Consider the following 72,089-nt stretch of genomic DNA (forward strand, 5'->3'; position numbering starts at 1 on the left):
TCTTCAGGTAACTGGGAATAACATAGATTGGTGTTTTCTGGCTGATGTATTTGTTTTGGGCTGGAGGGTCGGTTTGTATGCTGTATGACTGTCACTTTAATTATTGGAAACAGAGAATGTGGTCTCACTATTTCCATAGCTTGTGAGCATCAAATAGTGAGGAATACAATCTCCAAGGACACACAGGATTTGAAGCTATATCATTCTCCCTTCACTATCAAATTGTTAAGAACCCTATTTCTCCCGTTGTAACATTCATAGAACATAGAACATAGAACATAGAACAATACAGCACAGAACAGGCCCTTCGGCCCACGATGTTGTGCCGAACTTCTATCCTAGATTAAGCACCCATCCATGTACCTATCCAAATGCCGCTTAAAGGTCGCCAATGAATCTGACTCTACCACTCCCTCGGGCAGCGCATTCCATGCCCCCACCACTCTCTGGGTAAAGAACCCACCCCTGACATCTCCCCTATACCTTCCACCCTTCACCTTAAATTTATGTCCCCTTGTAACACTCTGTTGTACCCGGGGAAAAAGTTTCTGACTGTCTACTCTATCTATTCCTCTGATCATCTTATAAACCTCTATCAAGTCACCCCTCATCCTTCGCCGTTCCAGCGAGAAAAGGCCGAGAACTCTCAACCTATCCTCGTACGACCTACTCTCCATTCCAGGCAACATCCTCGTAAATCTTCTCTGCACCCTCTCCAAAGCTTCCACATCTTTCCTAAAGTGAGGCGACCAGAACTGCACACAGTACTCCAAATGTGGCCTAACCAAAGTCCTGTACAGCTGCAACATCACCTCACGACTCTTGAATTCAATCCCTCTGCTAATGAACGATAATACTCCATAGGCCTTCTTACAAACTCTATCCACCTGAGTCGCAACCTTCAAAGATTTATGTACATAGACCCCAAGATCCCTCTGTTCCTCCACCTGTTAGTGTTCCTGTGCCACAAGAACCCCTGGGGTTGATCACCATATTCTGATCAGAAATTAAACACAGGCAACAGAATGCTGGCCTTGCTAATGAAACGCACCTCATAACAACAACTGAAAGGAATCTGCATTGTTAAAGTTATCCATTCGACCCAATCTGATTCCTAAAGCAGTTTCAAGCGAGGCTTTCCCTTTGTCCTATGCTCCTGATGTCTCTACAACATCATGAATCTTTCCTGAGTGCTTTTGAGTGCCGTTTAAAAGTCACATATGGAAAGCTGTGCCCAATAATCTGAAAAGAAAAATCTTCATGTTCATGAGAAACGTGTCATTTTTTTTCAGTATCTGAAGACAACAAAAATGTAGAAACTAGCGTCAGGAATAAGGAATCTAAACAGCTCCGTCATGTGATAAGGTCGTGGATGATCTGATTGTGACCTCAATCACACATCACTCCTTTGCCCTGACAACGTTAGTGCGTCATTCTTAGTCAACAATCTGTTTTAGGATTATTCAATGCCTTATCCCTCAGTGCTATCTGGGAAGAGAGTTCCACAAAGACACAACACTTTGAGAGGATTACATCAAATCACCATCTTCTTTACTGAGATATTCTTCCGTCCACTCGTGGTAATCGCTCACACAAGCTGAAATATTGTTTCAGAATTCAATTTGTAACAACTACTTGGAATATTCTGGAGTTAAACAAGATCACATGTTGTTTGCCTAAACCCCAGCAGATCCAGGGCCAGTCAGTTCAAGATTTCCTCCTGAAATAAACGATCCTCACAAGAGTCAGCTGAATGAATCTTCTCTGTACAGCATTTCATATCATTGTGGTCATAGCACTTTCGATGTGGTTAAACCATTACCTTGTAGATCTGTAGAAAATATTCCCTATTTTTAAATGTATTCTATTTCAGAAACTTTCAACATTTAACTTACCTCCCTAAAAAATGATGTGCACCGAAAGGTTTTATTTTGTAATTCAGGTTCCCAGTTCCTCGGTTCCTCTGTGCCTCAAGCCAATCTCTCCATTGAAATAATACCCTGCGTTTCCATTCAACCTTCAGACAACTTTGAGCATAGACATATTTTCCAACTGTGCTCTATACACCAATATTTGGCTGTTCACTTGACCCATCTTAATCTCTTTATAGACTCATGTCGTCGTCATATCTTCATTCTCTCACATTTTCAAAAGTTTGTATTCTTCCATAATACAGACAGAATATTTGGCCAAAGATATACACTCTGGCGACATTTCAAAGTAATTGACAATTAAATATTTTTTACTCAATGACTTAGCTCGAAATTTGTGGTAATGCTGGAGTATTTTGCAGTCCCATCACTCAGTTCCCATTACTCGAAGTAGAGTCAGATGGTATGGAATATGTGTGGGCAGAATTGAGGAACCACAAAGGTGCAAAACCATAGGTGGATTTATGTACAGGCCTAAGAATCGTAGGCAGGAGCTGGGACACAAGACAGAACAGGAGATGGCAAGAAAAAAAGCATGTGAAGGAAAGGCAAAGGTACACTGATTTGGGGGATTTCAATATGCAGGTAGACTGGGAAAATCACTGGCAGTCGTTTGCAAGAAAAGGAATTTGTGGAATGTCTACGAGATGGATATTTGGAGCACCTTATGTGCAGGCAACAAGGGAATGGGCAATACTGGAGTTAGTGTTGTGCAATGGGGCAGACTTGAGAAGGAAGCTTAAGGTGAAGGAACCCCTTGAAGGCAGTGATCATAACATGATTGAACCTACTCTTCAGTTTGAGAGGGAGAAGGTAGAACCAGAGTTAATATTACAGCTGAATAAAGGCACCTACCAAGACATGAGGGAGGAGCTAGGTAGAATTGACTGGGAGAGGAGCCGAGCAGGACAGACAGTGGAACAGTTATGGCAGAAGTTTCTCGGAGCAATTTAGGAGTCACAGCAGAGATTCATCCCGAGGTAATAGATGCATTGTACAGGGAGGATGAGGTATCCATGGATTACTGGGGAATGCATGGCTAGGGTAAAAGAAAAAGAGAAAGCAGATAACATGGCAAATGGCAGTGAGAAACCAGAGGATTGGGAAGCTTACAAAGATGAACAGAAGGCAACAAAATAAGAAATAAGGACGGAGAAGATTAAATACGAAGTTAAGCTATCCAGTGATAGAAAGGACGATTGTAAGAGTCTCTTTAGATATATTAAGGGCAAAAAAGAGAAGCAGAAATGGATATTGGGGCACTGAAAAATGACGCTGGAGAGATAGTAGTGTGGAACAAATAATAGATGAGAAACTGAATAATTATTTCACGTCAGATTTCACGGCAGATGACATGAAACATATCCCAAATATTCAAGAGAGTGAGGAGGCAGAGTTGATTAGGAGAAATTGCTCGAATAACTAAATGGATAAATAAACTGGATGGAGACATTAATAGTGATCTTTCAGGAATCTCTAGAATCAGGGAGGGTCTCAGAAGACGAGAAAATTGCGAACGTGACACCCTGTCTTTTTAGTAGATATTTTTATTGAAAACAGAAGATTTTTGAAATATTTTACAAAATTACAAAAATAGTACAAACTCGTTTTTTCTGCTTTACAATATAATAACAACCCCAATATAGAATGTGTAAAAAACTACTAATCTATTCTACAAACTATCAAAACATGAAGTAGGATATCCTGCATTACTAACAATAGACAAAAGGAGTAAAGAAAATAAATAAGTAAATAAATAACTAGATACATATTCAAAGTAAATCTATATTAAGTCATAACAGAACCTATATTCGTACAGGATTCCTCCTCTCAGGGGCCCCCGAACCAGCCAGAACCATATTCATAAGTAAGTCAGGGGGATATATTCCATGACTATCCTGTGCCAATTTGAAACTCCTGCGGGACCTTCGGATACCAAATTCGATAAAATATTTTTCCTCAATCAAAAGGGAAGGATAGTGAATTATTTCCTCCCGTGTACTTCCAAAAAGGGGAAATTTGGGGAGCCCCAAAGTAGAGACATTGGGTCCAACCCAATCTCTGTATCCAAACTCTTTGCCAGGGCATTCGCTACTCTGCCCCACTACCTGCAGATCTTATGGCAGGTCCACAGACTATGCGTGAGATTACCAACGACTATTTTGCATATGGGACACATTGGAGATGCTCCTGCCTTGAACTTTGCAATCACTCAGGTGCCATCTGAGCCCGACGAAGTATCTTTAATTGGATAGCCTGAGTTCTGTTACAGATAGAGATCTTCCTGGCGTTTTCCCAGATACCGTCCCACACGTCGAAGGAGATTTCTATCCCCAATTCTTGTCTTTAGGTTTTATATAACCGTTCCATGTCCTTCGATACCTTATTAAATAGTTAGTGGTAGAGAGTACTGGGCACGGGCGGACGCATCAGCCGAAGCACTATACTTTCCCTCTCCGATTTATAAGGATTAATTATCAATTTGCAAAAAGTCGCCTATTTGAAAATATCGAAAAAGATCTTTGCTATGCAGCCCAAAATTCTGATGCAGTTGTTCGAAGGACGTCATGACCTCCCCATCGAACAGATCTCCCAAACAGAAGATACTTTTGCACTCCCAGGTTCTGAATACCGCATCACTCAGCCCTGGCTGGAATCACAACGTTCCCACTATAGGAGTATAAGGGAGGTTTTTTGTAGTTTACCCGCATCCTGTTGCATTATCTTCCAGGCTTTGATTGTATTTAATACAATAGATTTTTTACAATGATCAGTAATAACTCTCATCTTGTCCAAAAATTGTAGATTGATGAGGCGATACTTTCCGAGGGAGGCTTCAATATGTAACCAGATTGACTGTGGTTCACAAGAGACCCAATCAGTTATGAAGGATAATAGAGAGCTCAATTGGTACCTCCTGAAAACCAGAAAATCCAGCCAACCCCTTACTTGTGGAAGCTGCAGCTTTTCTAATTTAATAAGCGGCTGTCTATGAATCCAAATAAAGGAGTCGAGCCAACCATAAAGCTAACGCAGCGCCTGTCTCGGCAGCAGCAAGGGGAGCATTCTCATAGCGTATAAAAAGCGAGGTAGGATGGTCATGTTGACCAAAGCTATTCCAACTAGCCAGGATATCAGGAGATCTTCCCAGCGTTGAAGGTCCTATCTTATTTTCTCCATCAAATGTGTATAATTGGTTTTATATAGCTGAACAAATGCCGGAGTATTCAAAATACCAAAATTAAGAAAACCTCCCAGTGACCACGGAAAGGGGAAACGGGATTCATCCGGAAAATTGGATATACTGGCAAGACGTCCCAGCACCCTCTCCAGTCTTAATGCCAACATTTTTGTGAGAACTTTAAAATCCACATTAAACAAGGTATAGGTCTATACGAAGTACAGTCATCTGGGGCCTTTACCTTTTTTAATAATGAGAGAAATATTTGCTTCTCTCAGAGAAGACGAGAGGCAGCCCTGACTATGTGAATAATTATACATATTTATAAGTGGCCTGGCCAACTCCCCAATAAATTCTTGATAGAACTCAACCTGGAATCCATCTGGTCTGGGCGCTTTGCCACCCTGGAGCTGCCTTATCGCCTCCTGTATTTCCTGGGTTGCCGGGGGGCATTCAGGAACAAACCTATTCCAAGGTTAGGCCTGGGAGGGCCATATTATTTTTTTAAAAAGATTATATTCGTCGTTCTATCCTCACAGCTCTTTGAACTGTACAATTTGAAACAGAACTTTCTAAAGGCTGCATTGCTCATTTCACGATCACAAGTCAGGGTACCAGCACTCTTTCCAATAGACGTAATGGCTTGGGGAGCCTTTTTCTTTCATGCAAGGTATGCTCGATACCTGCCAGGCTTGTCACCGTATTCAAATAATCTCTGCTTCGCAAATAATATATCCCTCTTTGCTGTCTGAGTCAGTGTGGCATTCAAAGTTGCCCTAAGGGCTGTGATCAGCTGTAGTCTAGTAATGGAGGGTCTACCCACATATGCTGTCTCACCTGCCTTCAGCCGAGTCTCGATCAGATGCTTTTGTTCTCCCTTGTGTCTTTTCCGGGTCACAGAATATGACATGACCAAGCCTCGCACATTTGCCTTACCAGTCTCTCACATCACCGAAGGGTTACCGGCCGTGTTTGAGCTGATATTCCAGAAGGTTTTAAATTCCTGAGAGAAATATGTTATGAACTTACTATCCTTCAATAGGAAAGGGTCTATACACCAATGTCGGGAAGCTATCTCGTCATCACTAGTCTTAGCCTCCATATGTAATGCGGCATGTTCTAAAATAGTTATATTACCTAGTTTACAAAACAATATTGAGTTCAAAAGGGTCGAGGGGACAGGCGAATATCAATTCTGGTATGGCACTTGCGTGGGTTAGAATAAAAAGTAAAGTCTCTACCCTGAAGGCGAAGACACGTCCACATGCTTACCAGCCTTACCTCCCTAATCAGATCCACCAACTGCCTAGATCTCAAAGATATGCCCACAGAGCTCTTAGGTATTCTGTCCACCTCGGGACGATGGTACAATTAAAACCTCCCCCTATAATTGTGTGGCGCACCCCAAGAGCAACCAACTTGTAGATCACTTCCATTACAAATTTAAATGGTGCACCAGCGGGCAATAGAGATTCATTTTCCCATATTCCTCTCCATATATTAGGGCTTTAATTAATATATACCATCCAGACTCATGTTTTATCTGGCTTCGCATTTGGAAGGGAAGATGCTTCCCAGTAAGACTGGCAACTCCCCTACTTTTTGAGCTGAAAGAGGAAAAGAACACCTGGCCAAATCCACCCTGTTGCAGCCTCGAATGCTCCTTATCAAGTAGATATGTCTCCTGTAGAAGGGCGACATCCACCTTTTCTTTTTTTAAGACTTGATAATATTTTTTTCCTTTTGATTAATGAGTGGCTCCCCTTGACTTTGCAGGTGTACCACCTAAACGAATGACTAGCCACGATAGTCTAAGCAAGCCCGAGACCCCACAGGAGGGAGAACCCCACCCAAAAGACATTGGTTAGAAACCAAAAATGAATCACACATAAAATACTCTTTAAAAAAGCTAAATCAAAACAACTAAGAACTATTCATAAAAACAAATAACACAAAACATATTTAAAAGGAGACTTTGCCCCTTGTTTACAAGGGGCATTACTACCTTCCAATAATCCCACCATAACATCTCCCAGCCAGAGGCATTCCCTCGGCACAGGCATTACAAAGTAGAGTAAATAAATTCCAACATCTTATAAGACAGATGTTAGAAGTGTGCGAGCTAAACCACCATCACCTCGATACACTTTGCAAAACAACACAAGATGAAAATGAATAAAATTACAAAATTACAATCCCAGCAAGTAATAAGCAACCAAATAAAAAAAAACACTCAGAAAAGTCCCCCTATCATCAAATAAATCGCACGATAGATAAGAGTCCATAGAAAGGAGAAGGAACTAGCACTCCCCCTCCCCCACCACCACGGAAAGATGGAGAAGAGAAAAAAATAAGAAAGGAGGAGAAAAATAAAAAGAAAAGGGGGGCAAAATTAGGTCATAACCATACAGTTCAAATCCTGCAGTTTATTTGAGAGCATTCAGGAATTCTTTTCCTTTTTTCGGTGATCTGATACAGATCCTCCATGACTGTAGCATAGCATTGCCGGATATCGCATAGAATATTGAATATTTAAATCCCTCAGACGCTTCTTCGCCTCATCAACTGCCTTCCTCTTGCGGACCACAGCCAGAGAATAACATTATCCTGGAGGCCTTGTATATCATGGCATGGCGATCCTTCCCCAACATTTGGTGGACTCAAGCAGCATCTGTTTTTCCCTCTAATGCTGAAGTAGAACTAGGACCGGGCAGAGGCGCTGGTCCAAGCCGGGCCGGCGCACAGCAACCCGGTGGGCCCGCTCAACCGGCAACCAGCCCAGCTCCAACTCCAGTTTCAGCAGCTGTGGGAGCCATGGCTCCAGGAAATCAACAAGCTGACGTTCCTCCTCCCATTCGGGAAGGCCTAGCAACCGAATATTTTTCCGATGACCTCGATTTTCGAGGTCATCAATATGATCATCTAAGGTCGGATCTCGATGTTCCAGAGCCCAGACCTGACCCATGGATGACTCATCAGTGGTCTCGGAGGCCGAGGCCCATTGCCCCGCCCCACCCCTCGCCCGACACGCTGCCCGAGTTTCTCGACCTCTCCGTCATGTTTCTGCATCATGACCGAGATCGACTCCCACCTGAACAGTGTCTCTTCAATGGACTCATCAATCTTCTCTCAGAGTTTAAGAAATTCCGAGATTAGGCTTGCCCTTGCAGGTCACGCCCCGGGGTGGACGCAGGCGTCTCTGTTGCTAAGGGGTAGTGGGGGAAAAGTCCCTGCCTGGGCTCTGCCCGTTGTGAACTGTGAGAGACTTTACCTCTGGTCATTTTAAAAAGCATCAGACTGCTAAAGTTTGATGTAGAATGGCTAGGGCTGCTGGGCAAAAGCTATTTTAGCAATTTAGCAGGTGAGATGAGGGTGGGTACTTCAATTTGCCTGAGTTTTGGGCAGAGCTCTGCAGACTGAGACCTACTGGGCCGCCGCCATCTTGGATCTCACTGGCTTCCTGTTTAAAAGGGGCATGAGGCAATAGACAGAAAATTAAAAACTGATTAGCCTAACCCCGGTCATGGGTACGTTCCTGGAATCCATTGTGATTGATGAGATTTCTGAATAATTGCCAGTGCCTGGTAAAGTACGGCAAAGTCAGTATGGTTTCATCAACGGGAGGTCATGCTAATGAATTTGTTAGAATGCTTTGAGGATGTAACAAGCAGGTTCGACTAAGGAGAGCTAATAGATACTGTGTGTCTGGACTTCAAGAAGGACGTTGACAAGGTGCTTCACAGGAGATGGCTGAGTAAGACAAGGGCCCATGGTGTCAGAGACTAGGTACTAGTGTGTACAGAAGCTTGACTGTCTGGCAGAAGGTCGAGAGTGGGAATAAAAGGATCCTTCAAGGATAGCAGCCAATGACAACTGGTATTTTGCAAGGGAACCATAACTTTTTACTTTGTACATGAAGAATCTAGATGAAGAAACTGAGGGAAATACTGTGTTTGAAATCTTATATTCAGCAAAAGAACTGAGACATCTCTTATAAACAATGATATTTGTTTATTGAACACAATTAATATTAGAACAATAAAACGTACAATACCGTAATGAAAAACACTACAATCTATCTTATTGTTTAACTGAACTTTGGATGATCACATATCACCCCACTAGAAGTTGACCAGATTCCACGTGGTGAAGTCTTCTTGTTCTTCTGATGGTCTTGTAGGTGTCTTGTCTTTCAGTGGTTTTTCTCGAGCTACCACTCGCTAAGCAGTTTTACGTTGATTCTTATCCTCCCAAGTCTTCACGCCTTTTGGGAGGGTGTGAAGAATCTGCCAATGAAATTCACAGGTTCATTTACCCTGATTAATCAGATCCAACCTGGGGTTGTCACATTGATGGCCCAAAGGTGACATTCCATGGTCCCATTCAGGTCCAATTTCAGGTGTGTATTACAGGGTCTGGAGCTGTCAGGTTTGTTTGCAACCATTTGTGGGTAGCTGCAGCCTGTCTGCATTCTGTAGCATGTGGAAGAGCACAGAGACTTTGGTCAAGGCTAGGTTCTTCTTCCCAGCATGTTTTAATCATTGTTCATTTTTGTAACTCCATGGTAAATATATTATTGTCCATCGTAAGATTATTATTTAAGGTGGCCTTAAATACAGTGATGGCATTTCTTTTGCAATGACTTGAATGGATGGACTTCTGTGGCTCTACAAGACTCTGGTCAGACAAAATTTGGTTTGTTGTGTACCGTTTTGGGCCCCATAACTCAGGAAGGATGTACCACCCCGGAGCATGTTCAGAGTAGCTTCATAAGAATGGTCCTAGTAATTACAAGCTCAACATATGAGGTCTCTGGGTCTATAGGTGCTGCAGTTTATAAGGGTGAAAGGGGATCTAATAGAAGCATACAGAATACTGGTTGCCTGGTCAGAGTAGACATTGGGAAGATGCTTTCACATTGAGGAGAGAAAAGATCAAGGACATAGCCTGAGAGTCAAGAGATAATCTTTAGAATGGAGATAAGGAGGAACGTCTTCAGTCTGAGAGTGGAGAATCTATGGTAGAACGGCAGTTTCCTTCCCTAAAGGACATCAGTGAACCAGGTATGTTTTTCTTGGCAATCGATTCATAACCACCATCAGTCTCTAAATTCCGGATTTGAATTCAAGCTCTGCCACTTGCTGTGGCAGGATTTGGACCCAGGTCACCAGAACATTATCTGGGTTTATCACATAAGAATTCAATGGTAATACCACGGGGCCACTGACTTGCCCAATCCTCCACAGTGTGACTAACATGTGCAGTATGACATGCACTGGGATGTGCCTTCATGTTATCCTTGACTTCCTTATCAAGGTATGGATGATTTTTCTCCGTTATGCAATTCCTCTTCAATCTTTAGTATCTCCCTAATTGTTTGCCAAATTTCTTCAGCTGTCCTGCCTTTGACTGTTCTTTGCTCCCCCCAGACCATACAGCCTTCCTTCCTTAGGTCAGTATAATTATCGTTGCCTAACACTAAAACTCTCATGTATGACTCAGTCTTCACTCTTTCAATCTGAACGTGAAACTTCAGCATGTTGTGGTAACTTCTTCCAAGATAAAGCTCATCCACCAATCCTTCCTTGCCAAATAATATCAAGTCTAAATTAGATTAGATGCCCTACAGTATGGAAACAGGCCCTTCGGCCCAACAAGTCCATACCGACCCTCCAAAGAGGAACCCACTCAGTCCCATTTCCCTCTGAGTAATATACCTAACTCTATGGGCAATTTAGCATGGCCAATTCACCTGACCTGCACATCTTTGGACGGTGAGAGGAAACCCACGCAGACAGCGGGAAAATGTGCAAACTACACGCAGACATTCCCCCGAGGCTGGAATCGAACCTAGGACCCTGGTGCTGTACTAACCACTGAGCCATCGTGCTGCCCCATTCTCTGGTTGTTTCCATATCGTCCTGCTCTCAGAAATACTCTCTCATACACTCTATATTCAAGGATATCACTGTCCAGTTGATTAATTGAGCCAATTTGCATGTTCAAGCCACCCATAGTTACTGTTGTGCCCTTTTTACAAACCCTCACTCTTTTCCACCTCAGAAGTACTTTGGGGGGACAGTGGCCGAAAATTACTCTTCCCAAGAGGTTTCTTCTCTTGCTTTTTATTTGCACTGAGACGGATTTCAAATATTGTTTTTGCACAAAATACTTTGAAAAGGTCTGAGTTCCCACTCACACGAACAAATGTTTATTTTCTTTTCACTAGCCACATTTCACAGTAAATAGCGAGGAATTAAGAGGGCTAAAAGTGGTCATGAGATATCGTTAGCAAACAGGGTTGAGGAAAATCCCAAAGAATTCTTTTCATAGATATGGAGCAAGAGGGTAACTAGAGAAATGTTTGGCACACACAAGGACAAAGGAAGAAAGGATTAAGAGAAATTGGGCGAGATTCTTAGTGAGTACTTTGCATCTGTATTCACCAAGGAGAGGGACATGACGGATGTTGAGGTGAGGGATAGATCCCCGAATACTCTGGATGAAGTCGACATAAAGAGGGAGGAAGTTTTGGATACTCTAAAAGGTATTAAAGTAGACAAGCCTCCAAGTCTGGATGGGTTCAACCACAGGTTACTGAGGGATGTGAGTGTGGAAATAACTGGGGCTTTAACATATATCTTTGCAGGATGATAGACCATGGGTGAGGTCCCGTAGGACTGGAGAATTGCTAATATTGTCCCCTTATTTATAAAGGATAGCGGGATAATCCAGGTAATTGTAGACCAGCGAGCCTGACATCAGTGGTAGGGAAGTTGCTGGAGAAGGTACTGGGGGACTTGAGTAAAGCATTTTATTAGGTTCCCCATGGTCGGCTGATGGAGACGGTGAAGTCGCATGGGGTCCAGGGAGTTCTATATAGATGGATAGAGAACTGGCTGGTCAACAGGAGACAGAGAGTAATAGTGAAAGGGGATTTCTCAAAATGGTGACCTATGACCAGTGTTGTGCAACAGCGATGCGTGCTGGGACCACTGTTGTTTGTGATATATATCAATGATTTGGAAGAAGGTATCGGCTGCCTGATTAGCAAGTTTGCAGATGACACCAAGATTGTTGGAGTAACAGACAGTGAAGGGGACTGTCAGAGAATACAGCAGAATATAGATTGATTGGAGAGATGGGCACTGAAATGGCAGATGGAGTTCAATCTGTGCAAATGTGAGATGATGCATTTTGAAAGATCCAGTTCAAGAGTGAACAATACAGTAAACGGAAAAGTCCTGGGGAAAATTGACTTAGAGCGAGATCTGGGTATTCAGGTCCATTGTTTCCTGAAGATGCCAACATAAGTAAGTAAAGTGGTCAAGGCGGCATATGGCATGCTTTCCTTCATTGGATCAGGTGTTAAGTACAAGCGCTGGCAGGACATGTTACAGTTGCATAGGACTGTGGTTTGGCCGCATTTGGAATACTGCATATAGTTCTGGTCACCACATTAACAAAAGAATATGGATGTTTTGAATAGGGTACAGAGTAGGTTCACCAGGATGCTGCCTGGGATGGACGGTGCTGGTTATGAAGCAAGATTGAGTAGATTAGGACTATTTTCATGACAAAGTCGAAGGTTGAGGTCAACAAAATCAAGACAGATATACACAGGGTGGATAGCAAGAAGTTTTTCCCCCACATTATGGAACTCAAATACTCGGGGTCATGAGTCCAAAGTGAGAGGAGAAAGGTTTGGGGCAGATATATGTGGGAGGTTTTTTACACAAAGGGCGGTGGCAGCCTTGAATGTGTAGCCAGCGGAGGTGGGTTGGGGCATGAACGAAAGCGTTATCTAAGATGTATTTATACAGAAATATAAATGGGTAGGGAGCAGAGGGATACAGGACCTTAGAAAATAGGTGGCAGGTTTAGACAATAGGAGGATCTGGATCAGCACAGGTTTGGAGGGCCGAAGGATCTGTTCCTGTGTTGGAATGTTCTTTATTCTTTATCATTCATTCTAAAAATAGCAACTTTTCAACTTATTGTATGCTACAATTTAATAATATAAACGATTTATTTATTTGATAATGCATGTCAAATTATTATCATTTCTAAATTACAGTCACAGGGTCAAAGAGATAGACAGCATGGAAACAGACTGTCTGGTCATACTTGTCCATGCCAACCAGATATCCCAACCCAATCTATTCCCACCTGCTTGCACTCAGCCCATATCCCTCGAAACACTTTCTATTCATATACCCATCCAGACACCATCTCAATATTATAATTGTACTAACCAGCACCACTTCCTCTGGCAGTTCATTCCAAGCACGTACAACCCTCTGAGTGAGAAAAAAATGCCCCTTACATCTCTTTTACATTTTTCCCTACCCAACCGAAACCTATGCCCTCTAGTTCTGGACTTCCCTATCCCAGAAGAAAAAGACCTTGTCTATTTACCCTATCCATACCCCTCATAATTTTATAAACCTCTATAAGGTCACCTCTCAGTCTCCAACATTCCAGGGAAAACAGTCCCAGCCTGTTCAACCTCCAGCATAGCTCACACCCTCCAACCTTGGCAACATGAATGTAAATCTTTTCTGAACCCTTTCAAGTTTCACCTGATTAATCAGGTTCTGGGGATTTTTCCATCTTCATGCATTTCAAGACATCCAGCACTTCTTCCTCTGTAATATGGACATTTTTCAAGATATCACCATCTATTTCTCCATATATCTACATCTCCCATGTCCTTCTTCTGAGTAAACACTGATATCAAATAGTCGTTTAGTATCTCTCCCATCACCTGTGACTCCACGTAAAGGCACCTTGCTGATCTTTGAGGGCTCTATTCTCTCCCTGTTTATCCTTTTTATCTCATGTATTTGTAAAATCCTTTTGGATTCTCTTTACCTCTATTTGCCAAAGCTATCTCATGTTCCCCTTTTTGCCTTCCTGATTTCCCTCTTTAGTATACTCCTCCTGCCTTTATACTCTTCTAAGGATTCACTCAAACTATTCTGCCTGTATCTGTCATATCCTTCCTTCTTATTCTTAACCAAACCCTCAATTTCTTTAGTCATTCAGCACTCTCTATACCTACCAGCCTTTCCTTTTACCCTAACAAGAATATACTGTCTCTGGACTCCGGCTATCTAACATCTGAAGACTTCCCATTTTCTAGCCGACTGCTTACTTGGGAATATTTGCCGCCCTCAGCTTTTGAAAGATGTTGCCTAATACCGTCAAAATTGGCCTTTCTCCAATTTAGAACTTCAACTTTTAGATCTAGTCTATCCTTTTCCATCATTATTTTAAAACTAATAGAATTGTTGGCAAATAACTGAAGCTCACACATTTCAGAGGAGAAATTAAATCGATTGATTATATTTAAATGTGTCAGAGTTATAATTCTATTTGATTGTTCAATCATTTGCTCACTCTGAATATTAAATCATGTAGAGGTCAACCATTTTGCAAATGATAGGGTGACAATGTATGCATTTGAATACTGAGATTCAATGTGTAATTGTGATCACCAGCACAGTCAGACAACATGTCCTTTTTCGATACAAATAAAAATGTGATTCCTTACTTTTGTATCATAAAAGATTGTTTGGTGTTTATATTTTAATTCTATCAATATAAAATCAACTTCATTGTTTTCAGAGATGATGCAGTTATTGTTCATTGAATAATTGAAGCTCATACTTTATTATTGCCCAATTCATAAATATGGCAAACTCCTGATCATTGTTCAGGTCAGCAAACCCATCACTTTGCATCATGACCGACATTAAAAGTGGATTCTAAAAGGCCTGAATTCAGGTACAGTGCTACTGGACCTCACAGCTGCATGTAGCGATGACAGAGACCCTGTCCTGGTCCTGAATCTGTGAAGAGAGTTTCCAACCTGTGTCAGGGCAGTCATAGAAACATTCCCTCACAGAGAATCATTTGGAATCCCCATTGAGCAGGAGGAAACTAGCCAACAGTCTATCACTGCTCTCAGTGTAGGCACAAATACTGTCTAAATTAGATACCAATGACTGACCAGGAACCAGGTCTGACAAGTTCATCATCAGTCAGAGCCTGGCCCATGGAGCAGATGTATGGACATGGAGTGTCAGAATCACAACGCACACATTACTTATGGTGATGACATCTGGCATATCACCCAGACTCCCTACATCTGCACCCTGGGCCAGACACTGGGTGAAAACGTTCACATTTGACAGTCTATTGAAGCATTTTGTGTCTTACAGTGAACCCTCTGAAACTACATCCAATAAATGTACCTTCACATTCAACAGTATCAAAACAAAATGAAACATGTCTGTGGATATTCAGATACTAATTCATGGGTCACCCAGCAGAATGTATCTGTAGAAACCAGGAGCAAACAGCAAGCCAAAATCGTTTTAATAACTGAACTTGTGGATTTTGTCTGGTCTTGATAACCACACATATTGTGCTGACACTTAGGTGAATGTAACAATTACATCAAAAATGGAAGTCTTGGTCTAACGTCCCTACCCACCTTCCTGACCTCACACACCTCACTCCCTCACACACTCCATTCCCTCACTCCCTCACCTCCCTCACACATTCACCAACTGACGAAAATCCACAAGCTGAGTGAAATTTGCAACATAGAACAGTACAGCACAGTGCAGGCACTTCATCCCTCAATGTTTTGCCAGCCTTTTATCCCACTCTAAGATCAGACTAACCTATATAACCTTCAATGCACTAACTTTCGTGTGCCTATCCAAGAGTCTTCTTAAATATCCCTAATGGATCTGACTCTACTACTACTGCTGGAGGAAAGCCCTAGCAGCTCAAACTTTCGTTGTAAGATATGCCCTCCAGTCCAGGAAGCACCCTGGTAAGTCTCCTCTGCACACTCTCTGAGGCTTCCACGTGTGGTTGAACCACAGCTTTATAGAGCAAAGAAATAACTTCGCTGCTCATAATCTCTATCTCCCTGATAATGAAAGACAACACACCGTATTCCTTTTGAACAACCCTATCAACTTGGTGGCAACTTTGAGAGATCGATGGACAATGACCCCAAGATCCTTCTGTCACTCCGCACAGCCAAGAATTCTGCCTTCAACCCTGTATGTTTTATGCAAATACAACCTTTTAAAAAAATTGCTTCACATTTTTTAAAGTTGAGCTCTATCTGCCACTTGTCAGCCCAGCTCTGCATCATGTCAATGTCCTGTTGCAAACTACAATAGCCCTCCACACTATCCACAACCCGACCAACCTTCGTGATATTGGCAAACTTACTAACCTACTTGTCCACTTCCTCATCAAAATCATTGATAAAAATCACAAAGAGCACAGGTCCCAGAGCCGATCCCTGTAGAACACCACTGGTCACTAAGCTCCAGGCTGAATACTTTCCAACTGCTTCCATCTTCTGTCTTCTGTGGGCCAGCCACGCCCGTATCCAGACAGCCAAATGTCTCTGCACCCCATGCTTCTGTACCTTCTGAATGAGCCGACAATGGCGAACGCCTTGTTCACCACATCTACTGGTCTCGCTTCATCAATGTGCTTTTTCCATCTTCAAAGATTTCAATAAGGTTTCTGAGGGATGACCTGCTCCTCACAAAGCCATGCTGACTATGTCTAATCAAACCATTGTTTTCTAAGTAATTGTAAATCCGGCCTCTCAGAAACGTCTGCAATACTTTGCCCACACTGATGTAAGACTGACTGTTCAGTCAATCCCACAGTTATCCCTAATCCATTTGCTGAACAAGGGAGTATCATTTGTAACCTTCCAATCATCTGGCTGGCACTGCTCCAGTGGACTGTGAGGACGCAAAGATCATCACCAAAGGCACGCCAATCTCTCACATCACTTCCTGGAGTAATCTAGGGTAACCCCATCTGGCCCAGGGGATTTACCTATCCTTATGTTTGTAATTCATTCAATCAGTGTATACTTCCCCTCAACTTTTCTGCACCCTGTCCAACCAACTGATTGACTGCTTTCCATTTCAGTGCAATACACAGTGCTGCCTCCCTGAGTAAGTACAGTTCACAACATTCTGTGAATCATGGAATGAAAAAATAAAGGAATGCACCAATGCCTTCCTGATGAAGAATTTATGACCGAAAGATCGACTCTCCTACCCCTCGGATGCTGCCTGACGTGCTGTACTTTTCTAGCACCACACATTTTGACTCTGATCTCCATCAACTGCAGTCCTCACTTTCTCCACTACTGAGGGCTGTCCCCTCTGTACACTGAGTGGGGAATTAACCATCAGAAACTCATTGTATGTGGAGCTGACTGCTCAGTTCTGGAAAGTTGCATTTGATGAATATGTTTTTTTTTAAAAAAAAGAAATTACAATTCCGCATATATTCATTTAGTGCCAGAGTTAGAGTTGTGGTTCATGGTTTGAGCAGCTTGATAAGAAACAGGAAATGACTGAAGAACTCCGAGGTACAGGGTATTCCAGGTATTATATTCCAGCTTAGATTAATGCTGGGAGTATTATCAGACAGGCTGACAGATGCGATAAGGGAATGAGTTGACATGTGGAGGTGTGACAGTTTTACCATCACAGAGGCTCTTTTGAGGGAGGTTAGAGCAAACAACTCAATACTCTGTTGTACTGGAACTATAGACAGGACAAGGCAGGGTGTTAAAGAGGAGGTGATGTTGCTTTATTAATTAACAAGTCAGTTACTGCTGAAAGGATGGACAATAGCTTAGAAGGGTCTTCAAATGAGACTTTGTGGGTTGAGGTTTGAATCAAAATGATAACACACACACTGCTTTTTTCAGCACATTTTAGCTTACATGTGGAACCAGTTCCTTAGGTCCAACAGGTCCACACAGACCCTCTGAAGAGCAATATTAAGACTGACAAGTTGCCAGGCCCGAATCAAATTTGTCCTCCGCTGCTTTGGAAACGAGAAATACAATTGCTTTGGAAACAAGAAATGCAATTGCTTCGCCACTTGCGAAGTTCTTTGCATCCTCGATCTCCACTGGAGTCGTACCTGAGGACTGGAGGGAGGCAAATGTAATTCCTCTCTTCAAGAAAGGAAATAGGGAAATCCCCGACAATTACAGACCAGTAAGCCTCACGACTGTTGTCTGCATGGTGTTAGAAAGGATTCTGAGGGATAGGATTTCTGACCATCGGGAAAAGCATGGCTTGATTAAATGCAGTCAACACGGCTTTGTGAGGGGCAGGTGATGATGAGGATCGAGCAGTGGATGTGGTGTGTATGGACTTCAGCAACGCATTTGATAAGGTTCCACATGGTCGGCTCATTCAGAAGGTCAGGAGGAATGGGACACCGGGGAACTTAGCTGTCTGGGTACAGAATTGGCTGGCCTACAGAAGACAACGAGTGGTTGTAGAAAGAAAATATTCTGCTTGAACGTCCGTGACGAGTGGTGTTCCACAGGGCTCTGTCCTTGGGCCTCTACTGTTTGCAATTTTTCCTAATGACTTGGGTGAGGGGATTGAAGGATGGGTCAGCAAGTTTGCAGATGACACAAAGGTTGGAGGTGTCGTTGACAGTACAGAGGGCTGTTGTAGGCTGCAGCATGACATTGACAGGATGCAGAGATGGGCTGAGAGGTGGAAGATGGAGTTCAACCTGGATAACTGCAAAGTGATGCACTTTGGAAGTTCGAATTTGAAAGTTGAGTACAGGATTAAGGATAGGATTCTTGGCAGTGTGGAGGAACAGAAAGATCTTGGTGTGCAGGTACATAGATCCCTTAAAATGGCCACCCAAGTGGACAGGGTTGTTCAGAAAGCACATGGTATTTTGGCTTTCATTAACAGGGGGATTGAGTTTCAGAGTTGTGAGATCTTGTTGCAGCTCTATAAAACATTGGTGAGATCGCACTTGGAATACTGCATCCATTTCTGGTCGTGCTATTATAGGAAAAATGTGGATTCTTTGGAGACGGTTCAGAGGAGGTTTACCAGGATGCTGCCTGGACTGGAGGGCTTATCTTATGAAGAGAGGTTGACTGAGATCGGACTTTTTTCATTGGAGAAAGGGAGGAGAGGGGACCTAATTGAGGTATACAAGATAATGAGAGGCAGAGATAGAGTCGAAAGCCAGAGACTATTTCCCAGGACAGAAATGGCTAACACGAGGGGTCATAGTTTTAAGCCGGTTGGAGGAAAGTACAGAGGGGATGTCAGAGGCGGGATATTTACACAGAGATTTGTGAGAGCATGGAATACGTTGCCAGCAGCAGTTGTGGAAGCAAGGTCATTGGGGACATTTTAGAGACTGCTGGACATGCATATGGTCACAGAAATTTGAGGGTGCAGACACAAGGATCAGTGGTCGGCACCACATCATGGGCTGAAGGGCCTGTTCTTTGCTGTACTGTTCTATGTTCTATGCTCTATTTCAAAGTCCTTGCACTTAATAATAAATTGCTCTTGGGTGTGGAACTGAGACCCATCATTTCAATGCTCCATACTGTGAGTTGTGCACTGTTTTCATCATATTGTTATAAAAATGAACTGAATAAAGTGGGGATTTTGTGTTTATTGGACAATTTAAAAGTTCGTATTACGAAAGGATGTCGGACCTTCAGTAATAAGACTTTACTGTTAATGGTTAGAACAATGTTGCAAACATTTACACAGAGATTTCCAGATCAAGTCACACACAAGTACGTTGGGCTGTAAAGCTGCCGGCCATCAATGGCGCTGCACAAATCTGTTTGGATACTGACATTGTAGAGATAACATACACTGGATATGGTTTATGAGGGATTCAATGTAAGATGCCATGTGCTGCAGGAGTCCATCACCTTTATAACACTTTCATTCAGGATTGCGTCCAAGGTACAGAACTACAGAGTTTAGGTCCCACACTGGAAGGGATATACTTCCAAGACATGGCTGTTTACAGGTCATTGTTATAGATGTTGAACTGCATTTTGACCAGTGCCATGTGCTAGTCCATTGACCAGTCTGCCCCACACACATCTCCCTGTTGTTCAGGTATGTCTCTAACCAGTCTATTGTGAGGGATTGTGTCAGTAACTGTCCAGCTCCAGTTAGGAAGCTCTCTGAACAGATCTTGGAGATGGCCAGTGTTTTGGACGTCATGGAGAGGCCCAGTAACACTGTGTCTGAGTTCAGGCTTTTTCTCAATGTCATTTCCAACAGCTTTGCTGCCTGTAAGATGGTGTGTTCACTGAACTGAACATGAATTGGCTGTTTACTACATTCACTGAACTGTAATAGTTAGGTTTGCGCTCTGGTAAATCAATTATTGTTCATTTCAATTGCTTTCAACTGAAAAACAATGATGTTTGTTTAAAAATGTAAGAAATAAATTGAAATTAACTCTTCAATTATACAGAATGTAAAATTGACTTGTTGTATATTTCCCACAGACTAATCAAGCAACAATCAGATATTGTCTGTAAAGCAGGATTCTGTGAACAGGACTATGTCCCAGGCATCACTATTCTCTCTGGTAGGTTCTGTACCACTGAAAGGTACAGGCAGGCAGAAGAGGGCAGCTCCATGGCACATAGTCAATATAGAGTGGCATGGTGGCTCAGTGGTTAGCACTGCTGCCTCACAGCACCAGGGACCCAGGTTTGATTCCAGCCTTGGGCAACTACCTGTGTGGAGTTTGTACATTCTCCCAGTGTCTGCGTGGGTTTCCTCCCACAGTCCCAAGAAATGCAGCTCAGGTGAATTGGCCATGGTAGTGGGTTACTCTTCGGAGGGTGGGCGTGGACTGGTTGGGCAGAAGGGTCTGTTCCCACACTGTACGGAATCTAATATAATCATAGTGCTCAGCATTGATGCTGGACACTGTGGTGGCTTGACTGCTCTGCGGCAGGTTATGGGGAACCAATAAAAGGGAAACCTATAATTGACCACATCATCACTGATCTGCCTGCTGCAGATCACCCCTACATTTCATATATCGGTAACAATGTTCACTGCACAGTCCTTATGGGGAGCAAGGGCTAACCTCACATTTTGCAGACCCTTCACACCATGTTATGTACTGAATTGTACAGACTTTAAACAGGTTAGGGAAACAATCACGATCATCCATGAGGTACAATGGCCCATCAGCAGCAGCAGAATCATATTGTGTACAACTCATACAGTCGGCAGCTTCCTGGACCGACATACCTCCCACTGTACAGTAACCGTCACAGCCCGACATACCTCCCACTGTACAGTAACCATCACACCCCGACATACCTCCCACTGTACAATAACCATCACAGCCCGACATACCTCCCACTGTACAGTAACCATCACAGCCCGACATACCTCCCACTGTACAGTAACCATCACACCCCGACATACCTCCCACTGTACAGTAACCATCACACCCCGACATACCTCCCACTGTACAGAAACCATCACACCCCGACATACCTCCCACTGTACAGTAACCATCACACCCCGACATACCTCCCACTGTACAGTAGCCATCACGGTCCGACATACCACCCACTGTAGAGTAACCATCACACCCCGACATACCTCCCACTGTACAGTAACCATCACACCCCGACATACCTCCCACTGTACAGTAACCACCACAGCCCGACATACCTCCCACTGTACAGTAACCACCATGGCCGGACATAGCTTCCACTGTACAGTAACCATCACACCCCGACATACCTTCCACTGTACAGTAACCATCACACCCCGACATACCTCCCACAGTACAGTAACCACCACGGCCCGACATGCCTCCCACTGTACAGTAACCACCACACCCCGACATACCTCCCACTGTACAGTAACCACCATGGCCGCACATAGCTTCCACTTTATAGTAACCATCACACCCCGACATACCTCCCACTGTACAGTAACCATCACGGCCTGACATACCTCCCACTGTACAGTAACCACCATGGCCGGACATAGCTTCCACTGTATAGTAACCATCACACCCCGACATACCTCCCACTGTCCAGTAACTGTCACAGCCCCCACTATATGTTAACCATCAAGAACGGCACGATGGCTCAGTGCTTAGCACTGCTGCCTCACAGCACCAAGGTCCTAGGTTCAATTCCGGCCTTGGGTGACTGTGTAGAGTTTGCATATTCCCCCCGTGTCTGCGTGGTTTCCTCCCACAGTCCAAAGATGTGCAGGTCAGATGAATTGGCAATTCTAAGCTGCCCATAGTGATAGGTGCTTTAGTCAGAGGGAAATCGGTCTGGGTGGGTTACTCTTCGGAGGGTTGGTATGGACTAGTTGGGCCAAAGGCCCTGTTTCCATACTGTAAGGAATGTAAGGCCCTGTTTCCACACTGTAAGGAATCGAATCTACTCTCCAAGGTTCAAGTCAGGGACATGATGGAATAATCACTTGTCTGAATGAGTACAGCTCCAACAGTACTCTAATCTGGATTTACTAGCAACCGGCAACACAGTTGTGTGGGGAGGATCATGTCTCACAAACATGACTGAATATTTTGAGGAAGTGACAAAATTGATTGATGAGGGAATGGGGCTGGATGTTGGCCGTTTGGATGTTAGCAAGGCCTTTAATATGCTTCTTTATGGCAGGCTCATACAGAAGGTGAAGTGAAAGGGGATCAGTTGGTAAGATGGATAGAGAACTGCTTGGTCTGAGAAGACAGAGTACTGGTGGGTCAGTGCTTTTGTGATCTGTAAATAGATTGGCGGAGGTGCATATTGTGAGGATGATTGCCAGAGAATACAGCGGGATATAGGTCAGCTGCAGACTTGAACAGAGAAAACATAGATGTAACTTTATCTGGACAGTTGTGACGTGATGCGTTTTAGAAGGTCGAATGCAGGAGAGAAGTATAAATTGTATGGAAAAACTACTGATTGCATCAACATCCGAAGGAATCTAGGTGTACAGCTCCACAGTTCCTTGAAAGGGGTAACACGGGTGGATAGGGTGATCAAGAAAACTGATGGCAAACTTGCAGACATGCATCAGAGCATGCAGTATGAAAACTAACAGGTCATATTGCAGCTGTAGAGAAACTTATTTCGAGGTACATTTAGAATATTGTGTACAGTACTCTTTGCCACACAATGTTGAAGTGTTGGAGAGGGTATGGAAAAATTTTACCAGCATGTTGTCTGGTTTGGAGGGTATTAGTCAGAAGGAGAAATTGAACATATAGGGTTTGTGTGCACCTGGGCATCATTGGATATGGGGCTACCTGACAGATATTTACAGAATTATCAGAGGCATAGATAGAAGGACAGTTAGAGGCTTTTTCCCCCCAGAGTAGAAGTATCAATTACTCAGGACTGTAGGTTTTAGGTAAAAGAGAGAAAGTTCAGGAGATGTGATAGGTAAGTTTCGTTTGCTGTTACAGACAGAATGTAAAGTGCCTGGAATGAAATGATATAGGGGAAGAAGCCAATATAGCAAGGTTTAAGAGGGATCTTGGCACAAGTATAAGCAAGTAGGGAATAGAATGACATAGAGGTTGTTGGAGCAAAAACTTTTGTTTTAACTTTAGAACGGCATCATGCGTCAGTGCGGGCTTGCTGGGCTGAAAGGCCTGTTCCTGTACTGGACTGTTGTTAATGTCAAGATTTGAGCACGGGAGAGGCGAGATCCTCACTGAAGGATTACTGATGATCAACAACCACATTATTATAGATCCACCCCCTCATCAACTTGCAGCTTCATATCCTCCCCCACTGTGGGGAAACTCAATATGGAGAATTTGACACGAAAGTCAGACCTGTTACCTGGTGACTCCATCTCGGCGCTTGCTCCTGCAGACTTCTATCCTGAACAGCATCATCTCGGGGGACACTGCACAGAGAGGAGCTGCATGTACACACCCACCAATGATGGCATCTGACACATGCCAGCCTCACCATGCATTCCCAGCACATCCCGGACCCACTGACAGTACGCTTCAGCACTTCAATGCTGCAGCTCAGGGTATACTGACAACTCTCATTGCAATGCTGCTACAAGGACACTGTGCTCAGGAAACACACTCACAGCTCATGGCTTGTCCCTCTGGGCTGCTCACTCTGTGTTTGTACACACTCACTTTGAACTGACTTGAATGCTCACAGAATTATTGCCTTGCCTTACCCTGCCTTTAGCAGCGTTTCCCCTCAGCTAGAGCTACCTGTTTCACCCGTCTGCTGTATTGTCTTGGTGTTTAGCAGGAACACAAACTCAGGAAGCTTGATATCATTGTCCACAGTCAGTCACGGTGCCCAGCACAGTGAGTCAGGGGGAGTCTCAGATCCCAGTCCGGGAGCTCGGACACGGTCAGTCACGGTGCCCAGCACAGTGAGTCAGGGGGAGTCTCAGATCCCAGCCCGGGAGCTTGGACACGGTCAGTCACGGTGCCCAGCACAGTGAGTCAGGGGGAGTCTCAGATCCCAGTCAGCGAGCTTGGACACAGTCAGTCACGGTGCCCAGCACAGGGAGTCAGGGGGAGTCTCAGAATCCAGTCTGGGAGCTTGGACACGGTCAGTCACGGTGCCCAGCACAGTGAGTCAGGGGGAGTCTCAGATCCCAGTCCGGGAGCTTGGACACGGTCAGTCACGGTGCCCAGCAGAGTGAGTCAGGGGGAGTCTCAGAATCCAGTCTGGGAGCTTGGACACGGTCAGTCAGCCTCTCGTGGTTGTTAGGGTCAGGATCCTTCCCCTGTTAGGGGGTGAGGAGATGAATATTAGGCTGCCCCATATCCCTCTTCGTTCTTTGTGCCCTAGTGTGGGATGGTTCCTTCTGGAATGTGAGAATTACCAAGGAGGATTAGGGAAATGGAAGTGGTTGGTACAGCTGTTAGTGCTGGGACAGTTGGGGGGAAGGTGTCGAGGTGTTCTGAGTGAGTGAGTGGGCAGCACAGACACCAGGCAGAGTTGGGCAGAGAAGAGATTACAGAGAGACTGAGAGAAGGTGCTGCATTCACTGACAGTGGGAGAAAATGAGCCTTGGTGGGATGTGGGTGCAGTAACAGAGAGAGTGAGAGTGAAGTCACAAAGTGCAGATGGTGGCACTTACCCTGGTGCAGGGGAGAAGGTCACTGACCTCCTTCCTATACTGATAGATATTCACCCAGAAGGCTGGCACCTCACTGACCCAGGGATCAGCTTCTGACCAAGTTGGCAGGGTCTAGTGTCATAGCTTCCCCTGCAATCCCTGGAGGAAGATAATGTCCCTCTCATGAACCATGTCATACACCAGGACCAGGGCCTTGCCCACAAAGTGGAGCCCCAGTTTAATCCCTTCTGCCATGTCCAGGCTAATTTCGACTTCACAATCCAAGAGTAAAATGACTTTTTAAAGATGGCTCCTGGAAACAGGGAGGCTGGTAAATTCTTGGGTATCCAGGCAGAGGGCAATTCTTATGAAGAAGGGGAAAAATCATCACGTTAGTGTCAGATGAGAGAAAGACCACGCAGGCAGGTAGGGTATAAGGCAGATTGGGTATGGTATCATGAGAAAATGCAATTCACCTTGTGGAGAGAAACACTCCATGAAACCCGATTAAAATGAGACTTGACCAAATCATAAGATGGGTTTGGCCTCTGTCTGTCTGAATCAAAATAGGGATGAAATATTGGGAGAAACAAACTTGGAAAGGAGAATTATACAGGAGATTCAATTCCTTAAAAAGGGGTAATACAATGTTCCAGACTGTTAAAAGGTGCCGGGGAAAATTCCCTGCCTTATACTTACCTACATTATCAAATCCTCCCTGGATGCAGGGATGGTGCCGGAGGCCTGGAGAACAGCTAATACCGCAACTTTGTTTAATGTGGAGCAAGTGACTGACTGAATAGGTCGAGGTTAGAATTCTGCGACAGTGGATAAACTGTCACTGAGGAAATCCCAGGGACTCCAGGAGAGTCGGTCTTGATTTTTTCAAGGAAGATCGTGTGTAATTAATCTGACTGTGTCGGTTTGAGGCAGTAACTTGGAACTGCATGTGACTTACTTGGATTTGACAAGAGATCCCATGGCAGACTGCTTAAAAACAGAAACTGTGGGGTCCAGGTGAATGGAGCAAACAACCCAGAGAAGTGCAAGGCAAGGCATTTGGGGACATCAACAATAGAGAGGAATACACAATAAATGAGAGTATGGTCAGTGTGGGCAGATAAATGAAGGTAGCTGGACAGATAAATAATCTTTTTAATGCAGCAATTGGCATGATTTTCTCTGTCAGCCAAAATACAGAATTTCAGAGCAGGAAGCTTAGGCAGGAACTGTATAAATAATGAGTTCAGTCACAGCTTGGGGACTGTATACAGTTCTGGTCACCCGATCACATGGAAGGATGGAATTGGACTGGAGAGGGTACAGAGGAGATCCGTTACCCTGTGACAGTGGAAGTGCAGTTATGGGGAAAGATAGGGGAATGGAGGATACTGAGAGGAGATTTGATTGGGGTGCACATATTGTCAGGAGCCTGTGTAGAAAGGGAGAGAACATTTTGCTCTTGTAGAATTGCATTACAAACGGTGAATATTAAACGTAATTAATTGAAATATTAGCGAAGTACTGAGGAAGGTTGTTATTTCACCCAGAGTATGGTTGAGATCTGGGAGTCACGCATGGAAGTGGAGTCGAGGTAGAAACTGTCAAACCATTTTAAAAAGGTGCCGGGAGCTGAACTGGAAGGCCTATCGTCTCTGGGGAGAGAGAACTAGGGCTTCAAAAATAACATGACATCTTGTCCAATGTAGACAGTGTGCAGAGTGATTTCCTCTATACTGTACTATTTTATGAAGTTTTCAAGATTTACCAATATCTGACAGGATCAATACGCAGGAATGAGGGGAGAAAACAGGGAGGAGCAGTGTGTGAATTGATTATCATCACAATAATACTGATCCCAATCTTTATACACAGTGTACTTCACTGAGTTAGCCTTTTTATCCTTCCTGTGTAAATGGTAAACCCCTTTGATATATCCAGTTCTCGGTCATTGTCACACTGGAGCCACATCTCCATTATGACAGCTCCATCTGACCTGGTTCATGTTATTTAAATCTACCATTTCATTGGCCTTGTTCAAACGTTAGGAAGGAATTCAGGGATGGTAGCAAGTGCAAAGTCCAGAATTGCTGTAGGGTCCATAGGTGGTTAGAGAGATAGGAAGTTGTGTGAAAGTTATGGGATATTGCAGGGATATGGGTTGTTCTAGAGGCTGAAGAAGATTACAAAGACAAGAATAGTTTTAGGTTTTGTTTGAAGTGAAAATGAAGCTGGAGCAGCCAGATCAATATTCTGGCTACGAGAGCCTTGTAGAGAGAAACCCTCCCCGACACCTGATGAAAATGTTACCGGGACAATTTATCACATGATTTATTTATCTTTACCTCTCGGCTCCAGATATAAAAAAATCTGTCCACTGTGCCTACATACTGCCAGTCTCTGAAACATCCTACATGTTCCATGACCCTTCCCACTTCTGTAAACCCACTAGTTTCTACAAACATTCCTATTTGTGTAAAGGTCTCCATGCCTTATGAAGCTCCCTGTTTCGAATACCCCTTCCTCCTTATGAAGAACGTCACACACAAACGGCAGACCGAGTCTTTGGAACCAGTTAGTGATTAGGAAGAGACATTTTGGGTGGAGAACATTGAGACGGAGAGTTTGTAGAAAACAGGAAAAAAAGCTTGTATTGGTCCTGCAGGAGATTGATAACAGGAGGATCGACTGAAAGGTACAGGACTGTCCTTGGGGAACTTTACAGAGACAGCATTGGCGAAACTGGAGGAGGTTTCAGAGACTAGGGGATTTGTAGGTGTTAATTAACCTTAGAGATACGTAGAGTGTTTTTACAGTGATTGGAACGAGGTCAGTCAGTTAAATCTCATTAATACGTGTTACCTGATTGGGACTGTTAACTGGCTCTAATCAGGGAATCCTGGCTCATAAATAAACAGAAGCTTCAGGGGCTCTGTTAACTATAAGAGCCGGCTCTGAGCTAGCTTGGGTCAGTGCCATGGATCATGCATGAAGACATAAAAGGTGATTTGGTAACAGGATACCAGCCTCTGTGGAGTTATTTCAGTTTTAACATCTGGTAGATATTACAGAGAGGGGGAGGGCTGGGAGAATTTCCACAGATAAGGACAGGTTTAGAATCTGGAGGTTGCAGAGACAGTGAGCTGTGTCGGGGCAGAAGGTGGTTACAGAATCAGGAGCATGGTTGGGACTAGAGGATATTACACAGCTGGTTAGGCATTGGATTAGGGTACACAACAGGGAAAATTGTAGGAACTGGAGCAAAGAAAATAGATTGGCAGTGTTGTCAGTGATGGAGAACGTTGGAGATATAATGAACACTGTAGTGGCTGGAGTCTATGGAGATATTGCAATCTGTCAGGGCAGGAGGAGGTTAGTAAGGCTGATTGTTGTGTGGATTGGAGGAGATTGCAAAGATTAGGTTTCTATGGATCAGATAGTTGCAGAGAAGGGGAGAGCTGTAAAGACTTGAGAAATATTTTATAGAGAGGAAAGGTTATTGGGGCTGGAGGAGATTCCAGAGAAAGGAGGTTTGTATGGCCTGTATGAGTTACAGAGATAAGGACGGCGACATTGGCTGATGGAGATTTAGAATGTATCATACAGGATCGACGAGGTTATAAAGACGGGATATTTATGGATTTGGAGGACTCTCAAGACATCACACGGAATGACACAGACGCCTTTTGGCACAGAAGGGTATCATTTGGTCGATCATGACTACACCAGCTCTTCAACTGAACTCTTTGCTGAGTAATGATCTCCTCCTTCATTCACATCCTCACATTTGTTTTGTATCAAATATCATCTAATCGCCTCCTGAATGTTTCAGTCAAACATGCATCTACAACGCATCTAAGTGCATCTTAACTACTTGCGAAGATCTTTTTCCAGGTATAAATCCTCTTTCTAATTTTGACGCAGCCTTACTCCATCTTTTGATACGTTCGTTATGAGGGGCCCGCAGGAGGATTCCGGGACAGCTCTATGGTGGCTCTCAGTTTTCCCATAATTCCCCTCTGCTCTACCATCTCCCCTCTGAACCTCCAGCATTCCTCGTGGCTCTTAATTCGATTCTCCATCTGACACAAATTCTATTGTTTATCACACGAAGCAGCATTGGGGTTGTTTATCCTGCTGTTCCTATTTGAGGGACCATTCCTCAACTGGACCCAAGCCATCTTGTCTTTGCAGGGAGCCCATGGTTCAGTTTGTCATTTTCTGACCAAATTGGTGTTCCAGTCAAACCTTCCCAGCTTCATTCTTGCCCCATTGAAGGCTGCTCTCAGTCCACTAATGTTTCTCACTCTCAGTTACTTATATCATTCTCTACCATCATCCTGAACTTTACAATAAAATGATCGCTGTTCCCCAAAATCTTCCCCTACTGACACTGGATCTACTTGCCCCATCTTTTTCCAAGGACCAGGTCCAACAGTACATGTTGTCTTGGGCTGGACACATACTCCGGCAGTAAGCTCTCCTCCATGTAATCTAGGAATACTCGAACCTCGTGACCCTGCAACACCAATAACACAGTTAATATCAGTTAATATTTATTCCCTCCGTCATTTTCTTTTGGTTTCTGCCGACAGACTGTACCTCACAGTGTAATTGTATATTTTTTTGTTCTGTAGCTCCAGCCAAATTAATTGTTTCCTTGGATGGATCATCTTTGTCTTGGACTCCTAAACTAATGCTAATTTAAACCAGTACTTTTCCCTTCATCCTTTCCCTTCACTTCTATCATTTTGGAATTCTTTATCCCCAGCAATATTTGACACCCAGTCCTGCCATTCCTTGAGCCAGATTTAGACACACCAATCTGCACCTGTAACTCTACACACTCCGAGTATTAATGTCTATGCAGAGAACCTCAGATTAAGGCTTTCTTTCTTGCTCCATCTTCCACTGATAAACTTGTTGTTGTAAGTTAGTACCAAATGTATCTCCCAGTATTTTGAGAATCCTGGTAGTCTCCTCTAATATTCCTTTTTGGATCCTAAGCACAGGCCAAGTTATTTTCAATCCCTCCCAAAAAACCCCGTAAGAAATTCAGTCCCGGTTCTGTCACGTTAGCCCATCCACCTTGCACAATTGCTGCCTTCCTCAGAACCAGTCCCAGTGTCGCAGGAATCTGAAGCCCTTCCTGCTGCACCATCGTTCCAGTCACACTCTCATCTACCTAAAACTCAGAGTTCTGTTCTCACTTTGACACGGCACTGGCAGTAACCAAGGGATTGCTACATTTGAGGTCCTGCTTGCTAACTATCCACCTAGCTCCCTAAATTCTGATTCCCAGACCACTTCACCCTTCCTACCCAGATCATTCCTATCAGCATGGACGTGACCTTGGACTGCTCACTGTACCCCAGACGAATGTCCTGCAGACACAGTGACATTCTTAACCCCACTATCCTGAAATTACAGAAACACTGACATCTTCTTCAATTTCCGGAATCTCCTGTTCCTATTGTTCCTTCTTCCTTCTACCTCCGATCCTGTACAGTCAGGCTGCTTGTGGGGCCACAGACATGGCTCTGACTGCCCTCCCTTGAGCAGCCTACACCTTAATCAGCTTCCAAACTGGGAAACTGAATTGGGAGGGAGATATCACGGTATTCCTGGATTCCCTGACTGTTTCTCTTCGATTGCCTAGTCCCCCATTCCCTTCCTTATTCCAGGCTGTCATGTCTGCAGGGTGATCTGCTCTCTGTGTGCGCTATCCCCATAACTCTCAGCATCACAGAGTCTCGAGCACTGTCTGATCTCCGAGACCCCGTGTTCATCTAGGACACGAGCAGGGGCTATGAATTCCCAATGTAACAGAACATAATTTCCATCTGACAAATATGTCTTGCCATGTCGTAAAATGCAACAGTCTAGAATAACTTAAATAATTACTTAGAATGAAGTTAACATCCGGGAAATAACAATATGGTTAAGTCCCTTATTCCACTGTGGCTTACTGAGGGTAATTGACTATATTGGCACAGAATTTCACAGTGTCTCTTAATTCTGAGTTCGAACCTTACTTCAGAATTGGAAAATTAACTTTGCAGACTTACAGCAATTAACTGATAGTCGTTAATAACGGTGTATTTATCAGCCAATGAACTTACAGCCTTTTCTGTGATGGCTCTTGCACTTCTTCCAAACTCAGTGCAGGCAGGTCCCAGTAGCAGAAAGTTGTCTCTGTGACTCCCAGATACGTGTAATCCTCCAGCTTCCACTCCACTCTGCTTTCTCACAGGGTCACCGTCTCTGTGACTCCCAGGGATGTGTAATCCTCCAGCTCCCACTCCACTCTGCCCCCTCACAGGGTCACTGTCTCTGTGACTCCCAGGGACGTGTAATCCTCCAGCTCCCACTGCGCTCTGCTCCCTCACTGGGTCACCGTCTCTGTGACTCCCAGGGATGTGTAATCCTCCAGCTCCCACTCCATCCTGCTCCCTCACAGGGTCACCGTCTCTGTGACTCCCAGGGATGTGTAAACCTCGAGCTCCCACTCCACCCTGCTCCCTCACAGGGTCACTGTCTCTGTGACTCCCAGGGATGTGTATTCCTCCAGCTCCCACTCCACCCTGCTCCCTCACAGGGTCACTGTCTCTGTGACTCCCAGGGATGTGTATTCCTCCAGCTCCCACTCCACTCTGCTCCCTCACAGGGTCACCGTCTCTGTGACTCCCAGGTCCGTGTAATCCTCCAGCTCCCACTCCACTCTGCTCCCTCACAGGGTCACTGTCTCTGTGACTTCCAGGGACGTGTAATCCTCCAGCTCCCACTCCACCCTGCTCCCTCACAGGGTCACCGTCTCTGTGACTCCCAGGGACGTGTAATCCTCCAGCTCCCACTCCACTCTGCTCCCTCACAGGGTCACCGTCTCTGTGACTCCCAGGTCCGTGTAATCCTCCAGCACCCACTCCACTCTGCTCCCTCACAGGGTCACCATCTCTGTGACTGCCAGGGATGTGTAATTCTCCAGTTCCGACACCAATCTGCTCCCTCACAGGGGCACTGTCTATGCAACCCCTACTTACGTGTAATCCTCAAGCTCCCACTCCACTCTGCCCCCTCACAGGGTCACCGTCTCTGTGACTCCCAGGTCCGTGTAATCCTCCAGCTCCCACTCCACCCTGCTCCCTCACAGGGTCACTGTCTCTGTGACTCCCAGGTACGTGTATTCCTCCAGCTCCCACTCCACCCTGCTCCCTCACAGTGTCACCGTCTCTGTGACTGCCAGGGATGTGTAATTCTCCAGTTCCGACACCAAACTGCTCCCTCACAGGGGCACTGTCTATGCAACCCCTACTTACGTGTAATCCTCAAGCTCCCACTCCACTCTGCCCCCTCACAGGGTCACCGTCTCTGTGACTCCCAGGTCCGTGTAATCCTCCAGCACCCACTCCACTCTGCTCCCTCATAGGGTCACTGTCGCTGTGACTACCAGGTGTGACTCAGCCTTAATCCTCAGTGCTGATTTATATCCTCCTGCTTTGCTGCCTCTGTAACTCCCAGGTATGTTAGACTCAAGCTCCTGCTCCAAGTTGCTCCCTCATATGGTCACTCCCTCTGTGCCTCAGTGCTGGTTTCAAGCCTCCTGCTCTGCTTTTTCTCCTACTCCAAGTCCCAGTCGGTCCCGACCCTCGCTACTGATTAATATTCTCCCGCACTCTCTCAGGTTCTCTGTCCTTGTGACTCCCAGGTAATGGCAGGCCTCAAGCCTCAGCTGAGATTTATAACGTCCCATTCCGCACTGCTGCCTTACAGAATTACTGTTGTGCCTGGAAAACAGTGGAAAAGAGGAGAATTAGACAGAGCAGAGGGTGTCACAGTGATTGAGCGAGCCATATGGAATGGAACAGGTTATCTAGGGAGCTAGGCTGATCTGCAGCATCTGAAGAAGTTTGCTAGAAGATACACGAGAGTTGCATATACTGATGAAGGCAAAGGACACAGAGAGATAGTGGCTTATTCATGACGGAGCTTTGTACAGTCTAAAGGGCTTTTTCTGAGTTGATTACAGAGATGTGTATTCTTCAACAAATGCAAATTGATAGCCAGAAAGTGTCGTATGGTACTGGAGACTGTTGGATATTACAGAGTTAGAAGACTTGCAGTAACTTGGGGGTAATATAAACTTTTGGAGCACTGGTGGTGTTCAAGGACCCTCAGGACATGAGGAGGTGCAGAGAATGGGAGCATTCCAAATATTGGGATTATAGGGGCTGGAAGTCCTGAGATGTATAAGGAGGAAGAAAATTGCCAATTTAGCACATGCAACCATTGTAATTACAGAGATTTAGGAAGGGAACCTGTGCTATCATTGATTACATTTATATGGAGAGTTACAGCAGCTGAAAGGGTTACACATTTTAAAAGGGAGAGATTTTGGGTGATCAGAAGTTTAAACAAGAATAAATGAATTTCAGTGATCTCTAGCACAGATGGGAATGGAGAAGGTGAGATATTGCGAGGAACTGTCAGATTTATATGGCGGGGAGTATATAGGATATGAAAGGGAGAGCTGCATTGTCTGTATGCAGTTGCAGACATGAGGACAAGCACCTGCTGAATGGGACACAGATAACAACAGTTCCAACGGCTGGTGCAGTGGCTCAAGAAGGCAGCTCACCACCACCTTCTCAGGGACAACTCCATATCACCAATAAATGCTGGCTCAGCCAACAAAGCTCATGTTCATTAATGAATGACGTATTAAAAGATCTACAAGCAGCACTGAGGTCACTCAGGCAGGCCCTTTCAACAGTACTTCACAAACCCGGAACCACTATTCCCTGGAAGGGCAGGAGCTCCAGGTGCAGAGGAACACCAGCATTTCCAAGGTGCCCTCCAAGACATGCTTCATCCTCCCAGCACTGTGTCTGTCCCCCACACCCAAAGGACTGCAATGGGTCAGGAAGGCAGCTCCCCACCACCTTCTCCAGGGAATTACAGATGGGAAGGTAATGGGGAAACTCTGCTGTTTACAGCCAGACAGAAAAATAAATCCAGCCGTGGGTGTGAAATGAAATTTCCGTTTCAGAACAACATGCAGAACATGGATAGAGGATTTGTCTGATTGGCACAAGGCAGAGAGTGTGAAGAAAGGGCAAGTTTTCACGATGGGAACTGGTGATGAGGGGAGTACCGCAGGGGTCAGTTTTGGGATGACACTCTGCTCATTATACATTAAGAGTCTGGACAAAGAATGTGAAGGGGTATGAGAAATGGGTTTCCAAGAAAGATCCCAGCGATGAATTTTGTGTCATATGAGGAGCAGGTGAAGTCTCTGGGTCTGCACTTGATGAAGTTTAGGCGGCGGCGGGGTAGAACCCTGTTCAAACATAGAGAATACTGAGGGGCCTGGATGGAGTGGACGGGGGCAAGATGTTTCCACCAGCAAGAGGGACTAGGGGACAAGGGCACAGCTTCAGAGTGAAGGGACGGCCCTTCAGAATAGAGATGTGGAGGAATTTATTCAGCCAGTAGGTGATGGATCAGTGGAACTCACTGCATCATGGGGCTGTGGATGCTAAGTGATTCAGTGTATCTAACTCAGAGATAGCTAGGTTCTTGATGAATAAAGAGATCAAGTGTTACCCGGAGTAAGTGAGCGATTGGGGTTGAGAAACAATTCAGCCATAAGCAAATAGTGGAATAGACCCGATGGACCGAATGGCCTAATTCTGCTCCTATACATGATGGTCTGATGGACTGCCCTTTTTCCGTAGGTTTCCAAGTGTGTAGTTATCATTTCTGGCATATTGTTTACCATACATTCCAGCACTTTCCTGATTATTGCTGTCACCACTTGGTTTCAGATCAACTCCAGAAAGCTACATCACAGAGTAACTTGAGAATCATTGTGTATAAATCTCAGAAAGGTGGCATACAGGGCCAGCAGGACACAGAGAAGGCAAAAGGAATGCTGGCATTGATTTCAAAGGGAATGGAGAATAAAAATACGGAAGGCTTGTAATAAATATAGAGGACTCCAGCCTGCCCACACTGAGAATACTGTGAACAAGTTTGGTCCCCTACCTGGAGGGAAAATGTCCTTGCATTGGAGGCAGCCCAGAGAAGGTTCACTAGGTTGTTCTTCAAAATGGAGGGATATTTATGAGAAGAGGTGGAGAAGGTTGAACTTGCAGTCGTGAAAATTTAGAAAATGAGGCAAATTTATTGATACACCGAAGATTCTTGTGTTCTTACAGATTCGGTACAGAGACATTGTTTCCCTGAGCAAGGATCTGTAACTGGAGATAAAGGGGAATACAGATACCAGAGAAGCTAACAGAGAAAAGCTGGGTTGTAGAGACTGGAGGATGTTAGCGTTCAGGTGGTTTGAGATCACTGTTGGTGGTTAGAAATCAGATAGGTTTTTGGGCTGAAAGATGTCAAGGAGATTTACAGGGTTATCAGTCCTGAAGGAGTTAGAGCGATAGTGAGGAATATAGGGACTAGAGATTACACAGATATGGGTGGTCGTTGGAGCTTCAGGAAATACAGAGATTGGGAGGGTTGTCGGGACTGGAGATTAAATAGAGATTGGTGGTAGTTGGAGCTACAGAAGTTTTAGGAGAAAGGGAGGATTGTAGGCACTGGATATTAGACAGTTGGAGTGGTAGTTGGAGCTGCAGTTTATCGAGCCTGGGAGGATTGTTGGTGCTGGGAGCTACACTGACATGGACAAAAGTTGGAGTTGCAGGAGAGAGGGAGATAGAGAGGGTTGAAGGGTCTGGATCAGTTCACACAGCCAGGGAGAAGTGTAGGGATTGGAGGAGCCAGAGATACTGAGGGTTGTAGGTCTGAAGGAGCTCAGAGAACTTGTGAGGACTGTGAAGGCAGGTTTGCAGCATTCCTATCAGTTACACAGAGATGTGGAGTGCTGTTCTGGAGGAGGTTACAGAAATCAACAGGATTGCAGATTATGGAAGATATTACAAAGACAGTGAGCTGTAGTATTTGAGGAGGTTACAGGGACAGGATGCGTTGAGGAGTTGGAGGCTGCTACTGGTGTTAAACATGCTGCAAGGGATCAATATCCTTACAGCGATCAGGGGGATTGGAAGCTCTGGAGATAAAGAATGAGAAATGCAGTAACTGAAGAATATCACAGAGATGGGGAGGAACATATGAGGGGCATTAATCACTCAGATGTGAAAGCAGAAGTTTTCGTTAGTAGGTTTACAAAAGACGTGAAATGTGAGGCCGTTGTCCACAGTGAGGGGGATGGTCTCAGGCTGCAGTCTGAAGGTTGAGGCTGGGACAGAGTTTCAACAGAGTAATTTCAATTGATAACCAGGTAAGAGCACAGCAGGCAATGAGGGAAAACTGATGAATTAAGCTGCATTTATTTTGATGTAAAATGCCTGACAGGTCAGGCAGATGAACGCACGGCATAGATGGGAACATGGGACTGGGAAATCACAGGAATTACAGAAACACAGCTAAGGGACGGACAGGACTCACAGATCATTGTTCCAGAGGACAGATTCAACAGGAAGGATAGAAGGGGAGACAAGGAAGTAGGGGGAGTGGATCATTGAAAACATCACTGCAGCACTGAGAGAGGATATTCCTGAGGATCGCCCACTGAAGCTATGTTAGTGGAACTGAGAAATAAGAATGAATAGTCAGTTTGATATGACGGTATTACGGGCCCGCAGTAGTCAGCGGGAAATTGAGCAGCAAATATGTTGGAGATCTCAGATATCTGTAAGAAGGATCGGGATGTAATGGTCGGGGATTTTAACTTTCCAAACCTAGACTGGGACTGCCACAGTGTTCACAGCTGGGATGGGAGGGATTTGTTCAGTGTGTTCAAGAAAACTGTCTCAATCAGTATGTAACTGGCCCGACTGGAGAAAGGGATAAAACCTGACCTCCCCTTGGGAAACAAAGTAGTAAAAGGGGCTGAAGTGTTTGTGGGGAAGCACTTTTGCAAAGTTACCACAATTCTATTAGTTTGAAAATAGCGATGGAAAAGGACAGGCTTGGTCCACAAGTTAAAGATCAAAACTGGCCTTGCCCCAGTCCAAAAGGTATTAGGCAAGACTGTCCAAAAGTTGATTTGTGGAGGCTGTTTGCTAGTAAAGGAACGTCGGGCAAGTGGGATTCTTTCAAAAGAGAGATAAATTAAGATTTCAGGGCCAGCATATTCCTGTTAGTGTCAAGGACCATGCTGACTCAAGTGGGAAAAATTGGATGACTGGCGATATTGAGGTTTTGGTCAAGACAGAAGGGGACACATGTCATATACAGCCAGCTGGATTAAGTCAATCCCTTGAAGAACATTGTGGATGTAGTATTACTCTAAAGATGGAAACCATGAGGGCGTAAAGGGGAATGACAGGGCTTTGGCAGAAAAGGTTCAGGAAAATCCAGAGAGATTCTACTAGTATATTAACAACAGAAGAATAACTCGGGACAGAATGTGACCCCTTAAAGATTAATGAAGCCATCAGTGTGTGAACCCACAGGAAATGGGTGTGATCCGAAACAAACACTTCGCGACAGAACTTACTGTGGAAAACACACTGGAAAGCAGGGAAATAAACAGTGATGCTTTCAAAAGAGTCCACATTGGAGAACAGGAGGTGGTGAAGGTTTTCAAACACATTAAAATTAGACAACTCCCTAGGAACTAATCAAGTATATCCCAGGACATTGAGGTAAGTTAGGGAAGAAACAGACAACGATTGTTCTATCACTGACAGCCACGGGTGGTGGGCTGGGTGACTGGAGGTTGCCTAATGTTGTGCCAGTATTTAGGAATGGCTGCGACCGAAAGCTGGGGACATAAACGCCAATTAGCTTGATGTCAGTCGTGCCAATGTCGTCGGAAGCAATTCCACGGGACAGGACTTACATGCATTTGGAAAGGCAACGATTGATTAGGGATAGTCAGCATAGCTTTGTGCATACAAAGTCATGTCTCTCAAACTTGATAGAGTTTGTTGAAGAGGTGACCAAGGAGATTGAAGAAGGCAGAGCAGTAGACGTTGTCTATCCTGACTTCAGCAAGGCCTTAGACAGGGTTTAGCGTGGTGAACTGGTTAGTAAAGTTAGATCACATGGGATCAGGGCTAACGAGACAAACAGACACAAAATGGGCTTGACAGTAGGAGACAGAGGATGGTGGGAGAGGGTTGTTGTGCAGACTGGGGGGCCTCTGACCAGCGGTGTGCCATAAGGATTGGTGCTGGGGTCACGCATGTGTATTATTGACATAAACAAGAATATATGAATTATTGTTAGTAAGTTTGTGGATAGTAAAATAAGAGTTATAGCAGAGAATACAATTATCAAAGGTGATCTTAACCAATTGAGCAAGTGGGTTAAGAAATAAAAGATGGAGCTGAATTCAGGTATTTGATTTTGTTAAGACAAAACAGGGACGACGAATACAATTAATAGCAGAGCTCTGGACTGTGTAGTCGAGCGGAGAGAGACCAAGGGCTGCATTTACATTGTTCCTTGGAAGTGCCATCACAGGTTTTTTTTTAGACTATTAGATTAGATTACAGTGTGGAAACAGGCCCTTCGGCCCAACAAGTCCACACCAACCCACCGAAGCGCAACCCACCCAGACCCACTCCCCCACATTTACTCCTTCGCCTAACACTACGGGCAATTTGGCATGGCCAATTCACCTGACCTGCACATTTTTGGATTGTGGGAGGAAACCGGAGCACCCAGAGAAAACCCACGCAGACACGGGGAGAATGTGCAAACTCCACACAGAGAGTCGCCTGAGGCTGGCGCTATGAGGCTGCAGTCCGAACCACTGTGCCACCGTGCCGCCCACGACAGGAAGGAGAAAAGCAGATTAGGCAGACTAGCCCTCATGGGTCAGAGCATTGAGGACATGAGTTGGTCCATCATGATCCGGCTGTATCAGACATTGCTGGGTCTCCAGTTGGAGCACTGTATCGAATTCTGATCATCCTGATTTAGGAAGCATATTCTGAATCTGCAAATGGAGCGAAGATTGATGAAGATGTTACTGATACTGCAGGGTTTGACAGAAACAGAGAGGCTGGATAAGCTGGAAAGCAACATGGGTGAAATTAGATAGATTTGGCAGATAAGGTTAAGGAGAATCCAAAAAAGATTCTACTGCATACAAGTACAAAAAAACTACTAGAGAGACAATAAGGCCCCTCAAAGATCAATGAGGCAATCTATGCCTGGAAACACAGGAGATGGCCGCGACCTGAAATGAATATTTCATGTCAGAAAGTACTGTGGACAAAGATTAGGAAACAAAAGAAAGAAACAGTGATGTGTTGAAAAGAGTCCCCATTACTGAAGAGGTGGTGATGGAGGTCTTAGAACACAAAGGTAGAGAAAGCCCTAGGTCCTGAACAAGTGTATTCCAGAACATTGTGGCAAAGTGGCAGTGGGGAATGTGGCAGAGATTTGTATCATTATCTTTCTATTCCCATTGGGTGTAGCTGGCTGAGGGGTGACCGTATAAAGGTTTATAAAAACATGAGGGATATACGTAGGGTGAATGGTGAAGGTCTCTACCCCAGGGTAGGGGAATCCATAACTAGAGGACATAAATATGAGGTGGGAGAGGAAATACTTAAAAACGACCAGAGGAGAACATTTTTACACAGAGAATGGTGCACATATTGAATGAGCTGCTGCTGTAGTGGTAGAGAAAAGTACAATTCCATCACGGAAAAGACATTTGGGCAGGTAAATGGAGAGGAGAAGGTTTGACGGGATAGGGACCAAACGCAGGCAAATGCAAATCCTTCAGGAACTGTGGTCAGCATGGACTAGTTGGATCAAAGGAACCATTTCTGATCTGCATGGTTTTTTCTCCAGTTATTGGAGGAGGAGACGACTGAGATAAGGCATGTTTAGGCACTGAAGCAAGTTACAGCGATGGATATGGTAATCTAGAATGCAGTATATTTCAAATCTGTGGAGGGACTATCAGGAAGGGAGGAGGTTACAGGGACAGGAACTGTTATAGGAGTTAAAAATTATTGAAGAGACTGGTCCATGAGACATTGTAAATGTACAGTGTTGGAGAGAGAACACAGAACAGAAAGATCCCAGGCAGCATTCCCACCCACTCATGGGAAGCCTGCCTTCCCCTCTGTTATACTGATGTTCACTAAGACATCACAGGCCTGGATAGATATCTGTGACACTCCCGATGCTGTCTCAGTTCAACAAAACTTACAGTAGGGGTGGTGATTGTCTTGGGGTGTATCTGTACTGTGCTCCCCCTCCAACACTGTATCTAAGTCATGTCTTGTTCGCCGATGTTTGGAACCCTCTCGTTGCTCTCTGCTCTGTTCACTGTGAGTGATGTTACCTCACTGCAGGATTTATTCAAGGTTCCAGATCTCCCTGCCCTTTGTCTCTCTGGCTGACCACCCATCTTCAATGTGGTGATGAACAAGATACCCAGTAGTTGGGAAGTCTATTTTTCCTGATTACCTGCAGGAGATAGAAAAATAGGCAGAATGGGAAATTAGACTGATGTAGTGAGGATTACACATAGAGAATGGCAGTGAGTCCCACAGAGATCTGGAAAATCCCAGTCTCCATTCCTGGCCTGTGCTGTTGTGTCTCTGTGGAGTGGAGAATTCTGTTGGCTCAGGATCTGGAGTAGATCTGTAAAGGTGAGAGACACTGACAGAGGCAGAAATTGGACCGACACAATGAGGGATACCACATGGAGAGATACTAAGTGATATCACCAGAGTGCAGGAAGGTATCAGGATCAAACAATCATGAAGGAAAAGCAGGTTTAGCTCCATGATGCACTGGTATCAGTGTTCAGGGATGAATAGCCTGTGAGCAGGCGAGGTGAAGGTCTAGTGGTGTTATTGCTAGAGCATGTATCCAAAACCTCAGCTAATGTTCGGGGGAGGAAGGTTTAAACCCCACCATCTGAAATGGTGGGATCTGAAATAAATTATTTTAAAAATAGTAATTGACAATCTAAAAATACCATAACAGATGTACAATAGATCCAAATACTTCGCCTTTCAAGAAGGACATCTGCCTATCCTCACGTGGTCTGCATGACATCCCCACAGCAAACGTTTGCCTCTCAATTACCCTCTGAAATGGCCGAGCAAGTTACTCCGCTGAACGGCAGCTAGGGCTAGGCAAGAAAGGCTGGTTAGCCAGAGACATCCATTTCCCATACTTGACTTTTTAAAGAAATCCACTCCGATGGTCCCACTGAAACTGTGCTGGGGCCAGTGTCCTGGCCAATCATGTCGGTAGGTTTATGGACAGGACTTTAAACTGACAGAGAGGACGCAGGGACAGGGTTCAGATGAAAGGAGCTTTCCAGATCCAAAGAGAAAAGGTGACGCATTAGAACAGCATGGGGAATGTGGCCGTAAACAAGTAGAAAGGAACAGGGTGGGACAGAGTTTATCTAAAACTATACATCAGCGAATCGATTTGTGACAGGAAATTGTGGGAAAGAATAAATTACGTATTTTTTGGAATGGACAAAGTCTCTTCAATAAGGTGGATGGATTTGTGACACAGAGGTGAAAGAAATTTAAACACCAGAGATACGTGGTGACAGGGCGAACAAAAGGTGAACAGGAATATTCAATAGTTCACAAACTTGCAGAAACTCGGTCAACATGGGTAAAGCTAACAATAATGGATACCAAAGGCATTACAGAGGAAGCATTTGGCTGCAGATCATGAAGTAGAGTCAGTCTGAATGTAAATTCTGGCTACTACTTGCCAAGGAAACAAGCAGTAGAACAGTTTTAGCCACCGAACAGTATTTCATTGCTCATCACTGCATTAACCAGGAACTCATTGGAATTTTTTTAATAAGGGCATTGTGATCATTTCGGAAAACTTCAATATTTGTATAATCTGGGACAACACACGGTCAACATTGATATTGGAAAAGGAGTTCGGTTAATTTTTTTCAGTGTTTCTTTGAAAAGCACATTGTGCAACTGTTCAGGAACATAACTATCGCAGAACGACTGTGTAATGAAACTTAGTGAATGAGTAATGTCACCTGCAGACATCCTTCGGGAAATTGTGATAAAGTGCAGTTTAAATAAATATAGTTTTAAAGCGAATCACAGAAAGGACAAGCTACAACTAGAAACAAAAATAGCCAATGACATGTTTGCGAGAGGAGAACTGACCAAGGTAAACAGGCTAAACTGACTGAAACATGTGCCTGTAAATGGACAGCAGAATATATTTGAAGGAACAGTGTAAAACACTCAACAGAAGGACATTCCACTTAAACAGTAAAAACCTCAGCAAGAAATCCCCACTAGTCCCGCACTCAGGACATAAGGGATCATACTAGATTATGAGGCTGAGAAGATCACCAAAAAGTACTTAAAATCCTGAAGTGAGAGTGTGTTTTAGGAGTAAATGTTAAACAGTTTGCAAACGGTCTGCTAGCAGGAGGTGGGCTGTGTGAAGGGGGACCATGGTCAGGGTTTATTGACACGATAGGAACAGGGAGAGGTGAAAGTGCTGGAGGTGGTGAGAGTGTTACAGAGAGTGGTCCAGGGAGTGGTCAGGGTGTCACAAAGCCAGGACGGATTGCTGCAGCTGGAGGGGTTTGCAGAGGGGCGGAGGGACATAGGTATTTTTATTTATTCATTCATGGGATGTGGGTGTCACTGCCTGGACTAACATTCTTTGATCCAACTGCTAATTACCCAGAGGGTAGCTCAGAGTCAGCCATATTGCTGTGGGTCTGGAGTCAAATGTTGGCCAGACCAGGTTAGAATATTTAATGCTCTTCCTTAAAGGAAGTAAGTGACGAGAGGAGTTCTTCCTCTTGATCAACAATGTTTTTATGGTGGCCCCACCAATGTCTTTTACAGATACAACATGACATCCCAACTCTTACTCTTAATGCTCTCCCCAATGAAGGTAACCATCCCAAAGGCCTGCTTCACCAGCCTGTCTATCTGGGACACCACATTCAAAGAACTGTGTACCTGCATCCCGGGGTCTCTAACTGACAACACTACCCAGGGCCCGAACATTAACTGTACAAGTCCCACCCTGGATTGTTTCACCAAAATGGAACACCTCACCTTTATCTAATTAAACTCCATCTGCTATTCTTCAGCCCACTATCCCAGTAGTACTGTTCATCCTGTTGTCTTATAGATAACTTTCTCCACTATCCACTTTACCACCAATTTCAGTGACATACAAAACAATTACTTACCAGGAAACCAATATTCCCATCCAAACCATTTATCCAAATGACAAACAACAGGGGACCCACTCCACCGCTGGTCACATGCCTCCAGTCAGAAAAACAACATGTCTCCCACCACCCTCTGTCTCCTACCATCAAGCAAATTTTGTATCCAGGTCACTAGCTCCTCCTGAATGCCATATCCTTTTTACACTGATCTGAGCTTATTACCCAGTTTACCAGAGAGAACACAGAATGCAGAACAGTTCAGCCCAAGACCCTTCGGCCATGATTTCATGCCAACCTTTTATACGACTGTAAGATCAAACTAACCTATATATTCTTCATTTTACTATTATCCATGTATCTGTCCAAGAGTCTATTGAATGTCCCGAATGTGTCTAATTTTACCACCACCATTGGCAGTCCATCCAACCACCTACCATTCTCTATCCTCTTATCCATCCTCCATTCACCTTAAAATTATGCCGCCTTGTAATAGCCATTTATGTCATAGGAGAAAAAGTCCCTCACTATTCACTCACTCTGTGCATCTCATCAACTTGTTCACCTCTACCAAGACACCCCACCCCCTTCTTCACTCCAATGAGAAAAGCCTTATCTCCCTCAATTTTTCTCCATAAGAAATGCCCTCCATTCCAGTTAGCATCTTGGTAAATCTCCAGTGTCCGCTCTCTAAAACTTGCACGTCCTTCCTGTAAAGATGGGACGAGAAATGAACACAATATTCCAAGTGTGGTCTCACCAGGTCGCTATAAAGATGCAGTAAAACCTCACTGCTCTTGAAATCAATCCCCTTGCTAAGAAAAGCCAACACACCATATGACATTTTAGCAACCCTATCAACGTGCGTGGCAACTTTGAGCGATCTATGGACATGGACGCCATGATCTCTCTTTTCCTCCACAATGCCAAGTATTTTGCCTTTTAACGCTGTATTCTATATTCAGGTTCGACCTTCCAGAATGAACCACTTCACACTTTTCCAGATTGAACTCCATCTGTCACTTCCAGCCCAGCTCTGCGTCCTGTCAATGTCCCATTGCAACCTACAACAGCCCTCCACATTCCCCACCACTCCACCAACCTTCATGTTATTGGCAAACTTACTAATCCACTCTCCAACATCCACATCCAAGTCATTTACAAAAATCACAGAGAGCAGAGTCCCAGAGCTGATTGTTACAGAACCCCACTGGACACTGAGCTCCAGGCTCAAAACTGTCCATCTGCCGCCATACTCTGTCTTCACTGGGCCATCCGATCCTGCATCCAGACAGACAGATTTCCCTGTATCCCAATCATCCTTCTTTTCTGAATGAGCCATCAACGTATTCTGTCATATCCTCAAAGAATTCAATAAGGTTTGTGAGGGATGACCTGCCCCTCACAAACCCATGCTGTCTCTAATTTAACTATGGCTTTCCAAGTAGTCATAAATCCTTTCTTTAGAGTCCTCGCCAATAATCTGCACACCACATACATTAGACCAAATCTGTAATTTCCAGAATTCTACCACTGTAATATGGTCCAGACGCTACAAATCTTCTCTCCTCTGCCTTGATCCCCAGAAGGGCACTGGAGGGTGGTGGGGATTACAGAGTCAGGGAGGAATATCAGGACAGGAGGATTTTGCAGATATTAGGAGGGTTGCAATGCCAAAAGGAGGCTTCAGTAATTGTGAGGTTTCATGGTGATGAAGGCATTTGAGGAGGGAGGGAGGGAGGATTGTAGCGAAATGAGAGGTTTCACAATTTAGGTGTTTTGTTAGGGCTGTAAGAGGTTACTGAGTCGGGGAGGTTTAAGCACTGGTGGATATTACAGAAACATGTGGTTTTGGTTGCAATGGCAGGAAGAGGATTCAGGAAGCTGGAGAGTATGGGGTCTGAACGAGGTTACACAAATAGGAAGAGTTTTAAGGAGTGGAGATGTTTACAGTGACAGCAATGGTCTGATCTGGAGCAGAGGACCCAGATTGGGAGGGACGTGGGGACTGGAGGTGGTTTCACAGGGAGGGAGGACCATAGACCCACAGGAGCTTACAGAAATGTGGAGAGTTGTAGGGCTGACGGGCTCATGGAGTTGGGAATGTTGGGAGGGATAGAGAAGTTTACAGGGATAAGGATGTTTGTCGGACAGGGCTGGATTACACAGACAGGGACTGTTTTAGGAAGCTGAGCAGATAACAGAGATAAAGAGGTTTGTATCATCTGGCGGAACAAACAGAGATATGGGAGGGTCATCGTGACTGAAGATGTTTATAGATATAGGAAAGCTTAGGTTCTGGGGGTTATTTAGACATGGAGGCTGTGAAATCTGGATTCTTTTTTGAGAGATTGGGTAGCAAGTTTGGTTGGAGACAGTTTCACAGATAAGGGAGCATAGCACAAACAGAAGGAAGTTCCTGCGGTAGGGAGTGTTCGAGTGGAGAGTGATGTTTATACAGATAGGAGTGTAAGAGCTTCAGAAGGTTATGGAGACGAGTAAATGTTTAGAGATACAGGAGGATCTTACATTGACAGGGTGGGTGATAGTCATGGGAGGATGTTACATTGTTAATGAGTCTTGCAGGAACAGGATCGGGAGAGGCACAGGCATTGGAGTGGGATCTACAGATCGGGAGTGTTGCAGGGACCTGAGAGGATAACACAGATAGGGATAGTGATAGGGTCTCCACAGACTAATGGCGTTTTAGGGACTGGAAGAGGCTTGTTAGAGAGGGAGGGCTGGAAGACTGCAGGAGATTATGGAGAGTTGAAGAGTTGGAGCAGTTCACAGAGGGAGGGTTCTCCAACAGGAGTAGGTCACAGATAGTGAGGGATGTGTGGCCTGAGAAAGTTAAAGAGAGGGAGAGCTTTCGGGTCCGGAAGAGATTACACTGACAGGGACAGTTGAAGAGACTGGAGCAAAAATGCATGGAGAAGGTTACACAGATAGGGAGGGATGTAGGGACTGACGGTGAATACACAGACATGGAGGGTTGTATTGTTAGACAGAGCTTAGAGAGAAAGGGACTGTTGTAGGGATTTACACAGATAGGGAAGGTTGTGCTTTTGGAGAAGGTTACACTGATACAGACAGTGTTCGGGAGTCTTTAGTAGACTACAGAGGAGCTCAGACAGAATGTATTATGGGGAGTGGAGGAGATTACAGACACAGAGATGGCTGTCGTTTTGAAAAGAGGTTCTACAGATGCTCAGTGCTGTAAGGCTGGAGGGAGGGTACAATAATAAGGGTTTCCTACACTCAATGACTTTTTTGATATAGAGAAAGTCTCCGAACAGGACTGTCAAAAGGAAGTATAGACAGTCCAGATGAGTTTACAGAGATATAAATGTTTTTTGGGGTTTCAGGATGGAACAGTGATTGAGAGTGCCGTACCGAATGACAATAGTTATAGAGAGGGTTCTAAAAGCAGGAAGAGGTGACAGTCATATCGATCTTTGTAAGGACTAGAGAAGCTTACATCGCCAATGAATGTTTTAGAAACTGTTGGAGATTACACATATAAGGACAGTATTGGGGATGAGGCAAGGTTCAAGGGACAGGGATGGTTGACAGGACTGGACAATAACCTGAATGGAATCTCCACAGTGTGGAAACAGGCCATTCGGCCCAACACATCCACACCAACCCCTCTAAAGAGAATCCTAACCAGACCCATCCCTCTCCCTGTCCAATAAACCCTGCATTCCTCATGGTGAACTCACTTAAATCACACTTGCCTGAATACTACAGTCAATTTATGATGGCCAATCATGTATCGTGCAAATGTTGGACTATGGCAGGAAACCAGAGCACCTGGAATAAACCCACACAGTCGGGGAGAGAACATGCAAAGTCCACACAGACAGTCGGCCAAGGCTGGAATTGAAGCCAGTTGACAGGCACAGTGAGGCTGATTATACAGAGCACTGCAGAGATTGGACTAGGTCACAAAGTTCACAAGGGTTTATTGGAACAGGAGGAAAATATAGTCAGGAACAGGAGAAGCTTACATAGATGGTGTCCATGAGAGGGACTGGAGGAGGTTAACGCAATAGGGAGGGTTGTGCATTCTCTCGACAATTAGAGGTAGGGATGGTTGGGGAGACTGGATGAAGTTAGTCATACTCAGAGTTGTACACACTCTGAGTAAGGGCAGATGGAGTTTACTTCTGATCACTGTGAGGTAATGCACTGTGGGAAGTCTCATAACCGAAGGATATACATCATGAAGGGTAGGTCCTCCTGGAGTACTGAGTAACACCGGGACCGTGGTGGGCAAGTCCCTGGATGTCTGAAGGTGTCAACACAGGTTGACAGGGTGGGGAAGGCACCTGAACTGGGAGCAGGAGGGGGACCCACATCCTGATGGGGCGAATTGTTAGAGCTGCTTGAGAGGATATAATCTAATCTGGCAGGGTGTTGGACCTTAAACAGTGATTAGGCCAGAAGGAAGATTGAGGTTGGTGCACGAGTTAAAGACAACAATTTCAGCAGACAAGGCAGGCAAGAACATAGCAGGAAATGGGGGAGGGGGACTTGATGATTAAACTGCATTTATTTCAATGAAAGGGGCCTGACAGCTAAGGAAGATGAACTCAGGGCATGGATTGGAACATGGGACTGGGATATTATAGTTATTACAGAAACACAGCTGAGGGAGGGGCAGGACTGGCAGTTCATTGTTTCAAGGTAGAGATGCTACAGGAAGGGGAGGCAAGAGAGGACGTGTGGTGGTGGGTTTTCATTGCATGAATCATTACATCAGTACCTAGAGAGGATATTCCTGTGGGATCACGCAGTGACACTATGTTAGTGGAACTGAGAAATAAGAATGGGTCATCACTCTGACACGATTGTCCTACTGACCCCGAATAATCAGCGGCAGACTGAGGAACAAACATATCAGGAGATCTCAAATATCAATCATAATAATAGGGCTGTTATGGTTGGGGTTTTTAAACTTTCCGAACCTCGACTGGGACTGCCAGTGTTCAGTGTTTGCAAGGGAGGAATTTGGTAATTGCGTTCCAGATAACTCGCAATCAATATGTAAATGGCCAGAAAAGAGAAAGGGGCAAAACCTGACCTCCACTTGGGGAAACAAGGTGAGAAAAGGGACTGAGGTGTGAGTGGGAAAGCATTTTGCCAAAGTGACTCAAGTCTATTAGTTTGAAAATAGCGATGGAAAAGGACAGGGCTGGTCCACAGGTTCATGTTATAGAATGGGGCCAGACTAATCTTGATAATATTAGCCAGGAACTCTCAAAAGGTGTTTGGGGAGTCTATTTGCAGGGAAAGGGAAGTCTGGCAAGTGAGAATATTTTAAACGTGAGATAAATTGAGCGATCACCACCTGCATGTTCTTGTTTGTGTGCAGGTCAATGCTGACAGCATTTGGAAACATTGGCTGTCTATTGAGGGTCTGGTCAAGGAAAAGGGGGCACATGTCAGGTATAGCCAGCTGGATCAATGGAATCCCTGAGGATCACAGGGACTTTAGGAATACACTTTGGGTAGAAATCAGGATTGCAGAAAGTGCACATGCAATAGCCTTGGCAGAGAATGATAAGGAGAATCCAAAAGTGATTGTATAAATATATTGAGTAAAAGAGTAACTCGAGACAAAATGCTGTCCCTTAAAGATCAATGAGACCATTGGTGTGTGGAATCTCAGGATATGTCTAAGACCGTGAACACATTTTTTACTCCAGAACTTATTGTGGACAAAGACTGGGGAACTCCGGGAACAAGAGTAATACGTTAGACCACATTTGGAGTTCTCTGCAATTCCAGTATCCCCGCTATAGGAAGGATGGTGTGAAAGTTGAAAGCGCTCAGAAAAGATTGACAAGATGTTGCCAGGGTTGTTGTTGAATAGGCTGGGATTATATTCTCTGGAGCATCGGAGACTGAGGGGTGACGTGACAGAGGTTTATATAAATATGAGATATATGGATTGGGTAAACAGTCAAGGTCTTTTCCCAGGGGTTCGAGATCCACACCTAGAGAGCAGAGGTTTAAGGTTAAAGGAGAAAGGTTTAAACGGCACTGAAGGGATAGCTTTTTTATGCACACGGTGGTGTGTGTATGTCATGAGCTGAGAGAGAAAGTAGCAGATACTGATACTATGACAACATTTAAGAGATATTTGGATGTGTATATGAATAATATCATAATAAGTACATGGGCCAAATGCTGGTAAATGGGATGGATTTATTTACATCTTCTGGTCAGCATCGACGAGTTGGACTGAAGGGTCTGTTTCCATGCTGTACATCTCTATGATTTGAAATGTGTGCATGTTATAGAGGTTTTTAAAACACAAAGCTATGGAAAGCACCAGGAACTGATTAAGTGTATCACAGAACATTGTGGAGCCCCGAGCAAAGATATTTGTACCATTGATAGCCATGTGTGATGTGCTGGAAAGGCTGGAGGGTGGCATAGTGGACAGTGAAGACGTTGTAATCCAGGATAAAGCGGATGGCCCTCAGGACAACTCCATACAACCCTGTCACGGTAGACGCTGCAAGATGTGTCAGATTGTGGACATAGATACCACTATTACACGTGGGAAAACCTCCCACCTTGCACATGGCAGGTACTCATGTGACTCAGCCAACATTGTCTATCTTATACGTTGCAGGCAAGGATGCCCGGAGGCATGGTACTTTGCGGAAAGCGAGCAAAGGCTACGACAACGGATGAATGGGCACCGCACAACGATCAACAGACAGGAGTGTTCCCTCCCAGTTGGGGAACACTTCAGTGGTCCAGGACATTCAGCCTCGGACCTTCGGGTGACCATCCTCCAAGGTGGACTTCGGGACAGGCAGCAGAGGAAAGTGGCCAAGCAGAGACTGATAGCTAAGTTCGGTACCCATAGGGAGGGCCTCAACTGGGACCTTGGGTTCATGTCACATTACAGGTGATCACCATTGCACTACACACACACAGATATTCCTACACACATCCTGCACTCTCACATACACATGGACACAGGTACACACAGACGCGCACACAGACACCCACACACACCCTAAAAGACACACACACTCCCACACTCACACATGCACCCCCTCACAGACTTAAGACACTCTGCACTCACTACAACACACTTTCTCACACTCACAACCCCCACCCCAGACAGACATACACAGACAGACAAAGACCCACATGCACACATATATTTTGTGGGGTGAATTTGTACTTGCAGGATTACATTGTACTTTGTTCAAAAACTACATGCATTCATGTAGAACTCTGAGCTTAAAAACTGCATGAATTTATGTCAAACTCTTATCTCACTTTTTAGATTAGAATCAATCTAAATATCATGGCATAGACAGAGAACACAGGGGACCAACACCTTCAACATATTGTCCAGCTATCACCATTGTTAACAGCTAACCCGAGAATGCAACTTTAAAAAAAAGTTTTGTGATTTACACATGAAAGAAGTGAAACTATCACTGTATTCTAACCGATGAAAGGCTTAACAGACAATCAATTTTTCAATGTATAATGTCAGTTACATCACTGTAAATTTTTGCTATACATTCTGTGTTACGATCGAGCTCTCCACTATCACCTGATGAAGGAGCGTCGCTCCGAAAGCTAGTGTGCTTCCAATTAAGCCAGTTGGACTATAACCTGGTGTTGTGTGATTTTTAACTCTCTTCAATAAGGTAGATTGATTTGTGACACAGAGATAAAAGAAATTTAGACACCAGAGAGACGTGGTTACAGGGCGAACAAAAGGTGGGCATAAATATTCAATGGATCACAACCTTGTGGAAACTCAGGCAAAATGGGTAACGCTAACAATAATAGATAAGAAAGGCAGTACAAAGAAATCATTTGACCTCGGATCATGAAGTAGAGTCATTCTGAATGTAAATTCTGGCTACTACTTGCCAAGGACACAAGGAGCAGAACAGTTTTAGCCACCGAACAGCATTCCATTGCTCATCACTGCATTACACAGGAACTCATTGGAATTTTTTAACAAGGGCATTGTGATAATTTTGGGAAACTTCAATATTCCCATAATCTGGGACAGTCACACTAACAACAGTGAATTGGAAGAGTAGTTCAGAGAATTTTTTTCAGTGTTTCTTTGAATAACAAATTGTGCAACTGGCTACGGACATAACTATCTCAGAGCTACCTTTGTGTGATGGAACTTCGTGAATGAGTAATTTCACCTGGAGAGATCCTTCGGGAAACTGTGATAAAGTGCAGTTTAAAGAAATATAAAGTTTTAAAATGAATCACAGAAAGGACATGCTCCAACTAGAAACAAAAATAGCCAATGGCATGGGTTTGAGAGGAGAACTGACCAAGTTAAATGGGCTAAACAGACTGAAATCTGTGCCTATAAATGAACAGTGGAAAACATTTGAAAGGATAGTGTAAATCACTCAACAAAAGAACATTCCACTGAAACAGACAAAACCTCAGCAAGGAATTCCCACCGGCCCCTCACTCAGGACAAAATGTATCATATTAGATTATGAGGCTTAGAAGATCACCAAAAAGTACTTGAAATCCTGAAGTGAGAGAGTGTTTAGGAGTAAATGTTAAAGGGATTGCAAAGGGTCTGCTAGCAGGAGTTGGGCAGTGGGAAGGGTAATCGTTGTCAGGGTTCAATGTCACAAAAGGAACAGGGAGAGGTGAAGGTGCTGGAGGTGGTAAGAGTGTTACTGAGAGTGGTCAGGGCCTGAACGGTGTTACAAAACCAGTACGGATTGCTGCAGCTGGAGGGGTTTGCAGAGGTAGGGAGGGAAATATGTACTTTTATTTATTCTTTCATGGGATGTGGGTGTCACTTTTAATTACCCAGAGGACAGCTCAGAGTTGGCCATACTGCAAGGGGTCTGGAGTCACATGTTAGCCAGGCCAGGTTAAAATGTCAGATGGTCTACACAAAAGGAGGTCAGTGAACCAGATGAGTTCTTCCCACTGATCCACAATGCTTTTATGGTGACCTGACCAATGTCTTGTACAGATACAACATGACATCCCAAATCCTACTCTCAATGCTCTCCCCAATGGAGGTAACCATCCCAAACGCCTACTTTACCAGCCTGTCTTCCTGTGACACCACTTTCAAAGAACTGTGTACCTGCATCCCTGGGTCACAGACTGACAACACCACCCAGGGCCCGAACATTAACTGTACAAGTCCCGCCCTGGTTTGTTTCACCAAAATGGAACACGTCACATTTATCTAATTAAACTCCATCTGATATTCTTCAGCTCACTATCCCAGCAGTACTGGTCATCCTGTTGTATCACAGATAACCTTCATCACTGTCCTGTTTACCACCAATTTCAGTGTCACCCAAAAAACTTATTTAACTTACTTAACAATATTCCCATCCAAACCATTTATCCAAATGACAAACAACAGTGGGCCCACTCCACCGCTGGTCACATGTCTCCAGTCAGAAAAACAACATGTCTCCCACCACCCTCTGTCTCCTACCATCAAGCCCAATTTTCTGTCCAGTTGACTAGCTCCTCCTGAACGCCATAACCTTTTACACTGATCTGAGCTTATTACCCAGTTTACCATACGACACGTAGAACACAGAACAGTACAGAACAAGACCCTTCGGCCATGATGACATGCCAATCTTTTATCCAACCATAAGACCAAAAATACAAGTGGCAGATAGAGTTTAATTCAGATAAATGCGAGGTGCTGCATTTTGGGATAGCAAATCTTAACAGGACTTATACAATTAATGGTAAGGTCCTAGGGAGTGTTGCTGAACCAAGAGACCTTGGGGTGCAGTTTCATAGCACCTTGAAAGTGGAGTCGCAGATAGATATGATAGTGAAGAAGGCGTTTGTTATGCTTTCCTTTATTGGTCAGAGTATTGAGTACAGGAGTTGGGAGGTCATGTTGCGACAGTACAACACATTGGTTCGGCCACTGTTGGAATATTGCGTGCAATTTTGGTTTCCTTACTATCGGAAAGATGTTGGGAAACTTGAAAGGCTTCAGAAAAGATTTACAAGGATGTTGCCAGGGCTGGAGGATTTGAGCTATCGGGAGAGGCTGAACAGGCTGGGGCTGTTTTCCCTGGAACATCGGAGGCTGAGGGGAAACCTTATAGAGGTTTACACAATTATGAGGGGCATGGATAGGGTAAATAGACAAAGTCTTTTCCCTGGGTTTGAGGTGTCCAGAACTAGAGGGCATAGGTTATAGATGAAAGGGGAAAGATATAAAAGAGACCTAAGAGGAAACTTTTTCATATAGCGGGTGGTATGTGTATGGAATGAACTGCCAGAGGAAGTGGTGGAGACTGGTACAACTGCAACATTTAAGAGGTATTTGGATGGGTATATGAATAGTAGGGGCTTGGAGGGATATAGACCGGGTGCTGGCAGGTGGGACTAGATTGGGTTGGGATGTCTGGTCAGCATGGACAGGTTGGACTGAAGTGTCTGTTTCCATATTGTACATCTCTTCGACTCGAACTTCCATACCCTTCGTTTTATTATCATCCATGTCCTCATACATCTAATTTTACTGCCACGCTGGCAGTGCATTCCACTCAGCCACCACTCTGTATGAAACGAACCTACCTCTGAAATCTCCCCTTAACCATCCACTAACCACCCGAAAATTATACCCCCTTGTAATAACTATTTATATGAGGGTAAAAAATCTCTCTCTCTATTCACTCGATCTCTGACTTTCATCACCTTGTTCACCTCTACCAAGTCACCCCTCACCCTCCTTCACTCCAATGAGAAAAGCCTTAGCTCCCTCAAACTTTCTTCATAATACATGCCCTCCAGTACAGGCAGCATCCTGGTAAATCTCCTCTTTACCCTCTCTCAAGCTTCCACATCCTTCCTGCAATGAAGGGAACAAAACTGAACACAACATTCCAAGTGGGATCGAACTAGGTCTCTATAGAGCTGCAGCATAACATCACGGCTTTAAAACTCAATCCCCAAACTAATGAAATCCCACACAATATATTGCTTCTTAACAAGCCAATCAGCTTGGGTGGTTACTTTGAGGGATCTATGGACCTGGAACCCAAGATTCCTTTGCTCCTCCACACTGCCAAAGATCCTGCCTTTAACTCTGTATTCTGAATTCAAATTTAATCTTCAAAATGAATGACTTCACACTTTTCCCACATTGAACTCCATCTGCCACTTCTCAGCCCAACTCTGCATCCTGTCAATGTTCCATTGCAACCTACAACAGCCCTCCACACTATCAACCACTCCACCAGCCTTTGTGTCATTGGGAAACTAACCCCTCTTTCAATCACACATCCAAGTCATTCATAAACTCACAAAGAGCAGAGGTCCTGTAACCTCTCCTTACAGAAAACCACTGGTCACTAAGCACCAGGATGAATGCTTTCCATCTATCATCACCCTCTGTCTTCTGTGGGCCAGTAATCCTGTATCCAGACAGACAGGTTTCCCTGTACCCCATGCCTCTGTACTTTCTGAATGAGCCATAAAGATGTTTTGTCACATTCTCTAAACATTCAATAAGACTTGTAAGGCATGACCTGCCCCTTACAAAACCATGCTGACTATCTCTAATCAAACTATGGTTTTCCAAGGAATAATAAATCCTGTCTCCCAGAGTCCACTCCAATAATCTGCACACCACAGACATAAGACTGACAGGTGTTCAATTCCCAGGATTATCCCTATTCCCTTTCCTGTACAAGGGAATAAAATTTTCCTGCCTCCAATCATCTGGTCCGACTCCAGTGGACAGTGAGGGTGCAAAGGTCATCACCAGGTGCGCAGTAATCCACTACCTCAGTTGCTGTCGTAACTTTGGACGCATCCAGTCTGGTTCAGCGACTTATGTATCCTTATCTTTTACAAAATTCTCAGCACATCTTCCTTCGTAACATCCACCTCTTCATGTACATCAGCCTGTTTCACGCTGTCCTCACAAACGACAAGGTCCCTCTCAGCAGTGAATACTGAGGCATAGTATTCATTAAGGACCTCCCCTACCTCCTGTGACTCCAGGCACAACTTCCTTCCACTATCCCAGATTGGCCTTATCCTCACACTGGCCATGCTCTTGTTCCTCGCCTAAATGGAGAATGCCTCACGGTTTTCCTTAATCCTTCCCAACAATGCTTTTTCATGCCCCCTTCTAGTTGCCCTAAGTCCGTCTCTCGGTACCTTCCTGGTACCTTCAGAGAATCCCTACAGTGTGGAAACGGGCCATTTGGCCCAACACCTCCATATCAATCCTCCAAACAGTATCCAACCCAGCCCAATTCCCCCACCCTATTCCTCTCCAATTGCCCTCACTAATGCGCCAAACCTACCCATCCCTGAACACTATGGGTAATTTAGCATGGCTAAGCCACCAAACTGGCACATCTTTGGGCTGTGGGGGGGGAAACCGGAGAACCAGGAGGAAACCCACAGGGAGAATGCGCAAACACCCCACAGAGAGTCACCTGAGGCTGTAATCGAAATGGAGTCCGTGGTGCTATGAGGTAGCAGTGCTAACTACAGACACACCGTGCCACCCAATGCAACTCTCTGGAGCCCTGTCTGATCCTTGCTTCCTCGACCTTAAGTAAGCTTCCTTCTTCCTCTTGATTAGATGCTAAAGTCCACGTGGACAATGCTCTGCCTTCATCTATCTTTGGCCACCTCCTCGAAGAATCAATCCGGTTTGTGAAACGTGGTTTTCCACTCACAAAGCCATGCTGACCACCTCGAATCAGCCCTTGCCGTTGTAAATGTAAGGATCTCTTTTCTCTCAGAATCTCCTCCAACAACTTCCCCATCACTGGTCTCACGGGGCTGTAATTTCCTAGCTTTTCCCTGCAGTCCTTCAGTGATGGAACAGCATTAGCCAAACTCCAGTCTTCCAACATCTTACTGTGCCTGTTGATAGTATACATATCTCTGTAAGGGATCCTGCAATCTCTTCCCTAGCTTCCCACAATATTCTAGGATTGACCTAATGAGCTACTGAGGGCTGATCTACCTTTATTTGTTTTAAGCTTCCAGCACTTTCTCTTCTCTGTTGAGGATTCTTTCCAAGACATCACTATTTATTTCCCCACGTTCCCGAGCTTCCATGTCTTTCTCCACAGTAAATACTGACAAGACTATTTTGTTTAATATCTCACCCATCTCCTCTGGTTCCACACATAGGTGACCTTATTGATCTTTAAGGGGTCCTATTCTCTCCCAAGTTACTCTTTAGCCTTTATTGAAACTTGCAAAAAGGCTTCTGATAATTCAAATATACCATATCCCCTATACCAGTACACCCCTCCTACACCCTTTAAATTCTGCCATTTATATTCACACCAACAAATTCAATCCAACAGGCTCGTTGCTGGATCAGTCGGCATGGAGACCACTGTCACACACCGTTACTGTACTGCCCTTGCCATAAGTACATTCAGTGTCCTGACTGTAACCATATTGACATTCCCATCACTGTTTGGTGCCTACAAAAGAATTCCTGCTAACGGTTGCTGCTGTTTGCTTATTCTCAGCTCTACTTTTCATTTTCAGATCCACTTGATTGTCTCATTAATGCTTTAACCTCATCCTTCCTTCATAACTTGTTGGCTTTTTGCCTAGTCTGCATATTGGGACTAGATTGGGTTGGGATATCTGCACAGCGTGGGTGGGTTGGACCGAAGGGTCGGTTTCCATGCTGTACATCTCTCTGCTCTCTGGCTCTATCCAAACAACCCTTCAATATTCCCTTCCCAGTGATGGTCATTCTGCAGCTACATCTCCGGAATGACAGTTCCATCATATCTGTTCCCTGTCATTCCTTCTCCCTTATGGCGAATACAGGGAGTCATTCGATAGTACGGGGGTTTGAACAGATGGGTAGAGGTTACAGAGATAGGGAGGCTTACAGGGGCTCGAGGATGTTAGACTTAAACAGAGTTACATATGGTCAAGAATGTCAGTGGGACAAAGGGGTTTGGGGATTGGAGGAATTTACAGAGATAGACTGAGAGGCACAGACAGGGAGCTGTTTCATCTCGGAGAGTATTCTGAATACTAACAGAGATACGGAAGGTTGTCGTGACTGAAGACATTTACAGACATAAGAAGGCTTCTAGACACTGGAGGCTACATAGATAGGAAGGCAATGGAGTATGCCAGGTCACTGGGTTGGAGACAGTTACACAAATGGAGAGGGTTGCACAAACTGAAAGAGGTTCCCATGGTCGGGAGGGGTATGGTGTCGGGAATGAGGGTGAAATTTAACAAGGTAAAGATCAATGAATTGGAGAAGGATAAGGAGATTACAATTTTTTCACAGCTAAGGAAGGGTTGTAGGAGCTGGAGAAGATTACATAGATAGGGACTGATGGAGAGGTTAAAGACACAAACATTGACATGGAGGGTGGTATTGGTGGGAGGAGCTTACAGGGATAGACAGGACTGTGAGGGTTTACAGGGATGAAGGAATTTAGTATCTACTGGAGAAGGTTAGGGACTAGGGTGTTAGGGATTGGAGAACCTGACAGAGACAGAGACACAGAGAGTGATGTGGACTAGAGGAGATTCCAAACAGAGGAAGGATTATCGGGACTGGAGAATAATACAGAGATCACTAACACAGCATGGGCCAGGATTGATGCCTGCGATCCCCTGTGCTGTCGCATTGAGGACCAGTACGGCAGAGGTGAAAAGCAGGACCCTCACAAAATGGTGGGAATGAAGCGTAGAATGTTGTTGTTTCTTACCCAGCTCTGTGTCTGTATCCTGTCTTCCAGGTCTGAATATAGAAGTCTACTACCTCCACCCTGTGCTGTTCACTGTGAGTGATCTTACCGGCTGCAGGAATTACTGAAGGCTTCAGATCTCCCTCTCCATCTCTCTCTGGCTGACCAACCAGTTTCAATGAGGTGATGGACGAGACAGGAATTAGGAACATCCTGATGACCTGCATGAGACAGAAATAGACAGAATGGGAAAGGAGACTGATGCAATGAGGAGAAGACATGCAGAGTGGCACAGAGTCCAGAAGAGATCTCGATAATCCCATTCTCCATCCCTTGCCTGTGCTGCTGCGTCTCTCTGGAGTGGACAATTCTGTTGACTCAGGATCTCAACCATCTGGAAGAGGGAGAAGTGCTGACAAAGGCAGCAAATATTCCCACACAGCGAGGGATACCAGATGGAGAGAGACTGAGTGATATCACATTATTAGACACTGTATTAACAGGGAATTGTTTGAATTTGTAACAAAGGCACTGGGATAATTGTGAGGGGATTCAACCTTCCTATCTCATCATCTCTTTGGTGGTGGCTCACAGATGAGGCTGACTCTCTCGCGCTCTCTGTGGGGGTGGGAGAGTCTGGAGTTGGCTGTACAGACTGATGTGGCCTTCCACAAACTCTGTTACACTTGAGGCAGAAGGTGGACATGGAAAGGGGGTGGGTGGGGTGTTGATATGACAGCGCGCTCCTTGTGCTATTTTCTCCTGGATTCCCGTTTTCCCCACAGAAAGTCTCGAGGTGCTCGACACCTTCCCAACGCTCCTTCCCCACTTCAGACGGTCATGGCCGATTTGATTAAGAGATGAAAAAGAACCGATCAATTCTGAAGTAACCAACATTTAGAAATATGGAGGAGTGCAGTAGGAAGAGGAAATATTGTCAGTGATTAATCAGAGCAGCGCAACAGGGAGAATTGAAGGTGCTGGAGGTGGTGAGAGTGTTACAAAGAGGGGCAAAGGCCTGAACAACATTACAAAGCCAGTACGGATTGTTGCAGCTAGAGCTGTTTGCAAAGGGAGGGATGGACATCTGTATTTTCATTGATTCATTCACGGCCTGAGGATGTCACCGGTTGGACCAGCATCCATTGTCCTCCTGCTAATTGCCCAGAGGCAGCTCAGAGTCAGCCATATTGCTGTGGGACTGGAGTCACATGTGAGCCAGACCAGGTAAGAATGTCAGATATCCCTCCCTAAAGGACATACGTGAACCAGTTGATTTTTTCCAGATAATCAACAATGCTTATACAGAGGCCTCACGAATGTCCTGTACAGATACGCCATGACATCCCAACTCCTACTCTCAATGCTCTGCCCAATGAAGGGTGACCATCCCAAACACCTGCTTCACCAGCCTGTCTACCCGTGACGCTACTTTCAAAAAACTGTGTACCTCCATCCCTGGGTCACTGATTGATAACAGTACCCAGGGCCCGAACATTAATTGTACAAGTCCAGCCTGGTCTGCTTTACCACAATACAACATCTTGCATTTCTCCACCTGTTATTCCTAACCTCACTGGTCCAGCAGTACTGTTGATCCCATTGTACTCTTCAATAATCCTCTTCACTGTCCACTTTATCACCAATTTCAGTCTCACTCACAAACTTGCTAACCATGACTCCTGTACTATCATCCAAACTGTTTATATCAATGATACACAGCAGTGACCCAGCACCGAACCCTATAGCACACCGTTGGTCACAGGCCTGCAGTTTGAGCGGCAACCCTCTATGAACATGCTCTGTCTCCTCCCGTCAATCCTGTTTTGTATCCAGTTGGTGAGCGCTCCCTGATTATGTCTGATCTAAACTTACGATACAGTCTGCCATGCAGAACCTTGTCAAAGGCCTTGATAAAGTTCATGTGGACATCGTGTACTGCTCTGCTTTGACCTCTCACTTGTCTACCTCCACTCTCAGGTTTGAGACATGATTCCCCATGCACAAAGCCATGCTGATGATCATTAATCTGTCCTTACCTTTCCAAAGGCATGATGATCGTTTCTCTCAGAATCTCCTCCAACAACTTACCACCCTGCCATCAGTCTCACTGGGAGGGGCCCTGTAATTTCCTCCCTCGCTTCTCACAAGGCGCTGGGATACATCTGATCATGTCCAAAGGTTTTATCTAACTTTTTGCATTTTAAGACATCCAGCACCTCTTGTTCTTCAATGTGAACTCTTTTCAAGACATCCCTATGTATTTTCCCAAGTTCCCGAGCTTCCATGTCTTTCACCACAGTAAATCCAAAAACAAAATATTTGTTCCGTATCTCCCCCATCAGCAGTGATTCCACACAGACAGCCTCATTGACCTTTCAGTGGCCCTATTCTTTCCCGAGCTAATTTTTAGCCCTGGTTGAAACTTGTCAAAATGCTTCTGAAATTTCAAATATCCCTCTACCGCAACTAGCCTCCCCCAACCTTATCTATTCTGCATTTATGGTCACACCAAAATATAGAATCCAACAGATTTAAAAATATTCCCCTTTTATAAAATCATACAGCTCCCATTGTTTCTAAACATCCAGTTATCATTTATTGTCATATCCTTTAAAACACATTCCAGCACGTTCCCGACTTACTGTCAGGCTAACACCATTTGGTTCAGACTGACTGCACAAAGGATTTTGCGAATCCTTGTGAATCAATCTGAAACAGGTAGCTTACAGGATCAGCAGGTCAGAGAGAAGGCAAATCAAATGTTGTCATTTATTACAAAGGGAATGGAGTCTAAAAATAGGGGGGTCTTGCTAAAACGATGCAATGTACAAGTCAGACCACACCTAGATTATAATGAACAGTACGTGTGCCCTAAGGAAAGACATTCTTGTGTTGGAGGCAAGCCAGGGAAGGTTCACTCGGCTGATCCTGGAGATGGCTGGATTTTCCAATGAGAAGAGGTGGAGTAGATTGCCCTTGAACTGAATGGGATTTTGAAGAATGGGAAAGAAATTGAATGACACATCCAGGATTCTGAGGGGCTTTGATAGGGTAGATGCCGTGAAGTTAGAAACTAGAACAGTACAACAGAGTAATAGGCCCTTCGGCCCACCATGGCTATACTGACCATTGTGCTATTCTAAACTAATCCCATCTGACTGCATATGGGCGATATCCCTCTATTCACTGCCTGTTCATGTTTCTGTCTACATGCCCTTCAAAACTTTGCTCTTATTTCCACCTCTCCCACCTCCTGAGCAGCTTCCATCCTCTCGGTAAAGACAACTGGTCTCATTCATCTCACTTAAAACGTCTCACTCTCACCCTAAACCGATGCACCCTCGTATTTGATATTTCTACACTGGAAGGAGGATTCCAACTATCCACACTATTCACGCCTTTCCTAATGCTATATCCCTGTACCCGGTCACCCCTCAGTCTCCGATACTCACGAAAAACAATCCAACTGCGTCCAACCTCCTTACAGTAAACATATTCTCATCTAGGCAACATTCTGCCAACCCTCTGTTGCACGCTCCCCAAAACCTCCACATCCTTCCTATGGTGTGTCAACGAGAATGACACGCAATCTTCCAAACATGGCCGACTGAAGTTTCATTCAGTCACAACATGACATGCAAACGTCTGTACTCAATACTGTGACCAATAAAGGGAAACCTACCATACTCCTCCTTTACCACCACATCCTACTGTGTTGTTATTTTGAGGGAGCTATGGATTTGCTTCCAATGTCTCTCTGTTTATCAATGTTTCCATTTAGTCAATTAGTGTACTTCTCTCTTCCATTTGACTTCATAAATGCATCACTTCACACCTGTCCCGATGAAGTTCAATTTGCCACATCTCTGCCCAGCGTTCCAGCTGATCTAGATCCTGCTGCAACCTTTAACACTCTTCCTCACTATCCACAATTCCCCTAACTATCCCTAATCATTACATGCCTTTCCAAATGCCGTCTGCAAAATTACCACTCAAACTGCTGACCTTTTCATCTGAATCACAGATATAAATTACACACAGGCATCACAGCACTGATCCTTGTGAAACACCATTGACCACAGACGTCCAACCAGAAATTGACCACTCCACATACCTCTGTCTACTATCACCAAGAAAATATTGCAACCAACTTAACAACGAGCATGGATTGTGATTTGATCTTCCAGATCCCCCTTGCTATTTGGAAGCTGTCCATTCAAAATGACTCTATATTTTGATTCCCAGATTAAATTGGTTGTCTCACTAATGCACTGACTGCGTCCTTTCTTCACAACAAAACGGGACCTTGTTTGGTTTTTTGCTGATCCTGCATAAATCCCTACAATCCCCCAATAATCACATTGCTGTCATGATCATTCTGCAGCCACCCCTCCACAATAACAGTTCGATCATATCTGTTCCCTTCAGTTAATGCTGTCATTCCATCTGCCTTGTTGCAAATGCATGGCGCGTGTCACCGAGAGAGGGCCTTTGAGGGATGGTTAGAGGTCACAGAGTGGGAGAGATGTTTGGGGGAAAAATAATGTTGCAGGGTTAAACATAGTTATAGTTGCTACAGAATGTTCGCAGGAGAAAACATTTTATTGTTTGGAGGAAGTTAGAGAGATAAAGCGTCTTTGATTAGATTCCAGAGATAGGGATGTGTATAGGGTTGTGGATCGTTACATGGATTATGTTGATCAGGGTGTAGAAACATTCACAGGATTCCAGGATGTCGTACATTTAACAACAGTTGTGGGATCTGGAGAATATCGCAGTGATAGGGAGGATGGTATGGACTGGAGAATATTACAGGGAAAGGGTGGGTGGTATGGACTGGAGAATGTTGTAAACACATGGAAGATGATATACACTGGATAATGTTGCACGGATAGGGAGGAAGTTGTAGACTGGATAAAGTTAGAAGGAGAGATGATTTTATGCACTGGAAGGTATGTCAGAGAGAGAGTGGTGTGCATGCTGCAAGATACGACAGGGATAGGGAAGCTTGTAGATACTGGAGGAGACAGTCGTAGAGAGGCTTGTGAGAGACCAGATTCACTTATGAGCATAGGATGTGCTACAGTGAGCTGAGACCTTTGAAGATATAAACGAGAATACAATGGCCACAAAGCAGTCACACCTATACCTCGGTATATAGGAACTGAAGGATGTGAAGAGATTACACAGGCTAGGAGTGTTGTATGCAGTGTAGGAGATTAAACTGATAGGGATGGTTTTAGAGACTCAACAATGTTAGGAAATAATGGGAGTTGCAAAGGTAAGAGCAGGTTTCAACAATTCGGAGGATATAGACCTGAAGGAGCTTTGACAGATAGCGATGGTACAGTAAAGGGATTTGTAGTGGCTTCCCTTTCAGAAGCAATTCATAAGGACTCAAACCAGCCTGTTTGACATGTGCATTATCTCTCGACCATTCATCAGACAGCGCTGCAAATATTTCACTGGCTCTGCCTACCAGCTTAGACTGAACTAGCATTACCCAGAAGACCTCAGGCCACTCTACCTGTCTCTGCAATTTTTCAAATGAAATACAGAGTTCCTTGACAGTACAGTCACAGTAGATAGGATAGCGAAGGCAGCGCTTGGTATACATTCCTTTATTGGTCAGAGTATTGATTACAGGAGTTGGGAGGTCATGTTGCGGCTGTACAAGACAGTGGTTAGGCCACTTTTGGAATGCTGCATGCAACTCTGTTCTACTTCATATCGGAAGGATGTTGTGAAACTTGAAAGGGTTCAGAAAAGATTTACAAGAATGTTGCCAGGGCTGAGCTGTAGGGAGAGTTTGAACAGGTGATGGGTGTTTTTTCCTGGAGAGTCGGAGGCTGAGGGTGACCTTATAGTGGTTTATAAAATCAAGAGGGGCATGGATAGGGTAAATAAACAAAGTCTTTCTCCTGGAGTATGCGAGTCCAGAATTATAGGGCGAGGTTTAGGGTAAGAATAGAAGGATAGAAAAGAGAACGAAGGGGCAACTTTTTCACGTAGAGGATAGTGTATGTATGGAATGAGTTGCCAGAGGAAGTTGTGGAAGCTAGTACAATTGCAACAATTAAAAGGCACCTGGATGGGTATCTGAATAGGATGGGTTTAGAGGGAGATGGGCCGGGTGCTAGCAGGTGGGACTACATTGGGTTGGGATATCTGATCTGCAGGATGGGACCATGAATGGGTTGTGGAACCTGGAGGATGTTATGATTTGAACCACAGGTAATGTTTGATTGGATCTTTCAGCCAATCTTACAGATGGTACAATTGCAACATTCAAGAAGCATTTGGATGGATATATAAAGAGAAAGGGTTTGGAGGGAGATAGGCCAGGTACTGGCAGGTGGGACTAGATTGGGTTGGAATATCCTGTCAGCATGGCTGGGTTGGAATGAAGGGTCTGTTTCCATGCTGTACATCTTTATGACTGTAAGATCGGCTGAATGGTCCAATCAAAAATTACCTGTGGTTCAAATCATAATATCCTCCAGGTTCCACAAGCCATACCCTGTCCCATCCTGCAGGTTCAATGAATCCCAGAACCTCTAACCATCTGCAAGTCCCACGTCCCTTCCGACATTTGTACCATCCTCCACGTTCTGCAGCCCTTCATACCTCTGAACATGGCCCAGACTCTCCAACTCCTCCTTCCTATGCACTGTTCCCCAGAAGAGCACTGGAGGATGGTGGGGGTTACAGAGATATGGAGGGACATCAGGACGGGAGGAATATAGGGACTTGAGGAGGTTTCACAGTTTATGAGTGTTGTAGGGACTGGAGGAACTTACAAAGATAGGGATAGGTTTAGTTTGGAGGATTCTGCAAAAAACTTTACGTGGTTAAAGGCAGGATTCATAGCAGCGTGCAGGAACAAAGGGATCCTGTGTCCCTCAGGTTCCCACCCAAGTTGACAGGCTGTTAAGAAGGCGGATGGTGTGTTGGCTTTCATTAGCAGGGGGATTGAATTTAAGAGATGTGAGATTTTGCTGCAGCTCTACAGAACCCCAGTTAGACCACACTTCAAATATTGTGAACACTTCTGTTCGCTTCATTATAGGAAGGATGTGGAAGCTTTAAAGACAGTGCAGAGGAGATTTAGCAGGATGCTACCTGGACTGGAGGGCATGCCCATAGAAGGTAGGTTGTGGAAGCTAGGGCTTTTCTGATCACAGCGAAGGAGGAAGAATGGTGACTTGATAGAGGAGTACAAGGGAATGAGAGGCATAGATAGAGTGGATTACCAGGGACTACTTCCAATGGGGAAATGGCTATCACAAGGGGACATAAGTTTAAGGTAATTGGCAGAAGGTTTAGCTTAGATATCAGACGGATATGGGCCAGGTGCTGGCAGGTAGGACTAGATTGGGTTGGGATATCCTGTCGGCATGGAAGGGAATGGTATGTTATTTACACAGAGTGTGGTGGGTGCGTGGAATGGACTGCCAGCTGTGGTAGTAGATTCAGACACATTACAGACATCTAAGCAACTCTTGGATAGGCACAACAATGATAGTAAAATGTAAGGTATGTAGGTTCGTTTCATCTTCAGAGTAGGATAAAAGGTCAGCACAATATTGAGGGCAGATGGGCTTGTACTGGAATGTGCTGTTCCATGTTCTCAATAGCAAGGGTTATGATGGCAGCAAGAGGTTTCGGGAAGCGGGAGAGGATGCGATCTGAATGAAGTGACACAAATAGGAGGCGTTGCTAAAGTTGTATGAGGTAACAGAGACAGCAATGGTCTGATCTGGAGCAGATGACCCAGACTGCGGGAATTGTGGGGACTGGAGGGGCTTTCTCAGGGACAGAGGAGCATAGAGCCACAGGAGGTTACAGAAATGTGGAGAGCTGTCGGGCCTACAGGAGGACATGGAGATGGGGAGGTTGGGAGGAATGGAGCAGTTTACAGGGATAAGGATGTTGGTAGGATGGGGTGTTTTACACAGACAGGAATGTTTCGGGTGAATGGAGCTGAGTACAGAGATAAAGTGGGTTGTACAGATTGGAAAAACAAATAGACGTATGGAGGGTAGTCGTGACTGAAGATGTTTATAGACACAGGAAGGCTTAGGTTCTGCAGGTTATTTAGATAAAGGGGGTGTGGAATCAGACAGATTCTCCAAGTGATAAAAACAGCAATTTTGGTTGGAGACAGTTTCACAGATTAGGGAGCATTAGTAACCTCCTCCAGTTTGGTCAGAGTGGGAAGGGTTGTAGGGGAGGGTGATGTTTACACATGGAAGAGTTGGAGAAGATTGTGGAGATGGAGATGGATGGAGACACTGGAGGAGCTTACATTGACAGGGTGGGTGCTGGCAATGAAAATATATCACATCGATAGTGGGTCTTGTAGGAACTGTATTGAAAGAGTCACAGGCATTGGAATGACTTCTGCAGATTGGGAGTATTACAGGGACTGAGAGGATTGGAGGGTCTCCACAGATTGATCGTGTCTTTAAGAATATGTAGATACGAAATTCTTAAACCCAATGTATGCAGTCTTCATTTCAAGACCAGAGCCTTATTATCCCTCATCAGCCAAGGATCCCTAACCCTGCCAGCTTTTCCCTTTACCCCAATGGGGCATACTGGTCCTGGATTCTTGAGATCACACTTTGAAAAGCCTCCCATTTGCCAGTTGTTCCTTTTCCTTCAAACAGACTCACCCAATCGATTAGAATCATAATGTGGAGGTGCCGGTGTCAGACTGGGGATGTACAAAGTTAAAAATCACCCGACACTCGGTTCCAGTCCAACCGGTTTATTTGAAAGCACTAGCTTTCAGAGCACTGCTTCTTCATCAGGTGGTTGGGGAGCACAATCCTAAGGTACAGAATTTATAGCAACAGGATGACAGTGTCATGGAATATAACATCAAATAAATTTAGTTTAAGCCTTTCATCTGTTACAGTGATCACCAGCGCTTCCAAAGCGAGTTGGATTATAACTGGGCGTTGTGCAATTTTAATTTCACAGCATTGACGCTGGCCAGATCCTGCAGAATGGCCCCAAACCTGGCCCTGTTCCAGTATTCCTCTTCAATCTGTGGACCTGCTGATCTTTTTCCATAACTATGTTAAAACGAAGACAGTTGTGGGCACTGGACCCAAAGTGCTCTCTGAATGACACTTCAGTCACTTGCCCGACCACGTTTTCTGAGGGGAGGTCCAGTGTTGCACCTGCCTGAGTAGAGTAGGGCCCTCTGCATATTGATTTAGGAACCTTCCTTGGACACCTTTGAAAAATTGCTCTCCGTCCAGGTCTTTTTATACTCTAGGTGGCCCAGTCAATACAGGGAATATCAAAATCTCCAGCCTGCACTCCTCTATTATTCCTATAGTTATCTGCAATCTCTCTGTACATCTGCTCCTTTGGTATCTGTTGGGTCTACAACAGTCTACGATACAGTCCCAACAAAGTGACCACCCCCCTTCTTTCTAACTTCTAACCATGTGGAATTTTAAATGAATATATGTTTTAATAATTGGAATTAACAATCCATAAATAAGTATTGATAAAAATCCAAACACAGAGAAAGACAACAGTTCACTCTCATGTGGTCTGCAGGACATACTCACAGCAAAGTGTTTGCCTCTCAATGACCCTGTGAAATGGGCGAGCCAGCTGCTTCGGTCAAGGGCAGCAAGGGATGGGCAATAAAGGCTAGTCAGCCAGAGACATCCACATCCCATACCTGATTTCTTTTAAAATCCATTCTGATCGGTCCCAGCACAGTTCCAGTGGAACAATGTCCTGGCCAATCACGTTGGTAGATTTATGGACAGGGCTTTAAACTGACAGAGAGGATGCAGGGACAGGCTTCAGGTGAAAGGAGCTTTCCAAATCCAAAGAGAAAACATGAAGCATCAGAGCAGCGTGGGAATGTGACTGAAGACAACAGAAAGGAACAGGATGGGACAAAGTTTAACTAAAACTGTAGATCAGCAAATCCATTTGTGACAGGAAATTGTGGGAACGAGTAACTTATGTTTTTTTATTAATGGACAAAGTCTCTGCACAAGGTAGATGGATTTGTGACACAGAGATAAAAGGGATTTAGACACCAGAGAGATGTGGTTACAGGGCGAACTAAAGGTGGAACATAAATATTCAATGGTTCACAACCTTGTGCAAATTCAGGCAAAATGGACGACACTAACAATAATGGGTAAGAAAGGCATTACAGAGAAAGCATTTGGCATCAGATCATGAAGTAGAGTCAGTCTGAATGTAAATTCTGGCTACTACTTGCCAAGGACACAAGCAGCAGAACAGTTTTAGACCACCCACCGAACAGCATTTCATTGCTCGTCACTGCAATAAATAGGAATTCATTGGAATTTTTAATACAGGCATGGTGAACATTTAGTGAAACGTCAATATTCGCAAAGTCTGGGACAATCACACTGACAACAGTGATATTGGAAGAGGAGTTCAGAGAATATTTTTCAGTGTTTCTTAGAATAACACATTGTGCAACTGGCGAGGGACGTAACTGTCTCAGAGCGACTGTTGTGTGATAAAACTTCGTGAATGAGTAATTTCACCTGGAGAGATCCTCTGGGAAATTGTGATAAAGTGCAGTTTAAAGAAATGTAAAGTTTTAAAGTGAATCACAGAAAGGACAAGCTACAACTAGAAACAAAAATAGCCAATTACATGAGTTTGAGAGGAGAACTGACCAGGATAAACAGGCTAAACAGACTGAGACATGTGCCTGTAAATGAACAGTGGAAAACATTTGAAGGAACAGTGTAAAATACTCAACAAAAGGACATTCCACTGAAACAGACAAAAACTCAGCAAGAAATCCCCTTTGATCCCTCACTCAGGACAAACTGGATCATATTAGATTATGAGGCTGAGAAGATCACCACAAAGTACTTAAAATCCTGAAGTGAGAGAGAGTTTTAGAGTAAGTTTTAAAGGGATTGCAATGGGTCTGCTAGCAGGAGGAGGGCAATGGGAAGGGGAATCGTTGTCAGGGTTTATTGACACGATGCGAACATGGAGAGGTGAACGTGCTGGAGGTGGTGAGAGTGTTACTGAGAGTGGTCAGGGCCTGAACGGTGTTACAAAGCCAGTACGGATTGCTGCAGCTGGAGGGGTTTGCAGAGGTAGGGAGGGACATATGTATTTTCATTTATTCATTCATGGGATGTGGGTGTCACTGCCTGGACCAGCATTCTTTGACACCATGCTAATTACCCAGAGATTGTTGGGGCCCTGGTGGATAAATATAATACTTTGCTGGCCACAGGTGAAGTGCTGAATGACTGGAGGATCACTAATGTGGTTCCTTTGTTCAAAAAGGGCAGCAGGGATAGGCCAGGTAATTACAGAGCAGATAGTCTGACAGCAGGGGGGAGGGAAATTATTTTGAACTACTGTGAGGATGAATAAACACTTGCAAAGGTAAGGATCAACTCGGTTTAGTCATCACGGATTTGGCAGAGGAAGATACTGTCTGAGGAATTCAGTTCAGTTTTTTTTTAAATGGTTCTTTAGTATATTGATGAAGGCAGTGCAGATGATGTGGTTTACATGGACTTCAATAAGTCCTTAAACAAGATCCAACATGGAAGGCTGGTCCAAAAGGACTGGGTTCCAAGGCAAGTTGGCAAATTGGATGCAAAATTGGTGGATAGAATACTTTCACCGGGTGTACCACAGAGATCTGTGCAGGAACCATTGAACATTAATAACTCGGATGTGAAAGCAGAAGGTATCATTAGTCGGTTTGCAGATGACATGAAAGGTGAGGGTGTTGTTCACAGTGAGGAGGATGGTCTCCGTCTGCAGTCCGATGTCGATAGGATGATAATCTAAGCAGAGTTTAGTTCTGATCGAAGTGAGGTAATACTCTGTGGGAGGTACGATAAGCGAAGTACAGACATAATAAACGGTAGGTCCTTGCGGAGTACTGAGGAATACAGGGACCTTGGTGGACAAGTCCATCGATCCCTGAAGGTGTCAGCACAGGGAGACAGGGTGGGAAAGGCACCTCAACTGGGAGTGGGAGAGGGACCCATATCCTGGTGGGGTGAATTGCTCGAGCTGCTTGAGAGGATATAACCCAGTCTGGCAGGGGGTTGGACCTTAAATAAACGTAAGGCCAGAAAGAAGATTGAGGTTGGTGCACGAGTTAAAGACAACAATTTCAGCAGACAAGGCAGGCAAGAACATAGCAGGGAATGGGGGAGGGGGAACTGATGATTAAAGAGCATTTATTTCAATGCAAGGGGCCTGACAGCTAAGGAAGATGAACTCAGGGCATGGATTGGAACATGGGACTGGGATATTATAGTTATTACAGAAACACAGCTGAGGGAGGGGCAGGACTGGCAGTTCATTGTTTCAAGGTAGAGATGCGACAGGAAGCATCGAAGGGGAGGCAAGAGAGGACGCGTGGTGGTGGGTTTTGATTGCATGATTCATCACAGCAGTACTTAGAGAGGATATTCCTGTGGGATCGCCCAGTGAAGCTATGTTAGTGGAACAGAGAAATAAGAACGGGTTATCATTCTGAAACGATTGGACTGCTGACCCCGAAAATCTGTGGCAGACTGTGGAACAAATATGTCGGAACATCTTAAATATCAACCATAATAATAGGGCTGTTATGGCACGGTTTTTGAACTTTCCAAACCTAGACTGGGACTGCCAGTGTTCAGTGTTTAAGGGAGGAATTTGGTAATTGTGTTCCAGAAAACTCCCAATCAATATGTAAATAGCCTGAAAAGACAAAGGGGCAAAACCTGACCTCCCCTTGGGAATTAAGGTAGGGAAAGGGACTGAGGTGTGAGTGGGAAAGCATTTTGCCAAAGTGACCACAGTTCTAGTAGTTTGAAAACAGCTTTGGAAAAGGACAGGCCTGGTCCACAAGTGCAAGGTATAAAATGGAGCCTGACCAATCTTGATCGTATGAGCCAGGAACTTTCAAAATGTGACTGGGGAAGGGAATTATTTACAGGGAAAGGGAAGTTTGGCAAGTGAGAATATTTTAAAAGTGAGATAAACTGATCGATCAGCACCAGTATTTTCCTGTTTGTGTGCAGGTCAATGCTGACAGCATTCGGAAACACTGGCTGTCCATTGAGGGTCTTGTCAAGGAAAAGGGGGCACATGTCAGGTATAGCCAGCTGTATCAAGGGGATCCCTGAGGATATACAGGGGCTGTTGGAATACACTTTGGGTGGAAAACAGGAATGGAGAAAGGCTAAATGAAATAGCCTCAGCAGAGAAGGAAAGGGGAATCCAAAAGTGATTGTATCAGTATATTAAGAGTGTATAAGTAACTCAGGACAAAATAGTGTCCATTAAAGATCAATGAGGCCATCGATGTGTGGAACTGCAGGATATTTGCTAAGATCCTAAACAATTTTTTCATTCCAGAACTTACTGTGGAGAAAGACTGGGGAACTCAGGGAACAGGAGTAATACATGAGACCACAATTGGAGTTCTCTGCAATTCCAGTCTCTCTGCTACAGGAAGGATGTTGTCAAACTTGAAAGGGCTCAGAAAAGATTAACAAGGTATTGCCCGGGTTGTTGGTGAATAATCTGGGGTTACTGTCACTGGAGAATCGGAGACTGAGGGGTGACCTTACAGAGGTTTAATAAACATGGGGGCCATGGAGAGGGTAAGCATTCAAGGCCTTTTCCCAGAAGTTGGGGAGTCCAAAACTAGAGGGCATAAGTTTAAGGTTAGAGGTGAATGGTTTACAGAGGGACTGAAGGGACAGCTTCTTCACACACATGGTGATGGGTGTATGGAATGAGCTGAAAGAGAAAGTAATGTAGACTGACACAATTACAACATTTAAAAGTTATCTGGATGGGCATCTGAATCGTGAGGGTGTAGACGTATATGGGCCAAATGCTGGAAAAGGGAATGGATTTATTCAGATCTTCTGGTAAGCCTGCACGAGTTGGGGACTGAAGGGTCTGTTTCTATGCTGTATATCTCTATGACTTGAAAAGAGTGCATGTTATAAAAGAGGTGGTGCTGGAGGTTTTAAAACACAAAGCCATGGCAAGTTCCAGAACCCGATTAAATGC

At 44.6% G+C, this 72,089-nt stretch overlaps 1 long non-coding RNA gene across 2 annotated transcripts; it reads right to left on the minus strand.

The window, feature by feature from the left end:
* Positions 1 to 9,137: 9,137 nt before the first annotated feature.
* On the minus strand, positions 9,138 to 31,363 carry LOC140456899 (uncharacterized). Of its 2 annotated transcripts, none has more exons than XR_011953181.1 (3): positions 31,205 to 31,363; positions 29,490 to 29,601; positions 9,138 to 9,584 (listed from the first exon to the last, which is right to left on the minus strand). It is a non-coding gene; the product is annotated as an uncharacterized lncRNA (long non-coding RNA). The 2 variants fall into 2 exon arrangements; XR_011953182.1 differs by having other exon boundaries at positions 9,138 to 9,398; positions 31,205 to 31,361.
* Between the last annotated feature and the right edge of the window lie 40,726 nt (positions 31,364 to 72,089).

This window comes from Chiloscyllium punctatum, chromosome 31 (genome assembly GCF_047496795.1).
Source record: "Chiloscyllium punctatum isolate Juve2018m chromosome 31, sChiPun1.3, whole genome shotgun sequence".
NCBI lineage: Eukaryota > Metazoa > Chordata > Chondrichthyes > Orectolobiformes > Hemiscylliidae > Chiloscyllium > Chiloscyllium punctatum.